Here is a 72,089-nt window from a genome sequence, read left to right on the forward strand (position 1 = left end):
TTTAGTGTAAGCTTAGGTTTTATTTTTATTTCACAGGTAAGTTTGTATTTATTTTAAAATAGGTAGTTAGTTAATAATTGTAACTTTAATTTAGGTCTATTTTAATTATGTTAAAGTTAAGGGGTGTTAAGTTTAGGGGTTAATAGTTTAATTTAATTTAGGTTGTTGCGATGTGAGGGCCGGCAGTTTAGGGGTAAATAGGTTAAATAGGGGTAAATAGGTTTAGTTGGTGTTGGCAATGTTTGGGAGCTGCGGTTTAGGGGTTAATAGGTTTAGTTAGTGTTGGCGATGTTTGGGATCTGCGGTTTAGGGGTTAATAGGTTTTTTCAGTGTTTCAGTTAGTGTTGACTAAGTCGGGGAACTGTGGTTTAGGGGTTAATAGGTTTAGTTAGTGTTTTGGCGATGTTTTGGAACGGAGGTTTAGGGGTTAAAAGGTTTAGTTAGTGTCAGCGATGTCGGGGAACTGCGGATTAGGAGTTAATAGGTTTAGTCAGTGTCGACGATGTCGGGGAACTGCGGTTTAGGGGTTAATATGTTTAGTTAGTGTTGACGATGTTTGGGAATGGCAGTTTAGGGGTTAATAGGTTTATTTAGTGTTTTAGTTAGTGTTGGCGATGTTTGGGAATGGCGGTTTAGGGGTTAATAGGTTTAGTTAGTGTTTTAGTTAGTGTTGGCGATGTGGGAGGATGGCGGTTTAGGGGTTAATAGCTTTATTTATTTATTGGGTGGCATGTGGGTGGCAGCGGCGGGGGCGGATTAAGATAATTTTTTTTGGCAATCGCCGCCATATTATTTATGTTAAGTTAAATCGCTTTTTTTCTAATCTTTTTGTTTTTTTTCGGATCCATTCTTTATTCATATGCATTATTATATTCTAAACTTCAGAATAGAATAATGCATATGAATAAAGAATGGATCCAAAAAAACGAATGAATCCAAAATAGCGAATTAATTTGCCAAAGCACATTTTTTTTTAAAACTTAACTAAACTAATTTGCCAAAACAAAATTATTTAACTAATGAAAATGAAACAAAATTAATTTTTTAGCGTTGCACACAATGATAAAATATAGTCAACTTCATATATCCACATTTGAGGTGTAGGGACGTGTTGTTTTTTCCAGAATCTGGGAATTAGACGTTTGGCGGCAATTAATCATGCATTGAAGTAATTTCCTTCGGTATAGACAAGGAAGTTTTAGGAGAATCAGAATCAGCTAATTTGAGGTGTGAAAAGGTGGAAGTATTTTGGGGTAAATCCATCAGGATCTGGGGCTTTACCCTGTGGTGGAGCTTTTATTGCATCTAGGATTTCTTGTAAGTGGAAAGGTTTGTCTAGAGAGAAGGAGTCCTCTGCCGATAGAGACAGGAGTTCGATCTGTGCAAAATATTCATTAATTAGTCGCGTCTTGGAAATAGGTTCTGGGATTTATATGTTATAGAGGGAGGTATAATATTTAACAAAGTTATTAACAATAGATGTACTATCAGAAAGGGTTTGACCTGAGGAGTCTGTTATGTTTTTTATAAAAGTCTTGAATCTCTTTTTTTTTTTTTTTTTTTTTTTTTTTTATTTATTAATTTTTATTGAAGACAAAAAACATACAGTATACGAAGGATGATATATACAAGTTTTCAAATATACATATCATACTGGATCAAATGCGTTTACAGTTGATTACGGTCCTCTTTTTTGTCCCCTTTTAACAAAGTAATAGGTCACTCTTGGACCAAGTAGTGTTTTCTTAGCTAAGTCCGGGGGTTTATGCGTATCGTTATTGAAAAGTAAGTAAAAGCTTTGGCAGACACAAAACAAAAAAGGAGAAACAACATAATTGCATCCTATTAAATCCTAGTACTAAGACAATTATCGTATATAACAACTATTTGATGCAAATGCCTAATTTGGTTATTCAAATTAAGGGTATCCCAGGACTGTTTAAAAATAAATTAGATATAGAACAACAGTAGAACAGCAACAACAACTAACAGGTCAACAAGCCAATGTACTGCATATAATTGAGATATATTAGTGGTAGGTTATAAACATATAGTTACTCTATGAGAAAATTTAGGAGTGTTAGACACAGTTCTTGCATATCAAGCCGGCACACCACTATAGAGCTGATAATTTAATTTTATCCACATGGTCCTATTTAGGGTAGTAAGTAAATCTTAGGCGATAAGGACCAAGTGAACAGAAGCTCCCCAAAGTTCCATTATAAAAGAATAGCTACGCCATCACATTACCATTACCTGCCTGTTTCCTTGGCAGTAGATATGTGAACTTTTAAAGATGCTAAAGGCTCTCCATTTTGCTATGAGAGTAATATTATCAGTACACTTGCAACTCTGCATTCCTCAAGAAATTAAATTTAATTATAACGCTTTCAGTGTATATATTTTGTTATACTTTTCCCAGACTGCGGCATCGGCCGCATGCCGCAGAGCATGGGTTCAATTAATATAAAAGTATGTGAAGTATCTGTCAATACAATATTAACTAAAAACTGTTGTCTTTCAAAAGATAGTTATATGACACTTTGCGAGTACACAAAGGCTTCTAAATATGTTATCAAGGCTGAAAAAATATGTAAAAAATACAGATAAACTTAACTAAATATAGAACCAAACAACAGGCTGCATGTCCAATGTTCAACTTGAGGTCCTAGTGGACCATATATGTTAAAGGAGAGCCAACAGGTGATTTCCAACACCTAGGATTGGAATTTAGAAGGCGCAATGTCCCCACATCCATATTCAAACTAGTGTGTTTATTGTGAGACCATGTGGTCGATATTGGGACCTTCACATTGCCATCTGTTAGAAACATATTTGCAGTAATCTTTTCAGCAGAGTCCGATGTGTTAATTAGCTTCTCAGAAAAGTCCAAATAGGAACTATTTGATTTGGTGGGAGCAGGTGATGGACAGTCTATCTTGGGGAACCAAACTACCCGGGAGCACCCCCCGAACTCCCGCTGCGGCACGGAACCCAGCAATTTCCCATCAGAAATTATTTTCTCACCCGCTCTGCTGACTGGTGTCTTCAGCTCTGCTGTAGTTGTATGTGGATCCGTTGTAGCGCCGGAGAGATTTCTGGCATCCAGATCGATATATTTAGTGTAAGTAGTATAATGTCCCCTCTCAAAAGACGCCTTACTGTATGACTGCTTATTAGGTGGTAGTTGCTCCTGCAGGTTAAGAGGCTTCGTTGGGGCATATCTGATTTTAACATCATCCTGCAGGGGTGCAGCTTCTATGGTACCGATAGAGGTATTACGCTTACTATGTTTGTCATGAATTTCTGTCAGACGATCCCAGGGAGCTCTATCATACAAGCTCTGAAAAATGCCTTTGAGTCTTGCCATGCAGTAGTCTAAGCCACCAAGAAGGCTGGCTTTTCTGTCGGCAGCCATCTTTGTAGATTTGTGGTGTTCCCTGTCGGTTAGTTTTTCTTTTGTTTGAGTAGCAGTCCGCTATTGTTCCATCCAGAGAAGTGTTGCAGGGATTATGTTTGAATTTTTAACCTCCAAATTAGGACGGGAGACCTCGGCTCACCGAGGGAGGTAGCGCTGCCTGATGTGAGCCGCCGCTCCAGGCCTCAATCGCCCGATCTTGTCCTCCTGCGTCAAAAGCACAGCTGGTAATCTGATATACAATGCGCCTATGTACAGCACATAAATATATATTGTTGCAGTAGTATATTTGCTGTAATATTGTTCCGATGTCGGCGGTTTTTCGGAACTTCGGCTGGAGTATTAAGAAAATGCGACCATTCCTGATCGCTGCACGGACACGCCCCCCTGAATCTCTTTTTTTTTAGCGATCTGGCTAGCATACACCCCGGTTTATTGCTTTCAATAAAGAATTTAGCTCATAGTGTGATGGAGCGTAAGTGTGCGCATTTTGTGAGGTATTTGTTCATGTCTTCTCTAGCTTGTTTCAAATCAGAGTAGAGTTGACTGGACCGAGGATTACATTGATGAGCGCATTCAGCTTGTGTCAATTTAGTAGTAAGGGGATTGTAAAAGGTTGTTCTCTGTTGGCGCTGTCTTTTAGTGTGTTTTATGAGTTTGCTCCTTATGAAACAACACTTATATGCTTCCCAATAGTTGGTCGCAGATGTATCAGAGGGTCTGTTTAGGGTGAAAGTTTTGGTAGTTTTTCCGGTAATGTCGGTTATAATTTGTTGGTCAGAGAAGATAATTGTCACGGATACCAGACAACTAAGGCTACCCCCCACCCCCTACAACCTCACCCCTGTTGTTATTCAGTGGTTTTGGGCTCCTCAGAGCAACCAGAATCTCTGGAAGCTTTTGTTTGCATGGTTTTGTGTTCCAAACTTGTTAAGAGAAGAACTGGTCTATGACCTGGAAAACCCTCCTAGGCTGGCTGGGCTCCTGGAACTCCTGGTCGGCCGCCTCACAATGGACACCCGCCTTACCCCTCTCAGGCTGTCCGGGCTCCTGGAACTCCCGGTTGGCCACGGGACAGCAGGACACCCGCTAACTTTACCCCTGGTTGCTCAAGCAACCATGTGCCCCAGAGCTCCGCTCTTTTGGGGATTAGTAGCCCCTAGAAAGGACAAGAGGTGGGGGAATTACCGGAGGGGAAATGCTTTGGGAACCGGGGGTTTTGGACACCCCTACCCCATAACTTCAAAGGGCTGTATCTCCGGTCCCCAATAACGAATCATGCCGCTTTTTGGACCGCGGCATCTGGGGAAAGAGAGCTTTCAAATGACACCCTGCCGCCGCTCCTCCGGGATCACCCCAAAATCGTCACCACTGTGTCCTGGGATTCTGCGTGACTATAGTTGATATGGAGGCGCCGGTCAGTTTGGAGGGGCAGGAAAGGCGGGAAAACTGTGGCATTGTCTCCCTGTTTTATCAAGATGTGTGTGTGTATAAAAGATGTGTGTTTGTCCCAATAAAGGCAGTTCTTATTTCACCTGAATGCTAGTCTGTCTAGTCATTTAGGTGGGCTCCTGCTAGAATCACTTTCCTGGGCTACATATCAGCCTGTTCCAGGCAAAGGAAGGACCCTCTGGCAGAGCTACCCAGTCGGGGTAGCTGGAGTCTGCCACAGGGTGGGACACTGAGTACTGGTGCTGTCGGGAATCAGGGGTGGCTACAGGCTGTGGTCAATTGCCAGCTACATAGCTGCAGTTGGCAGGGAGGAAGCCGAACCCGTTTGGCGGAGCTACCCAGTCGGGGTAGCCGGGGTATCCGTCACATTGGTTGGCAGTGGTGGGATCTGCTTCTTCCACACAATTCCTGCTGACAGAGAAGGGCCACAGTAGCTGGTTACTATGGAAGCCGAGTACCTAAGGAGAGTACAGGAGGCACTGACCCAGCTGGACGGTCCTGGTTCTGAACTGGACCAGCTGAGCTGCAGGAGCATTGTCCGCCGGCAACTATGGAGGGAGAGGCTTCAACAAGAAAAGGATTGTGATGAAAAAGTCCTCCCCACAGATGATGAGAGGTACTGGGTCCAGTGGGACTTGCGAGTGCTTTTCCTGGGAGAGCAGCCCATGGAGGAATGGCTATTGGAACTAGATCGACTGGTCCAGGCAGAGATGTGGGTGGAGGACAGCTACCGGGACCTCCGATGGCTCGCTATGCAAGCACGGCCATGGCTGGAGGATTGCTCCCCCACAGAGGGCTTTGGCTTCGGCAGCCCTGGATTGCTATTTATAAAAAGGACAGAGGACCCACAGTTTGGGAGTGAGACAGACCAGGGTCTGGAGGATATCTCTGGGCTCCAAGAGGAACTGATGGATCTCTTGTTGGAATCCTGGCTACTAGACGATCTGGATTTTTTAATTGATCAGGAAGAGGCACTGGTCAAGGAATACAAGAGGCTGCTAGATTTTGTTATGCAGCGTGCCAAGGGCATACAGATCTGGGGTGCAGCCCTCTAGGATTCATGGAGCTCGACCGTGGAGGAGTGGCAACAAAGAAAAAGGGAACCAGGGCTGCTGGATCCTGATCAGCAGTCTGGCTCTGAGCTTATAGACTTGGACAAGGGAGCCACCCATGCAGAAGCGCTGGCAACAGGGCAGAGAGCCGCCGGCCTCTGCCCAGCACCTGTGACAGCTCCAGGAAACCAGGGAGCAGAACCAGTCATCCTCCCTCCCCATAAACAGAACCCCTTCCTGGGAGAAGAGACAGTCAGTCTCTCTCCCCAGCAGCAGAGCCAGGAGCAGGGAGAGGAGACAGTCGGTCTCTCTCCCCAGCGGCAGAGCCATCCCCTGGGAGCGGAGGTAGTCGTCCTCCCTCCCCGTAAGCAGAACCCCTTCCTGGGAGAGGAGACAGTCGGTCTCTCTCCCCAGTGGCAGAGCCAGGAGCCGAGAGAGGAGACAGTCGTTCTCTCTCCCCAGCGACAGAGCCATCCCCTGGGAGCGGAGGTAGTTGTCCTCCCTCCCTGTAAACAGAACCCCTTCCTGGGAGAGGAGACAGTCGGTCTCTCTCCCCAGCGGCAGAGCCTCTTGTGAGCTGCTGGTGCAATGCTGAATATGGAGAGCGTATTGCTCTCCGCATTCAGCAAGGTCTTGCGGACCTGATCTGCACTGTCGGATCAGGTCCACAAGACTTTTGTTAAATAGGCCTCTTTATCTCCACAAATTTACAACAAATGCACTTAGCTTTGGTAGAACTGTTATCAGGCAGCAGGGTTCCAACAGTGGTTTCTGAGACAAGATCAGATTGAGACATCTTGCAAATGTAAGAGAAAAAACAACATATAAAGCAAAATTATCAATTTCCTTATATGGCAGTTTCAGGAATGGGAAAAAATGCAAACAGCATAGCCCTCTGACATAGAAAAAGACAAGAGGCATATAGGAATGGGATTTTAAATAATGAAATTGTTTGGTGCCTAGTATGACGCACAACGCAAACTGATTTTTTTTGGCGCTAACAACATCTGGAAATGACACACTCGCGACATTGTAGACGCAACTTTGTGCAAGGAACTCGACGTCAACTAAGACGCTGGAAATTATGAATTTGCATCATCATACGTACCTTCGTTCCAAAAAAATTCTCGCACCGGAAAAGACGCAATAAACTTTGGCATTTTGCGCCCTCACAAGCCTAATTTTGCCCACGAAAATTAATGAAAAAGCAGTCAATTGAGAAAAGACTATACCCCAGGTAAGAATTTTTTTCCCTAAATATGTTTTTCCTAAATATGAAACTAATAGTCTGCAAAAGGAAATATACATAAACCTGACTCATGGCAAATATAAGTACAATAAATATATTTAGAACTTTATATTAATGCATAAAGTGCCAAACCATAGCTGAGAGTGTCTTAAGTAATGCAAACATACTTACCGAAAGACACCCATCCACATATAGAAGATAGCCAAACCAGTACTGAAACAATTATCAGTAGAGGCTATGGAATGTGAGAGTATATCGTCGATCTGAATAAGGGAGGTAAGAGATGAATCTCTACGACCGATAACAGAGAACCTATGAAATAGATCTCTTGCGAGGAAAACCATTGCATTCAATAGGTGATACATCCTTTACATCCCTCTGAAATTCCCTGTACTCTGAGAGAAATCGGACTTCAAAATGCTGAGAAGCGCATATCAAAGCAGAATCTAACCACAAACTTACTTCACCACCTCCATAGGAGGGGTAAAGTTTCTCAAACCTCAAAATGCCTATAAATTCACCCCTCACCACACCCACAATTCAGTTTTACAAACTTTGCCTCCTATGGAGGTGGTGAAGTAAGTTTGTGCTTGTTTTTTTATGATTTCTTCTATGATAAGCGCTTCTAAGCATTCTGAAGCCCATTTCCTCTTAGAGTACAGTGTTTGTCAGAGGGATGTGAAGAGAGTATCGCCTTTCGGCATTTCCTGCGTCTTTGTTGACGCTAGTTGTTTTTGGCGTGAAATTGCGTTTGTTATGACGCGAGTTGTGTCATTTCCTGGTGTTAGTTTTGCGCCAAAATTTTTTTACTTCTTTTTGCTTAATGCGTCATTCTTGACGCCAAATTTGAGTTATTTTACCCCTCTCCCTCTATTGCTCGCTGTTTTCATGAACTTTGAAAGCTATTATGCCTGCTTTTGTTTTTCTCTACTGAAACTGTTACATTGTGGAAATTTAATGTTTTGCCTAATGTTATTTTTCTTTTTCTGTTACATTTTGCAAGATATCTCATTCTGATCTTGACTCTGGTGTTACTGTAGAAACTATGATGCCCTGGAACACAATTCTACAAAGGTAAAAGAGCTGATAACTTTGGGGCAACGCCCCACAAAATTTCCTTTTAAGGGCCATTGGTAGTTTATTGTAGGCTAGGTTTTTTTTATTTTGGGGGGGGGGGCTTTTTTATTTTGATAGGGCTATTAGATTAGGTGTAATTCTTTTTTATTTTTGATCATATGTTTCTTATTTTTTGTAATTTAGTGTTTGATTTTTTATGTAATTTAGTTATTTTTATTTTTAGTAATTTCAGTGTTTATTTTTTGTAATGTTAATGTAATTGTATTTATTTTAACTAGGTAGTTAGTAAATAGTTAATAACTATTTACTAACTAGTCTACCTAGTTAAAATAAATACAAACTTACTTGTGAAATAAAAATAAAACCTCAGCTAGCTACAATATAACTATTAGTTATATTGTATCTAGCTTAGGTTTTATTTCACAGGTAAGTATGTATTTAGTTTTAAATAGGTATTATTTAGTTAATAATTGTAACTTTAGTTTAGCTGTATTTTAATTATGTTAAAGTCAGGTGGTGTTAGGCTTAGGGTTAGGTTTAGGGGTTAATGGATTTATTTAGTGGTAGTGATGTGGGAGGCCAGAGGTTTAGGGGTTAATAACTTTAGTATAGTGGTGGCGACATCGGGAGCGGCAGATTAGGGGTTAATAGTTTTATGTAGGTGGCGGCATTGTTGGGGGCTGAAGATTAGGGGTTAATAACTATATGTAGGTGGCGGCGATATCAGGGGCGGCAGATCAGGAGTTAATAACTATGTAAGTGGCAGCGATATCGGGGACGTCAGATTATGGGTTAATTGTATGTAGGTGGCAACGATATCGGGGGCAGCAGATTAGGGGTTAATAACTGTATGTAGGTGGCGGCGACGTCGGTGGAAGGGAAGATCAGGGGTGTTTAGACTTGGGGTTTATGTTAGGGTGTTAGGTTTAAATGTAACTTTTTATTTCCCCATAGACATCAATGGGGCTGTGTTACGAAGCTTTTCATTCCGCGATCGTAGGTGTTAGGCTTTTTTTCCCTGGCTCTCCTCATTGATGTCTTTGGAGAAATCGTGCACGAGCACGTCAGAGCAGCACTTGATGGGCGTGTCCGGGCAGCGGCCATCTTTGGTCGCAATATTTGAGGCTGCTGAGGAGATCCTATTAATCCGCCGATTAACTAGAGGAATCTAAAGTATACCCACATAAAACATGTCTGAAGAACGTTTATGTTCCACTGAATCTATCGATCCTAGGATTACTGTGTTTGTGACCCTCCAGCTCAGGTCTGGACCGTTGTAACTTCATGCGGTGGCCTACCATGAAGAGATCAACACCCCCCTGTAACACGGGTTAGGCAATCACTGTTTGGCTGCACCATCCACTCTTGGATCCTACAAACACAGAAAGAAAGACGGCACCTACTATGCCGTACCTACAAGCTGAACTCTACACACTCCTAGAGGAACATTTCTATAAGCTACACCGGCTGGTAGAAAACTGTTTCCAGACATGTGGGGCTATAAATAACGATCAGGCTCCCATATTGGATAAACTCAAGACTGAACTGGAGGCAGTCCAGGGGAGGGAGTCACTCCATGGGGTTCTTGTGACGGAGTTCTTCTCTAACGTGGATGACACAGACTTTGTCCTGCAGCTGGATCGACAACACCTCAGTGGGCCTATATCTGGAGAGAATACCTTGTTGAGGGGCTATGCAGGGACAGACAACCCAGATGGAGGTCATAATCTACATTTAGTTTGCTGTGAATTGAGACCAGCCTCAGAATTGCAAGTACTTTACCAATTGACAGATTGTTTGTCATGCGAGTGGTTACCCGACCCTCCTAATCAAGCAGAGAGTAATGAGAGGAGGAATGCCCCTTTGCTGACAAAACAAAATACAAGCACAACACAGCTTTCCATATATAGAGAATACTGCTAAGGTCAGCCTTGCTGCTACAGTCCTCATCTTACAGTATGTACTTTTTATTATATGCAAGAGACCTTCCTTCAGGGGACCAGATCCAGTATATTTTCCACAGTGCACCTCACATACAGGGGTGGGTTAAAGGGACAGTCTACACCAGAATTGTTATTGTTTTAAAAGATAGATAATCCCTTTATTACCCATTCCCCAGTTTTGCATAACCAACACAGTTATATTAATAAACTTTTAACCTCTGTGATTATCTTGTATCTAAGCCTCTCCAAACTGCCCCTTTATTTCAGTTCTTTTGACAGACTTGCAGTTTAGCCAATCAGTGCCTGCTCCCAGATAACTTCATGTGCATGAGCACAGTGTTATCTATATGAAACACATGAACTAACACCCTCTAGTGGTGAAAAACCGTTAAAATGCATTCTGAAAAGAGGTGGCCTTCAAGGTCTAAGAAATTAGCATATTACCCTCCTAGGTTATGCTTTCAACAAAGCAAAATTGGTGATAAAAGTAAATTGGAAAATTGTTTAAAATTACATGCCCTATCTGAATCATGAAAGTTTATTTTGGAGTAGACTGTCCCTTTAAGGGACTTCTTTCGTTTGCATGGGCAGGTACCTAGAGTTGTCAGCTGCTAGAGAGGTATCATGAACGGCTCCTAAATTTTAAAGCAGGAATTGGATTCAACAAAACAAATACCGTACCATCCTTGTGAAACGGCCGTCTGAGCCCCTGCATTATTTGTGACTCATTTTGCTACCACTTTACTTGTCTCTCTATAACACGTGGCTATATTGTGTACCTTTGAGTTTGTTATAACTACGTTGTATTGCAAGACATTTGCCGGTTAACATGCTCTAGGGCTAACTCCTTCTCATGAAACCTAGCTCCACTTATTTCCATAACAATTGGGGGTGCCATTGGAGGGACTTCTTGAAATGATTACTAATGTCAGTATACAGGTACCTCAAGACCCTTAAACATGATGTTTTCAACTTTCTGTATTTAATGGTTGCATGTACTAAGTTCATTCTTAATTTGCCGTCTCACAGCTTGGGTTACACAATTGTTAGAATCTAGTATATGCTTTTTTGGAGTTAATTATTGAAGCCTAAAGCCTAGGACCTTGCTCAATATAGTTTTTTTTTTAGCCACTTATTTCTCTTCAGCTACCCATACCCCAGTAAATTTATAGTATCAAAACTACACTGTCCGTAAACAAAGATGGAGAGGGGACCTGTGTTCTTCTTATCTCTAAATTTCTTTTCAGGGTATGTTGTGTTTACTTGCCTATTAAGTTCATAGCCAGTGAGACCGGATGGTCTGGTTGATTTGTGTTCTGTTCTGTGGGGAGGAATTGTGCTGCTTGCGGCCGAGCCAGCATACTCTGTATACACAGGGTAGGACACAGACAACTTTAACCTTTAGCCTACTGCCACCTCATATTGCTGGTTTAGGTCATAGATATACTTTTAAGGCCTTATGGATTAGGTGTAGATAAGCATACACACTACAAATTCCTTAAGGGTTTTCGCTAGTTTGCCAATATATTATTGAAGATGCATTACTCTAGTCTTTCTAGACACTTAGTATAAACTCACTAAAGTCTAGTATCCACAGCTTACTTAGCTAGTTAGTTGAGGGGTTACCATTTTCTCTCATCGCAACATATACAAAATTACTGTATGGTAGTACTAGCCGTTTATATGTGTATGAATATGTGTGTATATATGTGTATGTATGTGTGTGTGTGTGTGTATATATATATGTATATATATATATATATATATATATATATATATATATATATTGAACAGTTTCTCTAATGTATTGTATATCCTGATATCCGTGTGTCACCTTTGTTTTTAGCCCCCTCCTGAGAGTTTGTGGGGGGCCCTGGGGGGAGACATCTATATAATTGATTGGGATACAGATGCCATGGCTTCTAATTTCCATCAGTACGGTACAAGTCACCGCTATACTGCCTAAAAGGATCTTGTAAGCACTTATGTACATATGTCTGGTCCGGGGTTTGGGGGAGCCCTTGACAGGGACAATTATTTATTTTCAATGTCTTCAGAAGATATCATTTTTGTCCTTGTGAGCATAGGTCAATTTAAATTAAGCTTAACAAAAAAAATATATATACATAAATAAATTTAAAAAAAAAATCGACACTTCTTTGAATCCTGGGACAGTTTGGTTACACGCAACAGACACATCACCAGTCCCAGATCCCCTCTGTTCCCAATCCCAAATAATGCAGAATTGACAGGGGGTCTAGATGATAATTATCAAGGGGTCACGGAATGGCCATATACTACACCCTTAATCAGATTCACCAATGATGGCAAATTGCTGGAGACTGATCAACTAACTGAGGTTGCAGGTGGAATATACGCCTCCTGGCTAAAACACAGGCAGCTATTGCACCTAATCTCCACATCTCACAACAGGAGCCACAACATACTGATCCCCCAACATACACGGTAAAATGGCAAGAGGAGTTAGGTGTAACCTATTCAGCTAAGGAGTGGGATTCTATGTTCCGCATCACAAAAAAGTCATCCATCTCACCCAAGATACTTGAATTAAACTACAAAGTCTAACCCCCACACGTATACATTCTATTTATCCGTCGGCTAGTGCTCTCTGCTGGAGGGGGTGCGAAACAAGAGGGAGCTTTAAACATATGTGGTGGGACTGCACACAATTCAGACAACTATGGGAATATATTGAGACCCACTTTCTTAAAATATTGAAAAGCGACTTTAAATTGACACCTAGCATGGCCATTCTAAATAATCTATCAGCCATCCCTTGCAGAATTCGCAGAAAAATACTACAGCTAGGCCTAAATGGAGCTAAATATTTAATAGACTTAAACTGGAAAACTCGGAAGCCCCTGTCTGGCCAGACATGAACGGAAAAAGTGAGAGAACTCATAGAACTTGAGAAATATTGTTACCTAAAGAGACAGAAACTCCCCTTCGCACATGATATAAAGTTTCTATGGGAGGACTCCTTACACAATACCCCTACAATTCATAATCCTTGATGACACAGATGACAGGACAGAGACAGTTAACCTGGTGGCCGGGGCAATTTACCTTCAATGAGGAATAACTAGACTGTATAACGAATTTTATTACAAAATAGTAGTAAAGATTAGACATTCTGTTTGATGGGTAACAGGAGCAGGTTGCATTTATGTTAATTTTATTATGATTACATTTATTTTAGTTTTCCTTAATTTAATTTCATTTCAGTTATGTTGCCATTTATCTACATGGCTATTGCAAAGTTTAAAATAAGAAACCTAACATGATGTAAAGAGTAGAATATGTTAAGATAACAATGTGTAACCCCCACGAGGGTTCTGTTCACTTTATTAATATGCATCATGGCATGGTCCTTTTGCATTTACCATTTATTGTAATATTTTTTTTTTCTTAAGATGAAATAAAGCTTTGAAAACTTAAAAAAAAAAAAAAAAAAAAAAAAAATCTTATACACAGCACGATGAGGTGGCTTATAGAGGCTTGGACTTTATCAATACCTAGTTAGCCTATATTTTGTGGGTAATCTGGCGCCTACGCTGTACCAACATTATTGTTTACATAGACTAGGTGTAGTGTACTTTTGAGGCATTATCCTTCAGCCTTACATAGTGGTAATCCACCCTTCTATATAATACTTAATATAGTGTGTATATCCAAATATGTGGTCTTTTATAAGATACATTATTTCTATAAGTCAGACGTAGGCTAAAGGCATTAGGGCCTCACGTCAGTTTACACCAAGGTCCCATAATGCTGTTGGATGGCTTTAAGTTCTGCAAGTTTTCTAGTTAAATGTTACTCATAACATCCTAGAGTCTCTTATATCCTAAAATAGGTTTAGGATGTAGTTTGTGCCTTGAACAAGCAATTATTCTCCTTAATTTTTCATATAGAGCTCCTTGGCACTCATATATGTTTCATTTCTAACTTTAAGTCTACGTTCCACTTGTTAATGGGTTTCAGTTGGGATCCAAGAGCGGCTTATTTTGTTATTTTGTATTTTACCCCTACAATTTCCCATTCTGATTTAAATTTTTCGCTAAGGGTCCCAAGAGAGGTTCCCTATTTACCATTGTGGGATTTCATTTTATTTGACTCAACATTATAATTTAAGGGGATATATCTTAATTAAAACTCTGAGGTTAATTTTTCATTGTTTATATGGGTGATTTTTTGTATATTTTGGAAATGTGTTATTATTTGCCTGTATAATTTATTTACAACCTCAATAAAGATACTTAAAAAAAAAAAAAAAAAAAAAAAAAAAGCAGCACTTGATTTCGGTGTGGTATGGAGCTCAACGCAACCATTTCGCCCACACAAGCCTGCTTTTTTAAAACTCGTAATACCAACGCTATAGGGAGGTGAAATAACGCCACTTTGTGGCTGTCATTAAAATCTCTATAGCGCTCAAAACTCGTAATCTAGCTGATTGTTAATAATCCTTTTCAAATCTGGATTTTAACATTTTTGCTTTTGAGGTTTTTCCCTATTCAATATACTATCTTTATTATAGAGAATGGTAATTCTGATTCCCTCTTGGGACTGTACTACTATTTCTATGGAAATTGGTACTTGTTTTCAGGATTCTTTAGAATTTGAATATTACCTTAGTAGAGCATATTCACATACTTTTTATATTTTTAGCTCAGCTTTATCTGTGTCTGACATTACTGTTCTCTCAACCTTTGTTGAACAGTTAGCATAAGCAGCTTCAGATTCTTAAGTATATAACTCTGTTTATTTACTTTTGATGTATTCATTTAATTATGTTTACTATATCTATTATTATGATTTCAAATCTATTTTATTATCTCTCTCTTGTTAGGATAATAATTTGTTTGATTTCTATTATCTACACTATTTCTGGAGGTTTAGAGTTTTTTGTGCCCTACTTTTAGTCCGTTGATGTAGATCAGTTGGTGTATGCCCTGACTACAAACACTTGTTCTAGATCCAAGGGTTAATACAGCTCTTTGGCCTTTGAGGTCAATTTGTTGTGTACCATTTATTTGGGTAATAATAACAACTGTTTTTATCAGCTGCTAATTTGGTTAACACTGAGTGTAAGCACTGAAGAAGCATTTTTTTTTTGTATCCTTCTGGGAGAAAAACGCTATATAATTACTAGTTTTTAGACTGCATGAAGGTGGGTTCTCAACCAGTTCTTCTGATGGGGGCAGATTAAATTGTTTTTGGATGAACTCAGTCCAAATTCTATAGTATTCTTAGGGTTTTGGAATAGATTTTTAAAATGAGACCTCCTATGGGAAGAATCTTTCTTTCTCAGTACACTCTGTGAAATTTTTTCAGGAGTGATTATGCCAGTTCTTTTTGCAGTAACAGGATTTGGGTTTCTATTCAATTCTATTCTTTGTTCCTAAGAAGAAAGCTTTATTCAGTCCATTCTTGGATCTGAAGACTTTTATATTGTTTTGTTAGAGTCTCAACTTTTAAGTTGGCGATTATAAGGACTATTATGCCTTTTTGTTAAAGGGCCATTATACACTCATTTTTTCTTTGCATAAATGTTTTGTAGATGATCTATTTATAAAGCCCATAAAGTTTGTTTTTTTTAAAAATGTATAATTTTGCTTATTTTTAAATAACATTGCTCTGATTTTCAGACTCCTAACCAAGCCCCAAAGTTTTATTTGAATACCGTCAGCTACCTTTTCCAGCTTGCTCCTGTTTGTGTAAAGGGTCTTTTCATATGCAAAAGAAGGTTTATCCTCATATTTTATTTCATTCAGACCACTTGTGGATTCTGAGTTTTTCTTTTAAGCTTTACCAATTTGTCACTTTTCCATTTGGTTTAGTGACAGCTTTATGAATCTTTTCAAAGGTTCTTGGTGCCCTTCTTTCTGTCTTCAGACAGTAGGGTATTGTGGTCCTTCCTTATTTGGATGGTATCTTGGTACTAGCTTAAACTTTTCTTTTATTAAAGCTGGACAGGTAGCTCAGCATGCTAATTCACGGTGGCTGAACTCTGTAGCAACCTGAGGGTTGCAGGTTCGATTCCCAGCAATGTCCATTCAGCCTTTCATCTTTCCGAGGTTGATTAATGAGCAGTGTCTTGAGTCCCTTACGGGTGATTCAACATGCTTTACAAGTACCCAATAAATACATATGAAAGAGCAGTATTCAAATATATGGACTTTTCTTTTTGTAGAATCCCTCATGAATCAACTAAGTTTTGTTTCTTCAAGACATGGTTAGAGGATTTAATTTACCTAAGAGTTTTGTGATTCCTCAGACAAGGGTCACTCCTTTTTGGGTTTCTAGATGGATTCTGTGTTCATGTCTTTATCGGACAAAAGTCAATTGTAAGTGGCATTAGCCTGTCTAACTTACAGTCTATAACATTTCTTTCAGTGGCTATGTGCATGGAAGTTTTAGGTCTCATAACTGCAGCATTGGGCATGGTTTCCCTTTGCTCATTTTTCATCTGAGATCTCTTTTTGCTTTGCATACTGAATCAATGATACAGGGATTGTTTTTAGATATCACAGTTGATATTTTTAAATCCTAACACTCTACTCTCTCTGTTTTGGTGAAAAGGCTATCATCATTTTATTCAGGGGGCCTCCTTTTGTTCATACTTTCTGGACTGTATTCTTAATGGATGCAAGTCTTAGAGGTTAGGGAGCTGTCTGAGGGTCTTTTAACAGCACAGGGGATTTGGAAACTTCAAGAGGCGAGGTTTCCAATTGATATTTTAGAACTCTGTGCTATTTTCAGAGTTCTTTCAGGCTTGGCCTCTTTTAGGAAAGAACTTTTCCATTTTTTGATTTCAGACAGACAATATCACAACTGTGGCATATGTCAATCAACAATAGGGACTCGTAGTTCCTTAGCAATTAAGAAGTATCTTGAATACATTCTAAGATGGAATTCATCTCCTGTCTATTTTCTATGATTTTAGACATTTGGGAGGTGGATTATCTCAATTTCCCAGGTACCTTTTCAGGTCCAGGGATCCTCAGGTGGAGATGGTGGATGCATTAGAAGTGTCTTGGTTTCGCAACCTGGCTACATCTTTTCGCCTCTGTTTTTTTCTTCCAATGGTGATTTCCAAGATCATATTGGAACAGTGTCATGTGTTTCTGATAGAATCAGCATGGCCTCACAGGTTTGATATGTGGATCTTGTTCGGATGTCCAGTTGCCATCCTTGCCCGCTTTCTCTTTGGCCAGCCCTCTTGTTTTAGTGGCTATTTTTCCATCAGGATCTCAAATTACTGATCCAAAATAACACAGCATTCCAAGACAAACACTTGCTATCCACAGTAAAATTTGGTGGATGTTCCATCATGCTGTGGGGCTCTGTGGCCAGTGCCGGTAATGGGAATCTTGTTAAAGTTGAGGGTTGCTTGGATTCCACTCAATATCATCAGATACTTAAGAATAATATTGAGGAATCAGTAACACAGTTGAAGTTATGCCGGGACTGGATATTTCAACAAGACTACGACCCAAAACACTGCTTAAAATCTACTCTGGCATTTATGCAGAGGAACAAGTACAATGTTCTGGAATAGCCATCCCAGTCCCCAAACCTGAATATCATTCAAAATCTGTGGGGTGATTTGAAGCGGGCTGTCCATGCTTGTCAACCATCAAACCTAACTGAACTGGAGATGTTTTGCAAGGAGGAATGGTCCAAAATACCTTCATCCAGAATCCAGACACTCATAACAGGCTATAGGAAGCGTCTTGAGGCGGTTATTTCTGCTAAAGGAGGCTCTACTAAATATTGATGCAATATTTCTGTTGGGGTGCCCAAATTTATGCACCTGTCTAATTTAGTTTTGATGCATATTGCACATTTTCTGCTAATCCAATAAACCTCATTTCACTACTGAAATATTACTCTGTCCTTCAGTTATTTGATAGATTAAAATGAAATTGCTGATCCAAACACTCAATTATTTATAAATGAAAATCATGAAAATTGTCAGGGTTGCCTAAACTTTTGCATACGACTGTACATGAAAGTTTGTGTTGCCACTGTATCAAGTGCGGCATCTTAAGGGTGTGACGCCTTGTCTGATTTCAATTGCTAGGGACTCCTTTGGAGGAGATCCAGAACAAGAATTAAGGATCTTTATCTAGCCATTCTTTTGTTTCTAATGCTACCATGCAAGTTTTTAAGCCCAGAGTGAAGATCTGGCTTAGCTGTGCTAGCCCGTGGGGCGTTGTGGCCTTATTTTGGTAAGTGGATTTTTCCTTGACTCCAAGCTTCTGGCGCTTCCTTTTCAAGGGTAAGACCTTTTTTGGTCCTGATCTGTCAGATTTTTTCTGATATTACGGGTGGAAAAGGGTCTTTGCTACCACAAGACAAGATGAATAGTCCTAGAAGAGTTTGCCCCCATTCCGGGAATCGGACAAGTGGGAGGCTGTATCTCTCGGTTTGTCTCAAAGAGAGGATACGAGATATCCTAGATAGGCTATGGACTTAGTATCTCAGGTTTTCTACATAGAATCATATCTTCCTCTCAGAGACAGGTTCCTCCTCTCAAATTTATCTGCAGGCTAGATAACAGTGAGGCATTTTTTAAAGTGCGTTTGGAACCTCCTTTACCTGGGATAGTTCCAGTTGGTCCAAGAGGGTCAGTTCATGGTGACCATAGACCTGGAGGACATGTATGTTCAAGCTCCAGAGTTTTGCCTTATGTCAAACACTTTCAGTTTGTGGCTCTTTCCTCTTGTCTTGCCATAGCTCTCAGAGGGGGCTATATTGCCAGTGATCAGGTTTCAGTGAATTGCTGTGATGACTTTCCTGGACATCATAAGGTTCAGGAGCCATCTTTTCAGCAAACAAACTCTCATACAGAGATCTTGTTGTTTTTCTTCATTCCATGGATGGAAGTGAATCTGAAGATGAGTTCCCTTGTTCCAGCTAAAGGGATAGTTTCTTAGGGACCATATTAGTTTCCCTATCTCTAAAAATATTTTTTTGACAGAGGTAAGAAAATAGAGGATTTTTTCCTCTTGCCTTTTTTTTGGCATTCTACTGTTTGGCCATTCTGTGGCTCAATGTATGGAGGTAATTGGTCTGATGGTTGCTTTATTTGACATCATTCCTTGGCTCAATTCCATCTGAGTGTCTGCTGTTCAGATAGTGGACCAGGGAATCCTGTGGCTCTGTCTTGCAGGATAGATCTAGAATTAGTGATAGAGCACTCGCTTAGCTTGCAAGAGCTATCTGGATTGTTACCCGCATTCTCTAGTTCTCAGATGCTTCTGTCTCTGGGCACATGCTTCCGGAGACTTTTCTGAGTAATAGTGACCTCGGTCACTAGCCTGTTGGATGGTGATTATGGACTTGGGAGGAGTCTGCTCTTCCCATAAACATTTTGGAGTTGAAAGTGATCTACATTGCTCTGATGGTTTTGCCTCAGTTGTCTTAACCGTTTTTTCCGGTTCTGGTTGTACAATTTCATCTCAGCGGTTACGTTAACCACCTGGGAGGAACCTGGAGTTCTTTTGCCATGATTGATGTGGATTGTTCGGTGGGTGGATGCTCAAATTCATTGTTTATCCTCTATTCACATTTCAGGAGTGAATACCGGGAGCGGTCTTCTTGAGCAGTCAGATTTTTCATCCTGGGGAGTGAGTGCTTCTCCCGGAAGTGTTCTTTAGGTTAACCCTTAATGGGGGTGCTGGAGTTGGAGATGGCAGTATGCCAAGCTTCCAAGTTATGTTAAAGGTCTAGAGATCAGCAGGCTGCTCTGTTAAATTCCCTGGTGTTTCCTTTGGATTTCAGTCTCACATCACTGTTACTCGGTTTGCTCCTCTTCCACACATCATTTTTCGTATCAAACAGGAGAGGCATAGGTAATTCAAATTATCCCTGCGTGCCTCGCAGGGCCTGATATGCAGACCTAGAGGAGATGTTATCTCTTTCACCTTGGAGACTGCCTTCTGATCTTCTGATCAGGGTCCCTTCTCTTATCCAAGTTTTGATTCTATGAAGCTGTCTGCTTGGACATTGAACACTTAGTTCCCTCTAAGCGTGGGTTTTCAGATTCGGTCGTTGAGACTTTGATACAGGCTGGTAAGCCTGTGACTAGAGAGATTTACCATATAGTATGGCGTATGTCTTTGTGACCGCTGCTCCATAACTTGTGTTTCTGGCGAGACTGAAGACTCGCCAGAAACACGGGCCGTCAAGCTCCATTCAGAGCTTGATAAATAGGCCCCATAGACTTTGAAACACAGGTTAACATCCTACAAAAAAGGTTTAATGAGAGAGGATATACAGATCTAGAACTACAAGGGGCCATAACTAGAGCCAAAGAAACTGAAAGAAGCACTTTTCTGAAATACAAAAAAAACTGAGCCCTATGCAAATGAACCAAACAAGGAATGTGATGTAGCATTTATTACAGATTATAGTGAAAACCATGCTGCCATTAGGAAAATAGTAAACAGACACTGCCACATACTAAAAAAAGACCCGCTAATAGGTGATGTACTTGCACATAAACCAAAAATTATATTCAGAAGGGCAAAAAATCTAAAGCAGATATTGGCACCCAGCGAATTTAAATGAGATAAGGCAGATATGGTTGAGAGGGAAAAATGTAAATGGCTTCTTTCCCTGCCACACATGTAGGGCTTGTAGGTATAGCACAAAAAGTAAGACCATTTTTATCCCAGGAACTGGAGAAAAATTTAACGTCAGAGATACAATTAGATGTTCCCAAAAAGGGATTGTTTATATAGTAAAATGTTCATGTAATTTGTTTTACATAGGTGAAACTACTAGAATTTTGAGGGATAGAATCAGAGAACATCTCTGTAATATAGAGAAAGGCAACCTTGATACACATCTATACTAACATTTTAGAGAGATTCATGCTAATAACATCAAACACTTTCAATTTTGGGGTTTATGTAAAGTAAAGGGGAACTGGAGAGGGGGCAGCTTTGAAACAAAACTTCTAAGGAGAGATTCCAAATGGGTTAAATTCAGAATTAGATCTGTCTCTCTTTTTTGGGAGTTTAGATAACAATCCAACTATGGACTAAATCTGGTTATGGGACAGTAATAATTTTTTTATATACATTTTGAAACATCATATATCACTCCATCCTCCACATAAATTTTAAGAACATCTGGCCGGGCTATCTCAAATATATATGAAGTCAATTTAGATAATATAGCTAATTCTATTCTCAGTGTTTTATAGCCTAGAGAATTTTTTATGCTATATGGGGAATCATTTTTTGTGCTATGTAATTTTATGTAATAAAACAGGAATTAACACACTATGTTATATTTTATATTCACAAAGATAATATATGCATATATATATACATATATATATATATATATATATATATATATATTATATTTTTTTCTATTATAATTTTTTTTTCTCTTGTCCAAATTGAGAAAGTGTCTTAAGATGTGTTATATACCACCTTAATTAATATACCATTTTAAGAAGCATCTAACATTTTTTTATAAACACCAAGTCTTATAAGCAGCAGGTTTTTAAACTTGGTTTCCAGGAACAGCTGCTATCTTGAAAAAGGCCAAACCATGGTGAAACGCATAGAAGCTGAAGCTGTTTACCTGCATACGTTTACTTTCCAATCCTACTAGGTACCTAGTATCCCGCGCGTGATACACGCTTAGAGCGGGCATTCCTGTTTGTTTTGTCATTCACCAACACCTGATCACTTCAAGATCTACTGCTGCAAGTATTTCGGCGACTTCATAGGATCGGAGTACTGGGATCTAAGATGAAAACGGAAGCCGTTGGTCTGGAGGAAGAGGGGTGGGTGAGACCGCTACATCGATCTCCAGAAGGCAAGTGCAATCCCATGTTACATTCTATCTCATAATCTAAGGAGCACTGAAACACAAAGGCATCTATTTATCAAGCCGTCAACTTACTTGCATTCGAGGGCACCAATACACTCGCCTAAGATTGCCTAACATCGCTGCCGCGGACCTGAATATGTTCTCCAAAATTATCAAAAAAGCTGTCAAAAAGCCACGCACATTATACTTACTAACCCCTAATCTTCCCCCCTACACAGCCGACACCTACATTAAATTTATTAACCCCTAATCTGCTCCCCCTACACCATCGCCACCTACCTACATTTATTGACCCCTAATCTGCCGCCCTCGTCGCCACCACTATATTAAATGTATTAACCCCTAAGTCTATCCCTAACCCTAACACCCCCTAACTTAAATATAATTTAAATAAATCTAAATAAATATTACTATCATGAAATAAATTATTCCTATTTAAAACTAAAAACTTACCTGTAAAATAAACCCTAAAATAGCTACAATATAACTAATAGTTACATTGTAGCTATCTTAGGGTTTATTATTATTTTACAGGCAACTTTGTATTTATTTTAACTAGGTACAATAGTTATTAACTATTTAATAACTTCCTAGTTAAAATAAATACAAATATACCTGTAAAATAAAACCTAACCTAAGTTACAATTACACCTAACACTACACTATAATTAAATAAATTCCCTAAACTAAATACAATTAAATAAAATTATCTAAAGTACAAAAAACACACAAACAGTAAATTACAGAAAATAATAAAAAAAGTACAAGATTTTTAAACTAATTACACCTAATCTAATCCCCCTAACAAAAGAAAAACGCCCCCCCCAAAATAAAAAAAGCCCTACCCTACACTAATTTACAAATAGCCATTAAAAGGGCCTTTGCGGGGCATTGCCCCAAAGTAATCAGCTCTTTTACCTGTAAAAAAGAACTACAACCCCCCCAACATTAAAACCCACTACCCACACAACTAAACCCTACTCTAAAACCCACCCAATCCCCCCTTAAAAAAACCTAACACTAACCCCTTGAAGATCACCCTACCTTGAGAAGTCTTCACCCAACCGGGCCGAAGTCCTCAACGAAGCCGGCAGAAGTGGTCCTCCAGACGGGCAGAAGTGGTCCTCCAGACGGGCAGAAGTCTTCATCCAGACGGCATCTTCTATCTTCATCCATCAGGCGCGGAGTGGGTCCATCTTCAAGACATCCGACGCGGAGCATCCTCTTCATCCGGAGTCTTCTTCAACAATGACGGGTCCTTTAAGTGACGTCATCCAAGATGACGTCCCTTCAATTCTGATTGGCTGATATCAGCCAATCGGAATTAAGATAGGAAAAATCCTATTGGCTGATGCAATCAGCCAATAGGATTGAAGTTCAGTCCTATTGGCTGATCCAATCAGCCAATAGGATTGAGCTCGCATTCTATTGGCTGATTGTTATTTGATAACTAGCAAAAGTAGTCAGATTGTGCTGAACTTGCATTCGGAATATCTGTAATGACGTAAGCATCGATCTGTGTCGGACTGAGTCCGGCGGATCGTATGTTACGTCACAGATTTCTACTTTTGCCGGTTTGTAGGGTTTGATAACTAAGGGGAATCAGGCTCGCCACAAATACGATGCGGAATTCCAGCGTATTTGCGGTTGACGGCTTGATAAATAGATGCCAAAGAGTGCACTGAATTATATGAATTGTTAACAACATAGATTGTGAACTTTCTGTTCCCAAGACGGAGTATCTTGCAACACACACAATGAAGCTAGGAGTCTGTGATACAGTGTTTATCCTGTTTACATTTCTTCATCTTGCCACTTTGTGGCTATAGCTTTCATTGAAAGTACTGCTACAGTAACAGTTGACTTTTACATTTGAATCGAACAGACTTCAATATAGTCTGGAGACGCTTACAGCTTTTCTCACCCAATCAGGTTCAGTTACTAAGATTATGCTATTTCCAAGGACTTATTCAGACAGAACTTTGTATATATGTTACAGTTAAAGTGCAGAAATAGTTAATGTGCACATTACCTAGCTAATCTGCAGATTAACTGATTTGCTCAGTTAAAGTGCAGAATCTGCCCTTTACCTAGGTAATGTGCACATTAATTGCTTCCGTGTAGTTAAAGTTGGAAAAGTTTGTTTCTCTCATGTAAACTGTTTATTGAAAAAGAAGCCGAAGAATGTTCCGATTTCGGCAGAGGGCAGATACGCTCCAGAGTGCTCTGTTCTAATCACCTAGGTAATGTGCACATTAACGGCTTCCATGTAGTTAAAGTTGGAAAAGTTTGTTTCTCTCATGTAAACTGTTTATTGAAAAAGAAGCCGAAGAATGTTCTGATTTCGGCCGAGGACAGATACGCTCCAGAGTGCTCTGTTCTTATCAGAGCCTCGGGCGCCGCAACTGCCTCTGGGAACCTTACCATGGATCCCAGCCCGCACGTCTTGAAATTCTCTGTCTAGGAAATTATCTATCAAATCTATCTATTTATTATAGATTCGATAGATAGATAGATAATTTCTCAGACAGAGAATTTCAAGACGTGCGGGCTGTGACCCATGGTAAGGTTCCAAGAGGCAGTTGCGGCGCCCGAGGCTCTGATTAGAACAGAGCACTCTGGAGCATATCTGCCCTCGGCCAAAATCGGAACATTCTTCGGCTTCTTTTTCAATAAACAGTTTACATGAGAGAAACAAACTTTTCTAAAAAGCTAAAGTGCTTGAAAGTGTATTATTTGTTTTTCAACTGTATTATCACAGATACATTACAGCTAGAATGGCAGATATTTCACATTCTCAGTACGATGTTCTTACATTTATTTGTGCTCATTGCATAAGTCGATTCTGTAACAATTCAGAATGCAGAATGCGAAATATACAATGCTTAGAAGTGTAGAGGCCAAGATGCTAATAAATGCAAAAACAGAATGAGAGCAGTTGTTATACCCTTGGGAAAACTACTATAAACTTGTTAAGAAGTTGAAGTGTGTCTGGGCAATGAATGATGCATAAAGTGCGCCGCACTGCCCTTTAAGATTTTGTTTTTACCTCCATTTTCAGAAGAAAGTGCCCCAGGCTCTCTTAAAAAAAAAGTGATATGAACTGATTATCATAGGAAAAACCATGGGACTCCCTTTAGTTTATATATATGTTACCGCTCTAGTACATTTTTTGCACTTTAACTAGTGCCTAGTAGGTAATGTGCAGATTATCTAGGTAATTTGAGAAATGAAACAATTTTTCTGCACTTTAACTTATCACCCTAGTTAATCTGCAGATTAGCTAGGTAATGTGCACATTAACTGATTTCTGCACTTTAACTGTAACATATATATATATATATATATATATATATATATATATACTTTTATCTATTTTCACATATTTTTTTTTCTCTTTTTATACGTATCATTGCTTTGATTTAAGATGGTATATTAGGTATTTTTTCGCTCCTTTATATGCACTTTAATATGGTTGTTTTTAAAGAGATGCTTGTTTTTTAAGAGCCTACATTTAAGCATTTATATTGTGGACTAAGGGAGACGTCCCTTTATATTATTATTATTAGATACAAGGTATTGCTGTTTATATTGATAAATGGCATTTTCTATAAGACAACCTATTGTAACATTTGTGAAGAATATTTTGACTAGATGTTTATGAATAAATGTGTTTTTTACTTATCCAATTGCTGGACCCTACTTTGCATGGACTTCTCTGACATCTCAAAGAAGTACTTTACCCAGACTTTATAGGCTTTATTTAAAATTTTGCACACAGTAAGACAGAAAATCAGGGAGTAATTAACACAATACTTTTCTGTAAAGGGCCAGTGGATGGAAGGCTTCTTCTCACTTCTGTAATGGCAATACGACAGGTACAGATTTTACCAGCCCAATCTGGCTGGGTAAGAGGGCAAAGTTGGTATTCCTTCCGCCTCTTAGTCATTGCTCCACCCTCCTTGGGAGAGGAGCACAGTGGCAAGTCGGTCCGTCACAGGCTCAGGAGAGGTGCGTTTGCCACAGCGGTGGCTTACAGAGTACAGCGTTGCTTTCTCTTTTCCCCAAGGGGAACATTGCAACACCTGAGAAGACCGTTTTCAGAATCGCGGCTCGGATCTTGCCGTCTATGCAATTGCCACACCTACCAGAAGTCATACTCTATATGTGTATACATTGTTTAATGTATGTATATATATATATATATTGTATAGTATAATGTTAGAATATTTCTATTGTGTCCTTAGGCATGTTTTTTTTACTTATTTTAAGATTGCGATTGCACATTATCAATATTCAAATTTTACATCATATTGAGAACACGCAATCACGAATGCAATATTCACACATAGAACACATTTGCTACAGTGCGATCACAATATTATCAGTAAAACACGATCATGCAATTGCAATAGCAAAATTGTGAAATATGAAAAACGCAACATCTAGATTGCAACATTGTTAACATAGGCGTGCGCACAGGGTGTGCTGAGTGTGCTCTAGGAGAGTGCTGGCACCCTGATTTGGACCCCCCAAGTGTGTGCCCCCACTTGCCATCTCTGGCCTCTGCCTGTTCCTGCCTGCTGCATCTAAAATGTAGCTCTGTGCAGCCGGATATTTTTGAGCTGAAGCTGGAAACTTTAAGCACTAAAATGCCGTGTAGGTGAGGAAGCCGTAGTCTAGTTGGATGGTACCAGTAAAGATCTGCAAGGAGTGAGGGTGGTGTTTAATTTTACAACGGAGTTCCAGCTCAGGGCTTTAAGAACCATTTGTTAGTCAAAGAGAGGTGAGTTGATGCCTCTCGCTTCCTAAAGTTCTAAAAAAAACTGTGAGATCTTTCAGATCTAGTTCTTCAAACTAATTTTTTTAATCTACCCTAAAAGTAAATTCTGGTAATCCTTTGCAGCATTAAGTCAGTTTTTTTCTTTTTTCTTTTTTTTGACTGTAGGCTGTTTATCTTTGCTGCCATCTACTGGACAAAATTATTAAAATATATACCTGTAACAGACAAAGTTTTAGCAATGAAATTATGTTTATAGTAAAGCAGAACTATTTGTGTTAATTCTTAAAATCAGTAAACCTAATATCTGTAAATTACTTTGAACTATATATATCTGTCATAACTCAATTATCCAAGGCATTTGTGCGTCACTGGTGTCCTAATAATTGAGCATGGCGCTTTTTTGGCTCTTTTAGCCACTTAAATAAAAATAAATTAAAAAAATGATATGATGTTTACAAAAAATGACATAGTGCCTGCATTAGTAGTTAAAAAAAGAGGTGAACATAGTATCCCTGTTTTCACTCCCCTAACTCCCTTAAGTAAGCTCTTGTAAAATAAAAAATAAATGAAAAATAAAGAAAAATCTTTCATTGTTTAAAAAAACAAAAGTGCTTGTATTAGGGGTTAAAAAAAGATTTTAACGTGGTTTCCATACTCAAAGTAAGCCCACAATGTAGAAAATAATAATAAAAGAATAATAATAATTGTACCTGCTGTTAGTGTGGTCCTGTTTACAATGCTTTTCTGTTAAAGGGATACTAAACCCAATATTTTTCTTTTGTGATTCAGATAGAGCATTCAATTTTAAGCAAATTTCTAATTTACTCCTATTATCACATTTTCTTCATTCTCTTGGTATCTTTATTTGAAAAGCAAGAATGTAAGTTTAGATGCCGACCCATTTTTTGTGAACAACCTGGGTTGTTCTTGCTGATTGGTGGATTAATTTAACCAACCAATAAACGTGTTGTTCAGGGTTCTGAACTAAAAAATAGCTTAGATGCCTTCTTTTTCAAATAAAGATAGCAAGAGAATGAAGAAAAAATCGATAATAGGAGTAAATTAGAAAGTAGTTTAAAATTACATGCTCTATCTGAATCACGAAAGAAAAAAATTGGGTTCAGTGTCCCTTTAAGATGGTGTATGTGTGTGTGTATATATATATATATATATATATATATTTATATATATATATATATATATATATATATATATATATATATATTTATGTGTGTGTTTGTGCTTTTGGGTGCACACTCTAATGCAATAGGCAGCACATGCCTATGATTGTGAAATATGAATATTGCGATTGCACGTTCTCAATACAATGTGAATAAGAATATTGAGAACATGCAATAGCAATCTTAAAATGAGTAAAATTTCAGGCCTAAGGACACAATCACGTTTACAGTTTACATTTATATTCCAGCATTATACAATACAATTCCCCTTCTATAGCTTTAATAGGAATAACTTTTTTTTTAATTTTTTTATTAAGGCATTAACAAAGTACATCACAGACATGGTGAATATTTTGGCATTACGTGGGAGTTTTAAGGGCATTCCGTGAGAGTAACCTGTATTTTAATGGGGAAACATCTCTGTGGGTTTCTAATATTCAATGCACTGTCCCCATTTTAACAATACTTTTCCTGCCATATCAGTCTCGCCTGCTTTTCAGTGGCAATATTTCCCAGTGTGACAAATCTAGTGAATGTACAGTGAAACTGAATATACATTTTTTATTTTCGTGAACACACAGTCTATTATTTGTAAATACAATTTAAAGACTGCTCCCCACCGCCTATATTGCAGCTCAGTAGTGATATCGGCAGACTTTTGCTGAAGTTTCGATCCCCATTACATCCTATAGGAGACACTCGTCAGCACAACAAGGATCAGCCCACTTTTTTGGAATCTGTTGACAGACCAACGGACTGCAAACCTGGCAAACCCAAACAAGCAATTTTTTGTTGGTCTGACAATGTTTTAAATATCAGGGCCTTAATGAGACCGTTATAGCCTCAGCACACACCAGGTGACCTTAATTAGACTTTTTAACCCAGAAAGAAAGAACCCAGTAAAATCTGTACATTCAATCACCCTGATAGTTGAGTTGAGAACTGGCCCAACCTTCTCTTCCAAATACTTCACCCCATAATACACTGTGAAAAAGAAACAACTAATGGCACTACAGCTTTAATAGATATGGGAATGCCCTTATATACTTATATATTTACAAATGTTTGTAATATAGTAATGATTTGGGTTCCAGGTGCTATGTACTGATACAAATATGAACTGGGTTGTCAGTACAAGACTGGTCTCAATGTACATATATTAGCACTCAAATTCCCTAAAGGCCTTAACTAGAACAATGTTACAAATAATGGAGATAGGTTAAAATATAACTTTTATTGTGTCAAATTAAAACAATGGAAACATTAAAACTGAAGAGCAACTAAGCTGGAACAATTAAAGTAATCCGGCTATCTTCACCAAAATTATGTGTATTTATGGCAATTTATTGACATAGGTATATTTCAAACATTGTTCAGTTATGGTAATTATAAGAACTTACCAGATCAACACACTAGCCCTGCAGTTATAGTAACAACAGTAGGAATAAGACTACTTTATAAATATAAAGTTTTGAAATAGCCGGAGTACTATAATAAATATTGACAGGTAATTACTTCAATGTAATATATACAGCCAATTGGAAACAAGAGAGTGGTAGCAGAAGTTACTATGTGGGTTACGATTTGCTATTGAGACAAAGAATCCTATTGGTCCAATGGTCTGACACATCACAAGAGATAGGAGGATTCAGAGATCATATAAATACCAGCTAAAGCGGCGCCACTGCACCCGTTGAAAAAGCAGGGGAGGGTGGGCAGTACTAATGGGCTCTCCAAGTGTTTTTAATGGCAAGCAACCGCTGGGCTTAAGATATGAATTGGTAATAGCTACGTACCGTTTGCACTACTTTGAATTATAGAGTATATTTTGCTCAGAATAATTGATTTGAACAACGGTGTAGCAAGTAACTTATAGTTTCACTAATATAGTAAATTTATTTCTGTACCTTAGATTTTACTTGGTAATTACAGTAACCAAGGTGGAAATAGGTTATGACCATACTCAATATGAATTTTCAAATTGTTGTTTAAAGCTACTGTATGTATTAAATGAACTACATTTATCACTGACCTATATAAATCACACGCATGATTTAGAGTAAGTGAATCACTGATATAGGTTGTATCATCAAGCATGACATTGTATTGTCTTTTAAGAGCGAACATTAACAGCAATTTTAGTCCTAAATAACTCGATAGACTGTAAATCTGATAGCTATGTTAAACTGTAACGCTAATACTGACAATACTTTACTTGTTACTGACTGATAAAATCCATTGTTTAATTTATAATAAGTGAATCACTGGCTATAATTGTGTCACTTATAATGGCAGTCTGTTACTCAATGCATGCTAATATTAGCGATACTATGAGCTAATTTGTATATAACTAGACAGACCATGGATTACAATCTACATTCTAGGCCTGTCCAAAAGGAATAATCCTTTTCCACCTTCCAGTACACTTATCTAAGTACTTTAATTTAATGTTCCAGCTTAGTTGCTCTGTGGTTTTAATGTTTCCATTGTTTTAATTTGACACAATAACAGTTACATTTTAACCTCCTTTATTTGTAACATTGTTCTAGTTAAAGTCTTTAGGGAAATTGAGTGCTAATACAGGGAGTGCAGAATTATTAGGCAAATGAGTATTTTGACCACATCATCCTCTTTATGCATGTTGTCTTACTCCAAGCTGTATAGGCTCGAAAGCCTACTACCAATTAAGCATATTAGGTGATGTGCATCTCTGTAATGAGAAGGGGTGTGGTCTAATGACATCAACACCCTATATCAGGTGTGCATAATTATTAGGCAACTTCCTTTCCTTTGGCAAAATGGGTCAAAAGAAGGACTTGACAGGCTCAGAAAAGTCAAAAATAGTGAGATATCTTGCAGAGGGATGCAGCACTCTTAAAATTGCAAAGCTTCTGAAGCGTGATCATCGAACAATCAAGCGTTTCATTCAAAATAGTCAACAGGGTCGCAAGAAGCGTGTGGAAAAACCAAGGCGCAAAATAACTGCCCATGAACTGAGAAAAGTCAAGCGTGCAGCTGCCAAGATGCCACTTGCCACCAGTTTGGCCATATTTCAGAGCTGCAACATCACTGGAGTGCCCAAAAGCACAAGGTGTGCAATACTCAGAGACATGGCCAAGGTAAGAAAGGCTGAAAGACGACCACCACTGAACAAGACACACAAGCTGAAACGTCAAGACTGGGCCAAGAAATATCTCAAGACTGATTTTTCTAAGGTTTTATGGACTGATGAAGTGAGAGTGAGTCTTGATGGGCCAGATGGATGGGCCCGTGGCTGGATTGGCAAAGGGCAGAGAGCTCCAGTCCGACTCAGACGCCAGCAAGGTGGAGGTGGAGTACTAGTTTGGGCTGGTATCATCAAAGATGAGCTTGTGGGGCCTTTTCAGGTTGAGGATGGAGTCAAGCTCAAATCCCAGTCCTGCCAGTTTCTGGAAGACACCTTCTTCAAGCAGTGGTACAGGAAGAAGTCTGCATCCTTCAAGAAAAACATGATTTTCATGCAGGACAATGCTCCATCACACGCGTCCAAGTACTCCACAGCGTGGCTGGCAAGAAAGGGTATAAAAGAAGAAAATCTAATGACATGGCCTCCTTGTTCACCTGATCTGAACCCCATTGAGAACCTGTGGTCCATCATCAAATGTGAGATTTACAAGGAGGGAAAACAGTACACCTCTCTGAACAGTGTCTGGGAGGCTGTGGTTGCTGCTGCACACAATGTTGATGGTGAACAGATCAAAACACTGACAGAATCCATGGATGGCAGGCTTTTGAGTGTCCTTGCAAAGAAAGGTGGCTATATTGGTCACTGATTTGTTTTGGATTTGTTTTTGAATGTCAGAAATGTATATTTGTGAATGTTGAGATGTTATATTGGTTTCACTGGTAAAAATAAATAATTGAAATGGGTATATATTTGTTTTTTGTTAAGTTGCCTAATAATTATGCACAGTAATAGTTACCTGCACACACAGATATCCCCCTAAAATAGCTATAACTAAAAACAAACTAAAAACTACTTCCAAAACTATTCAGCTTTGATATTAATGGGTTTTTTGGGTTCATTGAGAACATGGTTGTTGTTCAATAATAAAATTAATCCTCAAAAATACAACTTGCCTAATAATTCTGCACTCCCTGTATATCTACAGGGAGTGCAAAATTATTAGGCAAGTTGTATTTTTGAGGATTAATTTTATTATTGAACAACAACCATGTTCTCAATGAACCCAAAAAACTCATTAATATCAAAGCTGAATAGTTTTGGAAGTAGTTTTTAGTTTGTTTTTAGTTATAGCTATTTTAGGGGGATATCTTTGTGTGCAGGTGACTATTACTGTGCATAATTATTAGGCAACTTAACAAAAAACAAATATATACCCATTTCAATTATTTATTTTTACCAGTGAAACCAATATAACATCTCAACATTCACAAATATACATTTCTGACATTCAAAAACAAAACCAAAACAAATCAGTGACCAATATAGCCACCTTTCTTTGCAAGGACACTCAAAAGCCTGCCATCCATGGATTCTGTCAGTGTTTTGATCTGTTCACCATCAACATTGCGTGCAGCAGCAACCACAGCCTCCCAGACACTGTTCAGAGAGGTGTACTGTTTTCCCTCCTTGTAAATCTCACATTTGATGATGGACCACAGGTTCTCAATGGGGTTCAGATCAGGTGAACAAGGAGGCCATGTCATTAGATTTTCTTCTTTTATACCCTTTCTTGCCAGCCATGCTGTGGAGTACTTTGACGCGTGTGATGGAGCATTGTCCTGCATGAAAATTATGTTTTTCTTGAAGGATGCAGACTTCTTCCTGTACCACTGCTTGAAGAAGGTGTCTTCCAGAAACTGGCAGTAGGACTGGGAGTTGAGCTTGACTCCATCCTCAACCCGAAAAGGCCCCACAAGCTCATCTTTGATGATACCAGCCCAAACCAGTACTCCACCTCCACCTTGCTGGCGTCTGAGTCGGACTGGAGCTCTCTGCCCTCTACCAATCCAGCCATGGGCCCATCCATCTGGCCCATCAAGACTCACTCTCATTTCATCAGTCTATAAAACCTTAGAAAAAACAGTCTTGAGATATTTCTTGGACCAGTCTTGACAATTCAGCTTGTGTGTCTTGTTCAGTGGTGGTCGTCTTTCAGCCTTTCTTACCTTGGCCATGTCTCTGAGTATTGCACACCTTGTGCTTTTGGGCACTCCAGTGATGTTGCAGCTCTGAAATATGGCCAAACTGGTGGCAAGTGGCATCTTGGCAGCTGCACGCTTGACTTTTCTCAGTTCATGGGCAGTTATTTTGCGCCTTGGTTTTTCCACACGCTTCTTGCGACCCTGTTGACTATTTTGAATGAAACGCTTGATTTTTTGATGATCACGCTTCAGAAGCTTTGCAATTTTAAGAGTGCTGCATCCCTCTGCAAGATATCTCACTATTTTTGACTTTTCTGAGCCTGTCAAGTCCTTCTTTTGACCCATTTTGCCAAAGGAAAGGAAGTTGCCTAATAATTATGCACACCTGATATAGGGTGTTGATGTCATTAGACCACACCCCTTCTCATTACAGAGATGCACATCACCTAATATGCTTAATTGGTAGTAGGCTTTCGAGCCTATACAGCTTGGAGTAAGACAACATGCATAAAGAGGATGATGTGGTCAAAATACTCATTTGCCTAATAATTCTGCACTCCCTGTACATTAAGATCAGTCTTGTACTGACAACCCAGTTCATAACCCATAATACACAATATCTATACAGGTTAGTTTAAACACACTCTTTACCTGGGGCTGCTTTATTATCCCACGTAGCAGAGTAGTAGGTCCTTAAGACACTGGGTCCTAAATACACCCCATCCACAACTCTGCCCAGCACTCTGTTACAATACTTACATACATATGCATACAAACATACTTATATGTATGTTCATACTCCTCTTTGTATTTCATTTTTTTAGATTCCTGAAAAATAATGGAGGGGTTCCATTGTGTGGATGTACTTATTTGTTAAAGTGAATGTAAATTTTGATGCTAAAGTGCCCAGTTTTTAATATTTTTATTAAAAACAGGGGCACTTTAATTCATCAACATTTACATTTCACTCGTGTTGTGAAAAAAAACGTACCTTTTAAACTTGACAGCAACTCCAGCTTCCTCCGGTCGTCGCAAGCCATTTCTGATGTCAGAAATGAGGGATAGGTCATTCTCCAATCACAGCTCCCCCCCGGGGGAATCAGTGTCTGATTCAATCCCATGATTGGAGGAAGCAGGATTCATCATTTTAGACCCAGGAAGAGGCTTTGCGACGGGTGGAGGAAGCTGGAGCTGCTGTCAAGATTAAAAGGTAAGTTTTTTTCACAACAGGAGTGAAATGTAAATTTTGATGAATTAAAGTGCCCCTGTTTTTAGTCAAATTTTTAAAAACCGGGCACTTTAGCATCAAAATTTACATTCACTTTAATGATTTACACATTGGTGCAAATTTTAAGCCTCATGATAATACTCTGTTTTCTTAATCAAATCTATACCTAAAATATTAAAAATACCTAATGAAGCATTTATGTTGTGTATTTGTGCTTCCTGCTTATCTAGGAATTGAGTTAAAGATCCTTACCTTTTGTGAAATTGTAACTTCCCCTTAACAGTGTTTACTTGGGCCCAAGTCGTAGGCCTTCCCCCTAACCATAACATTTTAAGTTTCCTTATTGGGGTTCATAAGTCTCCTCCCCAGTTTTATCATTAATTGTTCTGGTTATAACCAGTGTTACATTATTGGTATGCAAAATAAAGTATGCTTATTTACTGTAGCATGTTATTTTTGCATTAGTGTCTTCAGTATTATAGCTTGATACCCAAAGAAAAGAACTCTTAAAAGCTTTACCATATAGTCCCTCTACCTCTAGAGGTAACCAAAGTCTATACTCAAGACTACTATCCCACAGAGCAGCCCATGCCAATGCAGAGGCCAAGGACGGGGTTCAGAACCGCATATACTGCTTACCCGGGATTCTAACAATAGACAACTCTCTGGCAGGACCAGTTCAAAATATTAATTTTGGTGCCCGCTATGAGTCTTTTAAAAGGATAGAAAGGTCAAAACTAAAATGTGTCTATGTGATTTAAATTTGAAATAGAAGGATTTTTGCAATATACTTCCATTACCAAAAATGTTTCTAGTAAAAGTTATTACAGTTTTTCTGCAACATACACACATATACTGTGAGGGTCTTTGCGCCTGTTTTCAAACACCATACCTGCTCAGAGAGCTGCAAGTGGTGTGTATTGCTATAAAAGGTGCAATTTGTGTCATACAAGCCACTGCTGACTCTCTGAGAAGGTGTAGTGTTTAATTACAGGTGCCCAGGCCCTCACAGGATACGTGCGTATGCCACAGAAAAACAGTAATAGCTTTTGTCATGAGATGCAGGACACAGCATAGAAAGGTACAACGCTATTTTATTGAAGAGCATAGAAGTATACAGACTTCACAACACATTAGATCTAGTAACTGCGACATAGACTATAACGGCTATAAGCCACACCCCCATCTGGTGACATCACACTTCCACTCTCATCACATCCCTTCCCCTTGTAAAGGATAAAGCATAATTTTTTTTAAAGTACAACAAATAACAAGGTATACAAGAAGCATACAAACATTGTTTTGTTTACTGTACAACAAATAACAAGTTATAAGAGAATATATATGAACAACAAGAAATACAATCCTGTCTTGGACATCGGGGTAGACTACCCTAGTCCACAGTGACCATGGGATTATTCTGCCCATTCTTCTAGTCACTGCTGTAGCTACAGTGCTAATCCCGGTAGCGCGCTGGAAGTTTCACAACTCTTCCACTTGACGTCATTTTACATGAACTATCCTCTAATACAGAAGAAAGTGATTGAGAGTCTGCAGGAAGCAAAGAAGTATCCCCACTGTGGTCTTGCTGAGGGGAAGGTACCCCTCTTAAAACAGGGGATCCCACCGGCTGTGGCTCTGAGGCATCCAGTCCCAAACTCTCAGCTCCTGGCTTAAGATGTCTTCTATTTTGACGTGTGACTGTCCCTCCATCCCTCCTTGGTTCTGGAGAGCATCCTATTAAGGAAGTAGGCATCTTTCATTTCTTCTCATCACCCAGTTTAACATTTTGACCCACATTCAGCTCCTGCAAAGGCCTCACAGACACCTAGATTACGAGTTTTGAGTGCTATAGGGAAAGTAAAGAACGCAACAAAAGTTGCGTTATTTAACCCCTATAGCGCTGCCATTACAAGTTTAAAAAAACCCAGCTTGCACGGCGATATGGAGATTTTGAGTTTCATAATGCACCAAAAACAAGCAGTGGTTTGACGTGGTCATGCACGCTTTCCCCATAGACATCAATGGGGAGAGCCGGCAAAAAAAAAGTCTAACACTTGTGATCGCTTAAACAAAAGCTCCGTAACACAGCCTCATTGATGTCTATGGGGAAAAAGAAAATACAGTTATCACCTAAGACCCTAACATAAACCCAGAGTCTAAACACCCCTAACCTGCTGCCCCTGACATCGCCGACACCGGCCTACAGTTATTAACCGCTAATCTGCCACTCCCGATATCGCTGACACCTAAATAAAATTATAAACCCCTAATGTGCCGCTTCCGATATCGCTGCCACTATGCTAAAGTTATTAACCCCTATTCCACCGCACCCCAACATCGCTGCAACTATATTAAAATTATTAACCCCTATTTCGCCGCTCCCCAACATCGCCACAACTAAATAAAGTTAATAACCCCTAAACCTCTGGCCTCCCACATCACTACCACTAAATAAACCTATTAACCCGTAAACCGCCAGCCCCCCACATCGCAACAACCTAAATTAAACTGGATTAACCCCTAAACTGAACCCTAACATAACCCTAATCCTAATCCTAACCCTAACACCCCCTAACTTTAACATAATGAAATTAGATCTAAATTAAATTTACAATTATTAACTAAATAATTCCAATTTAAAACTATATACATACTTTCCTGTAAAATAAAACCTAAGCTATCTACAATATAACTAATAGTTATATTGTAGCTAGCTTAGGTTTTATTTTTATTTCACAGGCAAGTTTGTATTTATTTTAACTAGGTAGACTAGTTAGTAAATAGTTATTAACTATTTACTAACTACCTAGTTAAAATAAATACAAACTTACCTGTGAAATAAAACCTATCTACCTTACACTAAAACCTACCATTACAAAAAAAACCCCAAAGAAATTATCCAAAATATTCCTATTATAATACCCTTTAAAAAACAAACAAACAAAAAAAACCTTTTGGGGGCCCTTAAAAGGGCCTTTTGTAGGGCATTGCCCTGAGTTAAATAGCTATTTTGCTACAAAAGATAATACAACCCCCCTAACACTATACAAACCCCCACCCCCCAAACTACCAAGGGCCCTTAAACAGCTCTTTTGCTAAAAAAAAAAAAAAAACACCATCTAAAAATAAACATTACACAAAATAACAAACAAATTATCAAAAATTAAAAAAATATTCCTATTCTAATACCCATAAAAAACCTAATCTAGAATAAACTACCAATGGCCCTTAAAAGGGCCTTTTGTAGGGCATTGCCCTTATGAAATCAGCTCTGTTTATGAAATAAAAATACAACTACCCACTAACATTACAAACCCCCACCCCTCCAAACCCACAAAATAAAATAAAACTATCTAAACAACCTAAGTTACCCATTGCCCTGAAAAGGGCATTTGTATGGGCATTGACCTTAAAAGGGCATTTAGCTCTTTTACTGCCCAGACCCTAAACTAAAAAAGAAACCCCACCCAATAAACCCTTAAAAAATCCTAACACTAACCCCCGACAATCCACTTACAGTTTTTGAAGTCCTGCTTGAATGATCTTTATCCCGGCGTTGAAGTCATCATCCAGATGGCCTCTTCAATCTTCATCCCAGCTGCGAAGTCCTGATCCAAGCGGCGAGAAGTCTTCATCCAGATGGCCTCTTCAATCTTTATCCAGGCGGCATCTTCTATCTTGATCTTGGAGGCGCGGAGCGGGTACATCCTGAAGACATCCGGTGCTGAGCATCCTCTTCATACGGTCGCTGCTGTATAGTGAATCTTCAATGCAAGGGACACGATTCAGGATGGCGCCCCTTGCATTCCTTTTGGCTGAAAAATTTGAATCAGCCAATAGGAATTAGGGCTGCTAAAATCCTATTGGCTGTTCAAATCAGCCAATAGGATTTAAGCAGCTCTCATTCTATTGGATAATTCGAATTAGCCAATAGAATGAGAGCTGCTTAAATTCTATTGGCTGATTTGAATAGCCAATAGGATTTTAGCAGCCCTAATTCCTATTGGCTGATTCAAAATTTTCACCCAATAGGAATAATTTTTTTTAATTTTTGATAATTTGTTTGTTATTTTGTGTAATATATATTTTTAGGGGGTGTTTTTTTTTTTTTTAGCAAAAGAGCTGTTTAACTTAAGGCAATGCCCTACAAAATTCCCTTTTAAGGGCCCCCCAAAAGGCCCTTTTAAGGGCCCTTGGTAGTTTGGGAGAGGTTTTTTTAATGTTAGGGGGGGTTGTATTATTTTTTGTAGCAAAAGAGATGTTTAACTCAGGGCAATGCCCTACAAAAGGCCCTTTTAAGGGACCTTGGTAGTTTGGGGGGTGGGGGTTTGTATAGTGTTAGGGGTGTATGTATTTTTTTTTAGCAAAAGAGCTGTTTATCTTAGGGCGATGCCCTACAAAAGGCCCTTTTAAGGGCCCTTGGTAGTTTATTTTAGATTAAGCTTTTTTATTTTGGGGTGTTTTTTTTTTTAAAGGGTATTGGAATAAGAATAATATTTTTTTTTGGATAATTTCGTTTGTTTTTGTAATGATAGTTTTTTATTTTTTGTAATTTTAGGTTTTAGTGTAAGGTAGCTTAGGTTTTATTTCACAGGTAAGTTTGTATTTATTTTAACTAGGTAGTTAGTAAATAGTTAATAGCTTTTTAGTCTACCTTGTTAAAATAAATACAAACTTACCTGTGAAATAAAAATAAAACCTAAGATAGCTACAATGTAACTATTAGTTATATATTTTGCCTAGCTTAAGTTTTATTTCAAAGGTAAGTTTGTATTTAGCTTTAAATAGGAATTATTTAGTTAATAATTGTAAGTTTAATTTAGCTCTATTTTAATTATGTTAAAGTTAGGGGTGTTAGGGTTACGTTAGGGTTAGGGTTACTTTAGGGTTAGGGTTATGTTAGGGTTAGGTTTAGGGATTACTAGTTCAAATTAGTTTATTGCGATATGGGAGCTTTAGGTTTAGGGGTTGATAGTTTAATTTATTAAATTTTGTTGTGGGGGCTTTCGGTTTAGGGGTTAATAGGTTTATTATAGTGGCGGCAGTGTAGGGCTTAATAACTTTTGTATAGTGGGGGCGATGTGGGCGGACGGCAGATTAGGGGTTAATAATCTTTAAATAGTTTTTGTCATGTGGGAGGGCGGCGGTTTAGGGGTTAATAACTTTAGTATAGTTGTGACAATGTCCGGGAGTGGCAGATTAGGGGTTAATACATTTATTATAGTATTTGCGATGCGGGAGGGCCTCAGTTTAGGGATTAATAGGTAGTTTATGGGTGTACTTTGTAACACATTAGTTCTGAGTTTTATATTACAGCTTTGTAGCGTAAAACTCATAACTACTGACTTTAGATGGTGTTACGGATCTTGTGGTTTTAGGCTGTAATGCAAGATTTTTAGCCTCACTGCAAAACTCGTGATACTGGTGCTATGGGAGTCCCAGGAAAAGAACTTGATTTTTACGAGTGCGTTACTGACGTTGCGTTACAGACTAAAAGGCTTGCAGTACATCTATACCGACAAGACTTGTAATGGCTGCGGTGCTGTTTTAAAGCTGAAAATACCAGATTTTCAGCATTAAAAGACGAACGTACAAACTTGTAATCTAGGTGAGAGTGTTTTCTGTCGTAGAAGAATCGGTAGCCCCTTTTCGCCTCTTTATCCCTCCTAAGGACCTCGTCCCAAGGAATAGAGGGGGCTGACTGGAAGACACCCACAGAGGGTAAAGTAGTGCAGATCTGACGTCTTAGCCTTAACTGTGCCAGGCTAAAACCTGTGGCTTGGATGGGAGTCCAATAGACTAAGAGAGCTAGGTATGGATCATATTGCCTCAGAATGAACTTGGTTGTTTAAACTGCCCTTTCGGCTATTCCATTGGCCTGCGGGTAATGCAGACTTGATGTAGAATGGATGAAATCATATTGACTGCTGAAAGAATTGAACTCCATGGAAGCAAACTGCATTCCGTTATTACTCACTAGCTCCATCAGTATGCCCCACTGGGTGAACAAGCTTTTAAGACGAGTAATAATGGCCAGACTTTTGGTCTCAATCAGGGGTGCAATCTCCAAATACCTGGAATAGTAGTAGATCACAACCAGGTACTTTTTCCCATAAAGTTCACACAAATCTGCAGCTATCTTCTGCCATGGGCCTGCAGGCAGCGGGGTAGAAATTAAGGGCGCTCTTCTCTGAGTAGGCCAGCATTCCCGGCAAAAGGCACATTTTGACATGTGGCTTGCAATGTTGGTACTAATCCCAGGCCACCATACCACTGTAGCTGCCCTTTCTCTGCACTTTGTAATGCTCAAGTGACCATTATGAATCCTGCTTAACATCTCCTGCCTCATGCTAACAGGAATGACAATGCGGTCTTGGACCAGCACTAAACCGTTCAGCTCTGTGAGCTGTGACCTCTCTGACTAGTAAGAACTCAAAGACATCCAGGCAGGCTGCCTGGCTCTCTGTATTTAATAACTTCTTGAAGATCTGTATCTAAACATGTCTCCTTTCTTATTTGCTCTAGCTTCCTTGACGAGATGGATTCGATGCCAGAACTGAATCCACATACATTTTCACATCTGATTCAGTTGAAGATTCTTCAACAGCAGCCAGCGGGAGCCTGGAAAGTGTATCTGCCACAACCAGTTGTTTCCCCTGTACATGCACTGCCTGAATATTGAACGTGAGCAATCTCTTAAAAAATCTCTGGCATCTTAAGGGTGTCTTGTCAATATCATAGGAATTGATTAGAGGGACTAGTGGTTTATGGTTATGAAAAAAAAGAGATCTATCAATTCTAGTGAGTCTCAAAATGTTACTCCTAAAAGATATAAAACCACCTCAAGTCTATATCAAAATAAATTTAATCAATGTACAGTATAGGAGAGCACTAAATCAAATCCCTGACAGGAATCTGAAGCTATTGAGATAAGAATGTAAAATATGAAAGAATAATTGTATTAAAATATTTTTACTGATAGGGGATAATACAACAATGAATTAGTGTCCTTTAAAAACAGAGATTTGATGCAAATATTGATGCAATAATTGATACAGATAAATAGTCAAGAAATACATTGAAATAAAACATCTAAAATCAATAACTGGTTATTGTATACAATAAAACAAAATGAGTTACTCAAGAGCGCAGAATATAGTGCAATGTTGTGAAGGAACTGTGTGCTAGCAATAAGACTGTGTGCTAGCAGAGGTAGGTTTTGAATGTAACAAGTAAAATCTTAGCTGTGCTAAGTGTCTCAGATGTGTAGGCTCCGTGGGAGCGTGATGGTCTCATTAAGGTATAAGTAGAAATCTTATTATCCAGTTAAGCTCAGACAGCGGTCTTCTTTGCAGGCTCAATAACTTTACGACGAGCGTCACTGTGTGCAAAGTAAGATTCCTTATTTTTCATCCAATAGAGGCAGGTGCCTTTGAGTGTTATTGTGTTTTTGGGAGTATCACTCACCTTATACATGTCCAACAGGGAGACTGCTGAAACAGCAAGTCTAGTCCTTTGAGAGATCTCACTCCGGTGGCCCCAAAAAGTCCTCAGAGAGCTCCAATGGGTGGTGATGAACTCCGTAGATGATGGCAATCTGTGCAGTTACCCATTATTCTTCAACAGCAGCCAGCGGGAGCCTGGAAAGTGTATGTGCCACAACCAGTTGTTTCCCCGGCACATGCACTGCCTGAATATTAAACCTGAGCAGCCTCATCAGAAATATCTGCCATCTTAAGGGTGTCTTGTCAATATCATAGGAATTGATTAGAGGGACTAGTGGTTTATGGTCAGTTTCAAGACTAAACTTCTCTAAACCCACTAGGTAATGCTGGAAGCGCTCACAGGGTCAAACGGCAGCCAGACACTCTTTCTTAATTTGGGCGTATTTTGATTCTGCAGCCATCAGTGCTGCAGAATCAAAATACGCCCAAATTAAGAAAGATTCAGCTGCAAGAAGGCTGCCCCTAGCCCATAACTGCTCACATCTGCACTAACCCCTGTCTTTTTAGAAGGGTCATAGAACCCCAAAACTGGGGCAGACCCCTGCAGGGACTTTACCTGTATAGAAAACTTCTTCCTGTGGAGGCCCCCAGATGCAGGCATCATCTTTCTTCAACAACAGACCCTACAAAGGACACTTCTTAGGCCTCCTGGTCACTATCCACCTTCATCTCCTTAATGGGCTCAGTTTTACACACCACTTCAAAATTGCCCATCCGGTTACACTTTCGACATCTTTTATCTTTAGCAGGGCATATAACATTCTGATCATGGGTACGGTTAAACTGCGTGCAGTGAGCCTGCTGCACCCATCCACTTCTGGGCATATCTGTTGCCCTTGGTCTACCGCTCACCCTGTGCCTTTCATCTGCAGCTCTCCTGAACTGCTGCACTTCATCCACAATACTTTCAGACCTCATGTCAGCAATTTGCTTTTTCACCAGTTCACTCTGGCGGGCCATTCTAATAACCCTAACGTCAATTCAGCCTACAACTGTAGCTTCAGTGAGACCTCAGCATCTGCAATTCCTATAACTATTCTGTCTCTGATTTGCTCTTCTTTAGCAACACCAAACTCACAGAATTCAGCTAATTCATACAGACTGCGCACAATTGACTCCACTGATTCTCCCACACGCTGACGCGTTTGTGAAAACAAGCCCTCTCATGAATCACATTACGTTTGGGTACAAAGTGAGCACTGAGTTTGTTCATAACTATTTCAAAGTCAAACTCTTCTCCTTCTTGGAATGTAAAGGCATTAAACACCGGCTCCATATCTTTCCCCATAGCGTATAAAAGAAAATTAACTTGTACTTCACCACTCTCCTTGTCCAGCTTGGAAGCAATCCTGAAGCATTGAAACCGCTGACGCCATGTGGACCAAGCTGCAGACTGAGAGAAATCAAAAAGGCTCAGGTGGGGTAAATTTCGACATCGTCATTAATCAGGAAACAGAAGCGCAGGCAAGTACTTCTGACACCGTGGCCTCTAGTTATCAGTTAATAGAATGCGAGCTCAATTTGATTGGCTGATTGGATCAGAAAATCGGATTGAACTTGAATCTGATTGGCTGATTCAATCAGCCAATCAGATTTTTCCTACCTTAATTCCGATTGGCTGATAGAATCCTATCAGCCAATCGGAATTCGAGGGACGTCATCTTGGATGACGTCACTTAAAGGAACCTTCATTCTTCGGGAGTCGCCGGAAAAAGAGGATGGATCCACGTCGGCTGCTTCAAGATGGTCCCGCGCCGGACGGATGAAGATAGAAGACGCCGCCTGGATGAACATGTCTACCTGTTTTTGCCGGATAGGATGAAGACTTCGGACCCTCTTCTGGACGGATCGGTGATACCCGGCATGGTGAAGATAAGGTAGGGAGATCTTCAGGGGCTTAGTGTTAGGTTTTTTAAGGGGGGTTTGGGTTAGATTAGGGGTATGTGGGTGGTGGGTTGTAATGTTGGGGGGGTATTGTATGTTTTTTTTTAAATGCAGAAGAGCTGATTTCTTTTGGGCATGCCCCCGCAAAAGGCCCTTTTAAGGGCTGGTAAGGTAAAAGAGCTGTTAACTTTTTATTTTAGAATAGGGTAGGGCATTTTTTTATTTTGGGGGGCTTAGAGTAGGTGTAATTAGTTTAAAATTCTTGTAATCTTTTTTTATTTTTTGTAATTTAGTGTTTGTTTGTTTTTGTAATTTAGTTTAGTTGATTTAATTGTAGATAATTGTAGATAGTTTAGTTAATTAATTTATTGATAGTGTAGTGTTAGGTTTAATTGTAACTTAGGTTAGGATTTATTTTACAGGTAATTTTGTACTTGTAGCTATTAAATAGTTATTAACTATTTAATAGCTATTGTACCTAGTTAAAATAAATACAAAGTTGCCTGTAAAATAAATATAAATGCTAAAATAGCTACAATATAATTATTTGTTATATTGTAGCTATATTAGGGTTTATTTTACAGGTAAGTATTTAACTTTAAATAGGATTAATTTATTTAATAAGATTTATTTTATTTTGTTAGATTTAAATTAAATTTAACTTAGGGGGGTGTTAGGGTTAGGGTTAGACTTAGCTTTAGGGGTTAATACATTTATTAGAGTAGCGGCGAGGTCCGGTCGGCAGATTAGGGGTTAATAAGTGTAGTTAGGTAGCGGCAACGTTGGGGGGGGCAGATTAGGGGTTAATAAATATAATATAGGGTCGGCGATGTTAGGGGCAGCAGATTAGGGGTACATAGCTATAATGTAGGTTGCGGCGGTGTACGGAGCGGCAGATTAGGGGTTAATAATAATATGCAGGGGTCAGCGATAGCGGGGACGGCAGATTAGGGGTTAATAAGTGTAAGGTTAGGGGTGTTTAGACTTGGGGTTCATGTTAGGGTGTTAGGTGCAGACTTAGGAAGTGTTTCCCCATAGGAAACAATGGGGCTGCGTTAGGAGCTGAACACTGCTTTTTTGCAGGTGTTAGGTTTTTTTTCAGCTCAAACTGCCCCATTGTTTCCTATGGGGATATCGTGCATGAGCACGTTTTTGAAGCTGGCCGCGTCTGTAAGCAACGCTGGTATTTAGAGTTGCAGTGGCGCTAAATTATGCTCTATGCTCCCTTTTTGGAGCCTAACGCAGCCCTTCAGAGAACTCTAAATACCAGCGTTGTTTAAAAGGTGCAGGGGAAAAAAAACACGCGTAGCTAACGCACCCCTTCTAACGCAAAACTCTAAATCTAGGTGTAAGATAGCTACAATATAAATAATAATTATATTGTATCTATTTTAGGATTTATTTTTATTTTACAGGCAAATTTCAATTTATTTTTACTAGGTACAATAGCTATTAAATAGTTAATAACTATTTAATAGCTACCTAGTTAAAATAAAGAGAAATTTACCTGTAAAATAAAAACTAACCTAAGTTACAATTACACCTAACACTACACTATCATTAAATAAATTATTCCTATTTAAAACTACTTACCTGTAAAATAAACCGTAAGATAGCTACAATGTAATTAATAATTACATTGTAGCTATTTTAGGATTTATATTTATTTTACAGGTAACTTTGTATTTATTGTAGCTAGTTAGAATAGTTATTAAATAGTTATTAACTATTTAATAACCACCTAGCTAAAAGAAATTCAAAATTACCTGTAAAATAAATCCTAACCTAAGTTACAATTAAACCTAACACTACACTATCATTAAATTAAATTAATTAAATAAATTACCTACAAATAACTACAATTAAATACAATTAAATAAACTAACTAAAGTACAAAAAATAAAAAAAAACTAAGTTACAAAAAATAAGTTACAAACATTTAAAAAATATTACAACAATTTTAAACTACTTACACATAATCTAAGCCCCCCTAATAAAATAACAAATCCCCCCAAAATAAAAAAATGCCCTACCCTATTCTACATTAAAAAGTTAACAGCTCTATTACCTTACCAGCCCTTAAAAGGGCCTTTTGCGGGGTATGCCCCAAAGAATTCAGCTCTTTTGCCTGTAAAAAAAAAAATACAACCCTCCCCAACATTACAACCCACCACCCACATACCCTAATCTAACCCAAACCCCCCTTAACTAAACCTAACACTACCCCCCTGAAGATCATCCTACCTTTAGCCGTCTTCAGCCAGCCGACCACCAATGGAACAGAAGAAGACATCTGGAGTGGCAGAAGTCATCATCCAAGGGGCACTGAAGAAGTCTTCCATCCGACTGAAGTCATCATCCAAGGGGCGCTGAAGAAGTCTTCCATCCGATTGAAGTCAACATCCATTTGACGTCTTCAATCTTCATCCATCTGGAGAGGAGCAGAGCCATCTTCCGAAGAGGCGACGCGGAGCCATCTTCTTCCACCGACGACTGAACGACGAATGACGGTTCCTTTAAGTGACGTCATCCAAGATGGCGTCACTGAAGTTCAATCGGATTGGCTGATCCAATCAGTGAATCAGATTGAGCTCACATTCTATTGGCTGTTCCGATCAGCCAATAGAATGCCCCTTGGATGATGACTTCAATCGGATGGAAGACTTCTTCAGCGCCCCTTGGATGATGACTTCTGCCGCTTCGGATGTCTTCTTCTGTTCCATCGGTGGTCGGCTGGCTGAAGACGGCTAAAGGTAGGATGATCTTCAGAGGGGTAGTGTTAGGTTTAGTTAAGGGGGGTTTGGGTTAGATTAGGGGTATGTGGGTGGTGGGTTTTAATGTTGGGTGGGGTTGTATTTTTTTTTTTACAGGCAAAAGAGCTGAATTCTTTGGGGCCCTTTTAAGGGCTGGTAAGGTAATAGAGCTGTTAACTTTTTAATGTAGAATAGGGTAGGGCATTTTTTTATTTTGGGGGCTTTGTTATTTTATTAGGGGGCTTAGATTAGGTGTAAGTAGCTTAAAATTGTTGTAATATTTTTTAAATGTTTGTAACTTATTTTTTTTATTTTTTGTAACTTATTTTTTTTTTTTTTTTTGTACTTTAGTTAGTTTATTTAATTGTATTTAATTGTAGTTATTTGTAGGTAATTTATTTAATTAATTTAATGATAGTGTAGTGTTAGGTTTAATTGTAACTTAGGTTAGGATTTATTTTACAGGTAATTTTGTATTTCTTTTAGCTAGGTAGTTATTAAATAGTTAATAACTATTTAATAACTATTCTAACTAGCTAAAATAAATACAAAGTTTCTGTAAAATAAATATAAATCCTAAAATAGCTACAATGTAATTATTAATTATATTGTAGCTATCTTAGGGTTTATTTTACAGGTAAGTATTTAGTTTTAAATAGAAATAATTTATTTAATGATAGTGTAGTGTTAGGTGTAATTGTAACTTAGGTTAGTTTTCATTTTACAGGTAAATTTCTCTTTATTTTAACTAGGTAATAGCTATTGTACCTAGTTAAAATAAATTGAAATTTGCCTGTAAAATAAAAATAAATCCTAAAATAGATACAATATAATTATTATTTATATTGTAGCTATATTAGGGTTTATTTTAAAGGTATTTATTTTTAAAAAGGATTAATTTAGTTAATAAGAGTTATAATATTTAGATGTATTTAATTAATATTTAAGTTAGGGGGTGTTAGGGTTAGACTTAGGTTTAGGGGTTAATAATTTTATTATAGTTGCGGCAGTGTAGGGGGGGCAGGATAGGGGTTAATAAATGTATTATAGGTGGCAACGGTGTAGGGGGGGCAGATTAGGGGTTAATACGTTTAATATAGGTGACGGCGGGGCCCGGGAGCAGTGGTTTAGGGGTTAAACAATTTATTTAGTTGTGGCGGGGTACGGGATCGGCAGGATAGGGGTTAATAAATTTATTATAGGTGGCGGCGGTATAGGGGGGGCAGGATAAGGGTTAATAGGTATTATGTAGGTGGCGGCGGGGTACGTGAGTGGCGGTTTAGGGGTTAATACATTTATAAGAGTTGAAGGCGGAATCTAGCAGCGGCGGTTTAGGGGTTAATAACTTTATTTAGTTGCGGGGGGCTCCGGGGGCGTCGGTATATTGGGTAGAACAGTATAGTTAGTGTGGGTGCTTAGTGACAGTTTGTCAATAAAGCTGTAAAAAAGCCGAAGAGCAGCGAGATCGGATGAGTGATAACTATCACAGTCCGCTGCTCATCGCCCCGTACTTGGTGCGCGGCTTTTTGACAGATTTATTGATAACTTTGGAGAGCGTATTCAGGTTCGCTGCAGCGATGGGAGGCGAGCTTAGGCAAGCGTATTGGGGCCGGCGATGGAAGGTAAGTAGAGACGTTAATAACTAGAGGCCCATGTCATGAGATGCAGGACACAGCATAAAAGGTGCAATGCTATTTTATTGCAGAGCATAGAAGTATACAGACTGCACAACACATTAGATTTAGTAACTGCGTCATAGACTATAACGTGTATAAGCCACGCCCCCATCCGGTGACATCATACTCCCACTCTCATCACAGCTTTTATTAGAAGTATTTTTGCTATTGGAAGTATACTGCAAAAATGCTTCTATTTCACATTGAAATTCACCCATGCACATTTCAGTTTTGAGCTTTCTATCCCTTTAACTTCAAGATGAAGTCAACTACTTATTCGACAACAAGGTGATAGAGAGAAAGTTTCACCAGAGTAAATCACTGACTTAGCTGATCAAATCAGGATACTTCAAGTCCTTAAGAGCAAAACCCACAGATCCAAAAGTCAAGTGAAATAAAAAAAAATTTGTGTAAAATCTGTTTAGAAATTACAAATATTGCTCATGTATTCCTACATGAACATTTACAATTTAAAAAAACTTGAAATTAAAAAAAAAAAAATCTAGTAAAACTAAAATATGTGGGGGGGCTTTTCTTTCAATATTACAGCTTTATAAACTCTTTAAACAAGAGTACACACCAATTAGCTCAATATCAAACTTACTAGCCAACTGAACACCAGCTGATTTTTATCAGTGTATTTACTCTTTTTTTCCTTTTGCAGCTTTTTTATGAGGTGATTTTAGCCCAGCTTACAATGTGATGAAATGTCTGGGGAATGTATCCTAAAATATTGCAGTGTTGCCAAAGTTATAAATCTCAATTTCTGTTTTCACCCACTGTTCCCAAACTAGGCACTTAACAGCTATTCATCTGCTTACCCTGCTGCTTCCAGACACATCATTCAGGAAGAATCCTTTATGATTTTGCCAACCAACTAAAACAGCCCTTATAGTAATCCCAGGCTCAAGTAAGTACAACAGCAACATACTCACACGTATACTTAAGTGACAATAAAACAACCACTATTTTTTATGTGATAATATTTAATATACTATATCAAACTGTTATATTTGCAGAGTACAATATGGTTGCTTCCTAACCCGACCTGAAGGTGGTATTTTAATTGTTATATTTAAAACATTGCATGAACTATTTTTGACCCTTTGATTCATCAAATTCCTGCCCCCACTCCCAATACAACAATTAATACTCTACAACAATACCAAATAACACACTTTCACCTATATTCCGAGTTTTGCGCTAAACATGGTGCGAAAATAACGCCAACAATTTTGCATTATTGCACTCTCCATAGTGCTGCTATTACGAGTTACTTAAAAGCCTCCTTGTGCTGTGCATTATGGTGCGTTAAACTCCATACCGTACAAAAGCCAAGGACTGAGTTTACGTGATCGTGCACACTTTCCCCCCTAGACATCAATGGGCATACAGTGTTAGAAAAAAACTAACACCTGTGATCACGGAATAGAGATCGCCGTAACACAACCCTATTGATGTCTATGGGGAAAAGAAAGTTAAGTTTAAACCTAACACCCTAACATAAATCCCTAGTCTAAACACCCCTATGTTGCTGCTCCTGACATCGCTGACACTAATAAAAGTTATTAACCCCTAATCTGCCACTCCCTAACATCACAACACCTAAATAAACCTATTAACCCCTAAACCGCTGGCCCCCCACATCACCAACACTATAATAAAGTATTAACCCCTAAACCTCCTCCCCCACATCGTAACAACTAAACCTATTAACCCCTAAACTGCCTCCCCCCCACATCACAATACACTAAATTAAACTATTAACCCCTAAACCTATCACCCCCTAAATTTAAATTAAAATTACAATATAACTATCTTTAAAAAAATAAAAACTAAGTTTAAACTATAAATTAACTAACATAACTATTCTAATAAAATAAAAAAACGACCAATTTTTTTTATTTTAAAATTTTAAAAAACTAACACTACGAAAAAAGTAAATCTAACATTACAAAAAAATAAAAACTCTAATATTACAAAAAATAATAAACAAAATTATCAAAAATAAAAACAATTGCACCTAATCTAATAGCCCTATAAAAATAAAAAAGCCCATCCAAAATAAACTACCAATAGCCCTTAAAAGGGCTTTTTGTAGGGCATTGCCATAAGTTAAACTGCTCTTTTACCTTAAAAAATTACTAAGTCCCCCCTAAAAGTAAACCCCCACCGAACCAACCCCCCAAAATAAAAAAAACCTAACTCTAAAAAATCCTAAGATACCCATTGCCCCTAAAGGGGCATTTGTATGGACATTGCCCTTAAAAGGGCATTCAGCTCTTTTACTGCCCTTAAAAGGGCATCCAGCTCTTTTACAAGTGCCCAAAACTCTAATTTTAAAAAAAAGAACCCCAAAAAAATAATAAAAAATAAAACTAATCCCATAAAATCCTCTCACAGTTCCTGAAGTCCGGACATATATCTCCATCCAGGTGGCAAAAAGTCTTCATCCAGACGGGACACCTTCATCTATCTCGGGGACGTCTTCTATCTTCATCCCGGCGGTTGCGGAGCAGAGCTTTCCTAGAGGGCGATGATATCCTGCAAGGAGCGTCCTCTTCATAAGATCACCGCTGTACATTGAAGTTAGAGAGCTTCTGAAATCCTATTGGATGTTCAAATCAGTAGTTAATTTATAGTTTAAACTTAATTTTTTTTATTTCACAGGTAAGTTTTTATTTTTTTAAAGATAGTTATATTGTAATTTTAATTTTAAGTTAGGGGGTGTTAGGTTTAGGGGTTAATTTTGTGTTTTGCGATGTGGGGGGCCTGCGGTTTAGGGGTTAATAGGTTTAGATTAGTAGTTACGATGTGGGGGGCTGGAAGTTTAGGGTTTAATACTTTATTATAGTGTTGGTGATGTGGGGGGGGCGGCGGTTTAGGGGTTAATAGGTTTATTTAGGTGTTGGCGATGTCAGGAATGGGTGGATTAGGGGTTAATAGGTTTATTTAATATTTGCAATGTGTGTGGGTGGCAGATTAGGGGTTAATAAGTTTAATATATTGTTTGGGATGCGGGAGGGCGATGGAATAGGGGTTAATAGGTAATTTATGGGTGTTAGTGTACTTTGTAAAAGTTTAGTTATGAGTTTTGTGAAACATTTTTGTTACACAAAATCCATAACTACTGCTCTTAGGTGGCGGAATGGATCGTGACGGTAACGCAAGCATTTTAGCCGGACTGCACAACCTGCAACACAGGCGCTATGAAAATCCTGCATTCAAACTTAATTTGTGTGAGTGCGGAATGGACGTTGCATTACAGGCTAAAATGCTTGCTGTATAACTATACCGCCGCATTCCCGGCCATTCCACGCACAATGGCCAATTTTTCAGCAGTATAGCTGTACCGCAAAACCGTTTATTTGGTAAAATTCTGGCCACAGCCTTTTTATTGAATATTTAAATATTACAAATAGAAAAATAACTGTTAACTGTAAACCTCAACATAACTTATTCAAAATTAACCATATAAATAACAGGCCAGTGGTGCTAGCCCGACTTCCCATATCACCTTCTCTTCTATCTTTTAATTGTCCAAGCCTTACTGTAATATAACTGGACATAGCAAAGCACACTAAGTCCATAAATCTCTTTAAACCTATAAAGCTCCATGGAACTCTGTGCCCCAGGAGCTAACTAGTCTCCTACCCCTTAGGAAAGTTAACCCACGCCTCTGGCCAAGGTTCGCTTATGGCAGTCAAGAGGACCAGCATCCTTGCTGGCTGTGACAACTTTTTTTTCTTGTTTTTAAAAGTATTTAGGTGCCCCCATGCAGAAATATCGCTTAAAGGGACAGTAAACACTGACACCTAGATTACGAGTTTTGCTTTACGGTTTTACTACTGAAAAAATGGCAATTGCAGTGTTAAAACAGTAACGCAGCCATTACGAGTCTTGTCGGTATAGCTATACCACAAGTATTTTAGCCTGTAATGCAACGTCAATCTCGCACTCAAAAAAATGACGTTTTTGTGTGGGATTTCCATAGCGCCGGTATTATAGGTTGTGCTGTGAGGCTAAAATGCTTGTGTTCCAGCCTATATCAACATGATCCGTTCCGTTATCTGAAAGCAGTAGTTATGAGTTTTGCGTAACAAAAATGTTTCACAAAACTCATAACTAAACTGTTACAAAGTACGCTAACACCCATAAACTACCTATTAACCCCTATTCTGCTGCACTCGCAAACACTATATTAAACTTATTAACCCCTAATAAGCAACTCCCGACATCGCTACCGCTAATAAAAGTTATTAACCCCTATTCCGCAGCTCCCCGACATTGCCACCACTATAATAAAGTTATTAACCCCTATTCCCCCGCACCCCAACATCGCAGACACTATAATAAAGCTATTAACCCCTATTCCGCCGCTCCCCAACATCGCCGCCACTAAACCTCTGGCCTCCCACATCACTGCCACTAAATAAACCTATTAACCCCTAAACCGCCAGCCCCCCATACTGCAAAAAACTAAAAATATTAACCCCTAAACCTAACAACCCCCTAACTTTAAATTAAAATTACAATATCCCTATTTTAAAATAAATAAAAACTTACCTGGGAAATTAAAAAAACCTAAGTTTAAACTAACAATGAACCTAACATAACTATTATACTAAAATTAAAATAACTACCAATTAAATAAACTAAATTACACATTAAAAAAAACTAACACTACTAAAAAAAATTAAGTCTAAAATTAATAAAAATAAAAATGAAATTGTCCAAAATAAAAACAATTACACCTAATCTAATAGCTCTATTTGAATAGCCAATAAAATTTCAGTAGCTCTTATCCTATTAGCTGATTTGAACATCCAATAGGATTTCAGTAGCTCTCATCCTATTGGCTGATTTGAATTAAAAAAAAAACCAAATCAGCCAATAGGAATGCAAGGGACGCCATTTTGAAAAGGCTCCCTTGCATTGAAGATTCAGTGTACGGCGTTGACCGTATGAAGAGGACACTCCGCACCGGATGTCTTCAAGGATGGACCCGCTTTGCGCTGCCGGAATGAAGATAGAAGACACCGCCGGATGCTGCCTGGAAGGATGAAGACCTCGCCGCCTGGATGAAGACTTCTCACCGCCTGGATGTCCGGACTTCAGAAACTGTAAGTGGATCATCGGGGGTTAGTTTTTTTTTTAACTTTTTTGGGGTGTTTTTTTTTAGATTAGGGTTTGGGCTTTTTTTAAAAGAGCTGAATGCCCTTTTAAGGGCAATGCCCATACAAATGCCCTTTTCAGGGCAATGGGTAGCTTAGTTTTTTGCTAGAGTTAGGTTTTTATTTTGGGGGTTGGTTTGGTGGTGGGTTTTACTGTTGGGGGGGTCTTTGTATTTATTTACAGGTAAAAGAGCTGATTTCTTTAGGGCAATGCCCTACAAAAGGCCCTTTTAAGGGCTATTGGTAGTTTATTGTAGGCTATGGGTTTTTTTTTATTTTGAGGGGGCTTTTTATTTTTAGAGGGCTATTAGATTAGGTGTAATTGTTTTTATTTTGTATAATTTCGTTTGTTATTTTTTCGTAATTTAGTGTTTGTTAGTTTTTGTAATTTAGTATTTTTTATTTTTTGTAATTTTTAGACTTAAAGGGCCCCATTACATATGCGGCGTTGCGGTTTTGGTATCCTATATACAGCGCCGCATATAAATGTGGCACGTATATTTCACTCATAACCTGCAATTTTTACTCCCATAGGCTAACATGGGACCGCATCGTAAATCGGTATCCAATATCCAGCTCAAGGACTTACGTGGCGAAAATGGAGAAATCTTACTCTATTTTTACCTCACCATAAAAGGCAGCCGTATCAAGCCTTGCGCTGAGTATGGGAGCACCGTTACTCCTGAAAATGCCTGCAAAAATAAACTAACACCTAATGCATGCGCAATGTCTATCTAGCTGTCAACCGCAATCCCCCACCACAATAACTAATAAAGTAATAACTAAATTATTAACCCCTAAATCCACCAACCCCAACATTGCAAACTACCTATTAAAACTATTAACCCCTAATCCGCCATTAATCCACAACGCAATAAACCTATTAAAACTATTAACCCCTAATCCGCCATTAACACACAACGCAATAAACCCATTAAAATTAATAACCCCTAAACCTCCAAAGCCCACAACGCAATAAACCCATTAAAACTATTAACCCCTAATCCGCCATTAACCCACAATGCAATAACCCCATTAAAACTATTAACCCCTAATCCGCCATTAACCCACAACACAATAAACACATTAAAACTATTAACCCCTAAACCGCTAAAGCCCACAACGCAATAAACCTAACCCTCTAACCTAACCCCCCTAACTTAACCCCCCTAACCTAACCCCTAACCTAACACCCCGTAAATGAACCAAAATTACCTAATTTACAAAATATCAAAGTTACTATTAAATTAAAAAAACCTAACACTACTTTAACAATACAAATAAACTAAGTATAAATTAAAGGGACAGTAGACTGTCCCTTTAAGCTACAATTAAAGAAAATGGCATTTGTTGGGCATTTCCCTTAAAAGGGCGTTCAGCTCTTTTTATTTTTTATTTTATTTAGATAGGGTGGGCAGTTAAAGAGCTGAATGCCCTTTTAAGGGCAATGCCCAACAAATGCCCTTTTCAGGGCAATGGGTAGTTTAGGGTTTTTAGTGTTAGGTTATTTTATTTGGGGGATTTGGTGGGTGGGGGTTTACTGTTAGGGGGGAGGGGCTTTGTGTATTTTCTTGTAAAAGAGCTGATTATCTTGGGGCAATGCCCTGCAAAAAAGCCCTTTTAAGGGGTACTGGTAGTTTATTAGAGTAGGGGGTGCTTTTATTTTGGGGGGGGCTTTTTTATTTTCATAGGGATTAGGTATAATTTTTAAAAAATTGGGAATTTTCTTTTTTATTTTCTGTAATTGTAGCTTAAAGGGACAGTCTACTCCAGACTGTCCCTTTAATTTATACTTAGTTTATTTGTATTTTTAAAGTAGTGTTAGTTTTTTAAAGTTTAATAGTAACTTTAGTATTTTGTAAATTAGGTAATTTGGGTTCATTTAGGGGGGTGTTAGGTTAGGGGTGTTAGGTTAGGGGGGTTAGATTAGGGGGTAGGTTTATTGCGTTGTGGGCTTTGGCGGTTTAGGGGTTAATACTTTAATAGGTTTATTGCGTTGTGGGCTTTGGTGGTTTAGGGGTTAATACTTTAATAGGTCTATTTTTGTTGTGGGCTTTGGCGGTTTAGGGGTTAATACTTTAATAGGTTTATTGCGTTGTGGGCTTTGGCGGTTTAGGGATTAATACTTTAATAGGTTTATTGCGTTGTGGGTTAATGGCGGATTAGGGGTTAATAGTTTTAATAGGTAGTTTACGATGTTGGGGTTGGCAGATTTAGGGGTTAATAATTTAGTTATTACTTGCGGTGTGGGTTTGATGGCAGATATAGGGGTTAATAGTTTAATTAAGCTTATTGCGTTGTGGGGGTTGTCGGTCTAGGGGTTAATACATTTATTATTAGTAGTGAAAGGGGGGGATTGCGAATATAGGGTTTTTTACGTGTCAAGCTTATTTTTGGGAGTCGTGTTAGACTTTTACGGGAGATTTGTTATTTTCTTTACTTTTCTTAAGTGCTGGCAGTTTCTAAAGTGCCGTAAGTCACTGGCGACTCCAGAAATTTGTATTTACACTCATTTCTGGACATCGCTAGTTTATACGGCTTACGGCACTTTATGACCTTCCGGCGGGGTATATGTAATACCCCGATGTGCGAGGTGAAATTACGGGTGACGCGGGTTGCAGCGCTTGCGCTGAAGCCTGCGCCATATATGTAATCGCGCCCAAACTTTTTTTAGTAGTGTTAGTTTTTTTAATGTGCAATTTAGTTTATTTAATTGGTAGTTATTTTAATTTTAGTATTATAGTTATTTTAGGTTAATATTTGTTTTTTTAATTTCACAGGTAATCGGAATTCAAGGGACGCCATCTTGGATGACATCACTTAAAGGAACGTTCATTCGAGAAGAGCCGTCGTCAGAAGAGGAGGCTCTACGCAGGATGTCTTGAAGATGGAGCTGCTCCGCGCCGGATGGATGAAGATAGAAGATGCCGTCTGGATGAAGACTTCTGCCCGTCTGGAGGACCACTTCTTGCCGATTGGATGAAGACTTCTCCCGGCTTCGTTGAGGACTTCTTGCCGCTTGGATGAAGACTTCTCCCGGCTTCGTTGAGGATGGATGTCCGGTCTTCAAAAACTGTAAGTGGATCTTCGGAGGTTAGTGTTAGGTTCTTTTAAGGGTTAATTGGGTGGGTTTTATTTTTAGCTTAGTGTTTGGGCGGAAAAAGAGCTAAATGCCCTTTTAAGGGCAATGCCCATACAAATGCCCTTTTCAGGGCAAAGGGGAGCTTAGGTTTTTTTAGTTGGGATTTTATTTGGGGGGTTTGGTTGTGTGGGTGGTGGGTTTTACTGTTGGGGGGTTGTTTTATTTTATTTTTTTCAGGTAAAAGAGCTTATTTCTTTGTGGCAATGCCCCACAAAAGGCCCTTTTAAGGACCATTGGTAGTTTATTGTAGGCTAGGGTTTTTTTTTTATTTTGGGGGAGCTTTTTAATTTCATAGGGCTATTAGATTAGGTGTAATTAGTTTAAATATTTGATAATTTCTTTTTTATTTTGTGTAATTTAGTGTTTGTTTTTTTGTCATTTAGTTAATTGTATTTAATCAATGTAATTTATTTAATTGTAGTGTAGTGCTAGGTGTTAGTGTAACTCAGGTTAGGTTTTAGTTTACAGGTAAATTTGTAGTTATTTTAGCTAGGTAGTTATTAAATAGTTAATAACTATTTACTAACTAGTCTACCTAGTTAAAATAAATACAAACTTGCCTGTGAAATAAAAATAAAACCTAAGATAGATACAATGTAACTATTAGTTATATTGTAGCTAGCTTAGGGTTTATTTTATAGGTAAGTATTTAGTTTTAAATAGGAATTATTAAGTTATTAATAGTAGGTTTTATTTTAATTACATTAAAGTTAGTGGGTGTTAGGGTTAGACTTAGGGTTTAATAACTTTAGTATAGTGGCGGCGATGTTAGGGGCGGCAGATTAGGGGTTAATAAGTGTAATTTAGGTGGCGGCGACATTGGGGGTGGCAGATTAGGGGTTAATAAGTATAATGTAGGTGTTGGGGTGGCAGTTTAGGGGTTAATATGTTTATTATAGTGGCGGCGGTGTCCGGAGCGGCAGATTAGGGGTTAATAATTTTATTTTAGTGTTTGCGATGCGGTATTAGGGGTTAATAGGTAGTTTATGGGTGTTAGTGTACTTTTTAGCACTTTAGTTATGAGTTTTATGTTACGGCTTTGTAGAGTAAAACCCATAACTGACTTTCAGTTTATGGTATGGATCTTGACGGTATTGACTGTACCGCTCACTTTTTGGCCTCCTAGGCAAACTCGTAATACCGGCGCTGTGGAAGTCCCATTGAAAAAGGACTTTTGGAAAGCTGCAGTAGTTACATTGCGTTACGGCCAAAAAAGTATGCGGTGCAGCTAAACCTGCAAGACTCGTAATACCAGCGGTAGTGAAAAAGAGCCATAACGTTGCTTTTTCACTCATACCGCAAAACTCGTAATCTAGCCGTTTATTTTTTATAGATCTATTTGGAATATTCTAAAAAAAAAGGAGCCATATGATAAATTGCAGTAGCTGTTACTTGGCAGCTCCTGTGGTTTGTCAAATCTTGCTTCTAAATTTGATGATTATGTGTCAAGCCCCTAGAATTCTACCTGAGTCCAGTTCAATACTGGAAGATGTGTGTAGACCCAGGGGCATGCAAAGGTTTAAAATGTGGCTGGACCCAGAGCTGCGCTAAGAAGAGGAGATTTAGCGTTTTTTTACAGCTTAGGGTGCGCTGTGCGCATCTCAATATCAGAAGAGGATTCAGAAGGGTGAGCTAAGTTTAGCGCACAGGACTTCTAATAATAATTTTGTTAACTATGAGACCTGTTCTAAGGATAGCACTATTTGTGACCCCTAGATTGAAAGTGACCTGTAGCTGATTTGGTGCCAAGACCTATGGGGGATGTGTTAATCGTTCCTGGTAATGCCAATCTGTCCTTGTTATTCTCTATGGAAGTCCTAGCATTCCTGTTTCTGGCCTGCTTTTCTGGTTTGGACACTAACATTTAACATGGCTTATGCCTTTTGTTTTACCCTTACCTGTATTTTGATGTACAGACTGATAAACTGGTTGCTGACTTCTGGAACAGATATTTTGACTATTCTACTGCCTATCCTTTGCTGGAATCCTGGCTTCTGTCTGTCATTCCTTGGCTGCTGATGTTTGTTTCTGTCTTCCTAGGGACAACCTTGGCCTGTTCCTTACTATTACCTGCAACACATCTCCTGCAGAATTGGTTCCATCTTATAATTAAGATCAATTTCTTTTGACCTTATATAATAACCAAGCCCGTATGGATTCAGCGGAGATGGCAAGTGTTATTAGTACCTTGTGACATTAACTCACAGTCCTGACTGAAGGGTTTAATGTGTAAGTATAAGAGTAACAGTTATTCCATTAAGTATGAACCACTTTCTTTTTAAACTGCAAGACTCTATGGGGCCGATTTATCAGTTTCTGTCCGATGTGATATGCTGTCCGACAAACATCTCTGAATGTAAACACTTTTTTTTCTTTTTTCTTGATTATTTTATTCTATTGTTTGTGTGTTTCTTTTTATCCAGATTCCTGCATAGTGAGATTTAAAGCTAACTGATGAGTCCTTTAGACCCCAAGAAAGTAACTTAAAGAGACATGAAACACAATTTTTTCTTTCATGACTCGGATAGAACATGCCATTTTCAACAACTTCCGAATTTGGTTCTATTATCTGATTTGCTTCATTCTCTTGGTATTCTTTGTTGAAGAAGCAGCAATGCACTACTGGGGACTAGCTGAATGAGAGTGTGCCAATAAAGGGCTAGATTACGAGTTGCGCATGATAAGGGATATTTTGCGTCTCTATGCATGCTTCAGAAGAAGAGCGCGTATTACTGGTTGAAAATAAACATGTTTGCTTTAGCACAACCTAATTTAACGTGCATCAGGTTAGCGTGACTTTAGAGCTCTGGTTACATGAGACAAAAACCTTGCACAAAACACTATTAAGAAAATACATTTCTTATATACACTCACTGGCCACTTTATTAGGTACACCTTGCTACTACAGGGTTGGACCCTCTTTTGCCTTTAGAACTGCCTTAAAGGAGCAGGGAACCCCAAAATGTTCTTTCATGATTTCAAATTTTTATTAATTCTCTTGTTATCCTTTTACTGAAGTAACAGCATTGCACTACTGGCAGCTAGATGACTACATCTAGTTGGCCAATCACAATCACTAGCTCCCACTAGTGTAGGATATGTGCGTATTCTTTTTAAACAATGTATGCCAAGAGAACTAAGCACATTTTAAAATAAAAGTGAATTTAAAAGTGTCTTAAAATGACATTCTTTTTCTGAATCATGCTAGTTTAATTTTGACTTTCCTATCCCTTTAATTCTTCATGGCATAGATTCAACAATATGTTGGAAACATTCCTCCGAGATTTTGGTCCATATTGACATGATAGCATCACGCAGTTGTTGTAGACTTGTCGGCTGCACATCCATGATGCAAATCTCCTGTTCCACCAAATCCCAAAGGTGCTCTATTGGATTGAGATCTGGTGATTGTGGAGGCCATTGGAGTACAGTGAACTCATTGCCATGTTCAAGAAACCAGTTTGAGATGATTTGAGCTTTGGCACATGGTGCATTATCCTGCTGGAATTAGCCATCAGAAGATGGGTACATTGTAGACATAAAGGGATGGACATGGTCAGCAACAATACTCAGGTAGGCTGAGGCATTTAAACAATGCTCAATTGGTACTAAGGGACCCAAAGGGTGCCAAGAAAATATTCCCCAGACCATTACACCACAACCACCAGCCTGAACTGTTAATACAAGGCAGGGTGGATCCATGCTTTCATGTTGTTTACGCCAAATTCTGACCCTACCATCTGAATGTCGCAGCTGAAATCGAGACTCATCAGACCAGGCAACGTTTTTCCAATCTTCTATTGTCCAATTTTGGTGAGCCTATGCGAATGACAGCCTCAGTTTCCTGTTCTTAGCTGATAGGAGTGGCACCTGGTGTGATCTTCTGCTACTGTAGCCCATCTGCATCAAGGTTTGATGTGTTGTGCATTCAGAGATGGTATTCTGCATACCTTGGTTGTAACAAGTGGTTATTTGAGTTACTGTTGCCTTTCTATCATTTCAAACCAGTCTGCTCATTCTCTTCTGACCTCTGACATCGACAAGGCGTTTTTGTCCACACAACTGCTGCTCACTGGATATTTTCTCTTTTTTATACCATTCTCTGTAAACTCTAGAGATGGTTGTGCTTGAATATGCCAGTAGATCAGCAGTTTTTGAAATACTCATACCAACCTGTCTGGCACCAATAACCATGCTACGTTCAAAGTCACTTAAATCCCCTTTTATTCCCCATTCTGATGCTCGGTTAAAACTTCAGCAAGTCGCCTTTACCACGTCTAGATGCCTAAATGTATTGAGTTGCTGCTATGTGATTGGCTGATTAGCAATTTGTGTTACCAAGCAATTGAACAGGTGTACCTAATAATGTGGCCGGTGAGTATATATATATATATATATATATATATATATATATATATATATTAATAATAAAAAGAACCTAATTTTCTATGTGAATAACATAGGAATGTAAAATATGTATTTTGCACATCGGGTTTCGTGATTTAGATTTTAATGCAGTCTGGTTAGAGCACATGAAAACGTAGTATTCTTATGGCGCGTTATTAAAACAATAAAACATTTTATATTATCAATTATTAAACATACTTTAAAAAATATAGATGTATTCTGTGTTTTTTTTAGAATATTTTACAGTATGTTTAACGACCAAGGACGTGTGAGGCACGTCCTACAAAAAAATCCAGTTAAGGACCAAGGACTGCCTGACACGTCCTCTGGGGTTTTTAAGCGGTGTAAGCAATCGTAATCGCTTCCAGTCGCTTTCAAGGTATTGCAGGGATTCCGCGATATTGAGGAATCACTGCAATACCCTTTTTTACCCACCGATGCAGAGAGAGCCACTCTGTGGCCCTCTCTGCATCGGCCAGCGATGGTGCCGATTGTTAGTGGGTGGGAGACATAGCAGGGAGGCAGGTGAGCGGCCCATCACTAGATCTCTTCCGGATCCTCTTCATCCAGTGCGCGCAAGTGGTTGGGAGCGCGCAGGGGTGTGGGGTGTGGGTGCGCGTGTGCGCGCACTAGTACATAACATTATATTGCATGGGATGGAGAGAGAGGGAAAGGGGGGTAATTAAATTTAAATAAAGGGATCTGAGAGGGGGAGGAGGTAGGCTATTGAGGGGGAACAGCTACACTACATAAAATTGGCTTTTTGCCAAAAAAATAAAATAAAAAACTTTTTTTTTTGGCAAACTGGGTACTGGCCAATACCCAAGATGGCGGCAAATAGGTAGAGGTGGGAGGGTTTGAGAGAGGTTTGGGGGGGGATCAGGGAGGTTGGGAGCTAAGGGGGAATCCAACACTGCAGAATAAATAAAAAAATTATATAAAAAAAAGCCTTTTATTTTAGTACTGGCAGACTTTCTGCCAGTACTTAAGACGGCTGTGACAATTGTGAGGTGGGGGAGGGAAGAGAGCTGTTTGAGGGAGGTCAAGGAGGGATCAGGGTGTGGGATATGTCAGGTGGGAGGCTGATCTCTACACTAAAGCTAAAATTAACCCTACAAGCTCCCTAATTAACTCCTTAACTGCTGGGCATAATACAAGTGTGGTGTGCAGCAGCATTTAACGGCCTTCTAATTACCAAAAAGCAATGCCAAAGCCATATATGCCTGCTATTTCTGAGCAAAGGGGACCCCAGAGAAGCATTTAAAACCATTTGTGCCATAATTGCATACAATTTTTTTTATTTGATCGCATTTGGCAGTAAAATGGTGGCAGGAAATATACCAAAATGGACCTAGATCAATACTTTGGGTTGCCTACTACACTACACTTAAAGGGACACTGAACCCAATTTTTTTTCTTTTGTGATTCAGATAGAGCATGCAATTTTAAGCAACTTTCTAATTTACTCCTATTATCATTTTTTCTTTGTTCTCTTGCTATCTTTATTTGAAAAAGATGGCATCTAGGCTTTTTTTTTTTTATTCAGGACTCTGGACAGCTCTTTTTTATTGGTGGATGAATGTATCCACCAATCAGCAAGGACAATCTAGGTTGTTCACAAAAAATGGGCCGGCATCTAAACTTACATTCTTGCATTTCAAATAAAGATACCAAGAGAATGAAGAAATTTTGATAATAGGAGTAACTTAGAAAGTTGCTTAAAATGTCATGCTCTATCTGAATCACAAAAGAAAACGTTTGGGTTCAGTGTCCCTTTAAGTTTAAATTAACCCTACAAGCTACCTAATTAACCCCTTCACTGCTGGGCATAATACAAGTGTGGTGCGCAGCGGAATTTAGCGGCCTTCTAATTACCAAATAGTAATGCCAAAGCCATACATGTCTGCTATTTCTTAACAAAGGGGATCCCAGAGAAGCATTTACAACCATTTGTGTCATAATTGCATAAGCTGTTTGTAAATCATTTCAGTGAGAAACCTAAAGTTTGTAAAAACGTTTGTGAAAAAGTTAACAATTTTTTTTATTTGATCGCATTTGGCGGTGAAATGGTGGCATGAAATATACCAAAATGGGCCTAGAGCAATACTTTGGGTTGTCTACTAAAAAAAAAAATATATACATGTCAAGGGATATTCAGGGATTCCTGACAGATATCAGTGTTACAATGTAACTATCGCTAATTTGGGGAAAAAAAATGGTTTGGAAATAGCCAAGTGCTACTTGTATTTATTGCCCTATATCTTGAAAAAAAAGCAAAGAATATGTAAACATTGGGTATTTCTAAAGGACAACATTTAGAAACTACTTAGCATGGGTGTTTTTTGGTGGTTGTAGATGTGTAACAAATTTTGGGGGTCAAAGTTAGAAAAAGTGTGTTTTTTTCCATTTTGTTTATAATATTTTATATTTTTTTTATAGTAAATTATAAGATTTGATGAGAATAATGGTATCTTTAGAATGTCCATTTAATGGCGAGAGAGAAAAACGGTATAAAATATGTGTGGTTACAGTAAATGAGTAAGAGGAAAATTACAGCTAAACACAACACTGCAGAAATGTAAAAATAGCCTTGGTCCCAAACAGTCAGACAATTGAAAAGTGTTGTGGTCACTAAGGGGTTGGTTAATAACATTGGAATGTAAAAAATGCGTTTTGCGCATTTGTATTTATTTTTTTAATGCTATATATACGTTTCAATAACGTGCTTTAAGATTACTAACGGCTAGATTTAGAGTTTGGCGGCCAAAGGGGTGCGTTAGCTACGCATGCTTTTTTTCTCCCGCACCTTTTAAATACCGCTGGTATTTAGAGTTCACAGAATGGCTGGGTTTTCAGTGCGTTAGGCTCCAAAAAGGGAGCGTAGAGCATAATTTAACGCCACTGCAACTCTAGATACCAGCGGTGCTTACGGACGCGGCCAGCTTCAAAAACGTGCTCATGCACAATATCCCCATAGAAAACAATGGGGCAGATTGAGCTGAAAAAAAACCTAACACCTGCAAAAAAGCAGCGTTCAGCTCTTAAAGCAGCCCCATTGTTTTCTATGGGGAAACACTTCCTACGTCTGCACCTAACACCCTAACATGAACCCCGAGTCTAAACACCCCTAACCTTACACTTATTAACCCCTAATCTGCCGCCCCCGCTATCGCTGACCCCTGCATATTATTATTAACCCCTAATCTGCCACTCCGTATACCGCCGCTACCTACATTATCCCTATGTACCCCTAATCTGCTGCCCCTAGCACCACCGACCCCTATATTATATTTATTAACCCCTAATCTGCCCCCCACAACGTTGCCGCCATCTACCTACAATAATTAACCCCTAATCTGCCGATCGGAGCTCACCGCTACTATAATAAATGTATTAACCCCTAAAGCTAAGTCTAACCCTAACACTAACACCCCCCTAAGTTAAATATAATTTTTATCTAACAAAATAAATTAACTCTTATTAAATAAATTATTCCTATTTAAATCTAAATACTTACCTGTAAAATAAACCCTAATATAGCTACAATATAAATTATAATTATATTGTAGCTATTTTAGGATTAATATTTATTTTACAGGCAACTTTGTATTTATTTTAACCAGGTACAATAGCTATTAAATAGTTAAGAACTATTTAATAGCTACCTAGTTAAAATAATTACAAAATTACCTGTAAAATAAATCCTAACCTAAGTTACAATTAAACCTAACACTACACTATCAATAAATTAATTAAATAAACTACCTACAATTATCTACAATTAAACCTAACACTACACTATCAATAAATAAATTAAATACAATTCCTACAAATAAATACAATTAAATAAACTAACTAAAGTACAAAAAATAAAAAAGAACTAAGTTACAAAAAATAAAAAAATATTTACAAACATTAGAAAAAAAATTACAACAATTTTAAACTAATTACACCTACTCTAAGCCCCCTAATAAAATAACAAAGACCCCCAAAATAAAAAAATGTCCTACCCTATTCTAAATTACAAAAGTTCAAAGCTCTTTTACCTTACCAGCCCTTAAAAGGGCCCTTTGCGGGGCATGCCCCAAATAATTCAGCTCTTTTGCCTGTAAAAAAAAGGATAGGATGAAGACTTTGGAGCCTCTTCTGGACCTCTTCAGCCGCCGGATTATGGATCGCCAGCCCCCGCCTGGGCTTGGATGAAGATTTCGGACCCTGGAACGATCGGTGATACCTGGCATGGTGAAGACAAGGTAGGAAGATCTTCAGGGGCTTAGTGTTAGGTTTATTTAAGGGGGGTTTGGGTTAGATTAGGGGTATGTGGGTGGTGGGTTTTAATGTTGGGGGGGGGTATTGTATGCTTTTTTTTTACAGGCAAAAGAGCTGAATTCTTTGGGGCATGCCCCACAAAGGGCCCTTTTAAGGGCTGGTAAGGTAAAAGAGCTTTGAACTTTTTTAATTTAGAATAGGGTAGGGCATTTTTTTTTATTTTGGGGGGCTTTGTTATTTTATTAGGGGGCTTAGAGTAGGTGTAATTAGTTTAATATTGTTGTAATATTTTTCTTATGTTTGTAAATATTTTTTTATTTTTTGTAACTTAGTTCTTTTTCATTTTTTGTACTTTAGTTAGTTTATTTAAATGTATTTATTTGTAGGTATTGTATTTAATTAATTTATTGATAGTGTAGTGTTAGGTTTAATTGTAGGTAATTGGAGGTATTTTATTTAATTAATTTATTGATAGTGTAGTGTTAGGTTTAATTGTAACTTAGGTTAGGATTTATTTTACAGGTAATTTTGTAATTATTTTAACTAGGTAACTATTAAATAGTTATTAACTATTTAATAGCTATTGTACCTGGTTAAAATAATTACAAAGTTACCTGTAAAGTAAATATAAATCCTAAAATAGCTACAATATAATTATAATTTATATTGTAGCTATATTAGGATTTATTTTACAGGTAAGTATTTAGCTTTAAATAGGAATAATTTATTTAATAATAGTTCATTTATTTAGTTAGATTTAAATTATATTTAACTTAGGGGGGTGTTAGGGTTAGGGTTAGACTTAGCTTTAGGGGTTAAAAAATTTATTAGAATAGCGGTGAGCTCCGGTCGGCAGATTAGGGGTTAATGTTTGAAGTTAGGTGTCGGCGATGTTAGGGAGGGCAGATTAGGGGTTAATACTATTTATTATAGGGTTATTGAGGCGGGAGTGAGGCGGATTAGGGGTTAATAACTTTATTATAATAGCGGCGCGGTCCGGTCGGCAGATTAGGGGTTAATAAGTGTAGGCAGGTGGAGGCGACGTTGAGGAGGGCAGATTAGGGGTTAATAAATATAATATAGGGGTCAGCGGTGTTAGGGGCAGCAGATTAGGGGTACATAAGTATAACGTACCTTGCGGCGGCGTGCGGACGGTAGATTAGCGGTTAAAAAGTTTTAATAGAGTGGCGGCGATGTGGGGGGACCTCGGTTTAGGGGTACATAGGTAGTTTATGGGTGTTAGTGTACTTTAGAGCACAGTAGTTAAGAGCTTTATAAACCGGGGGTTAGCCCAGAAAGCTCTTAACTACTGACTTTTTTCTGCGGCTGGAGTTTTGTCGTTAGATTTCTAACGCTCACTTCAGCCACGACTCTAAATACCGGCGTTAGAAAGATCCCATTGAAAAGATAGGATACGCAATTGACGTAAGGGGATCTGCGGTATGGAAAAGTCGCGGCTGGAAAGTGAGCGTTAGACCCTTTAATGACTGACTCCAAATACCAGAGGGCGGTAAAAATCAGCGTTAGGAGCCTCTAACGCTGGTTTTGATGGCTACCGCCCAACTCTAAATCTAGGCCTAAGTTTTTATTGTGCTAACCTGGCTGCCTTAAATCTAAATCATAAAACACCATGCACAAAAAAAGAAAATGATGTACTTTTTATTATTAAATATATATTTCTATATATATATATCTGATACTGTTTATGTAAAATAGATATCTACAGTTGTAATCAAAATTATTCAAGCCCCATTGCAAATCAGGTTTATTTTCAAAACTTACAGACTTTCAGCTGTTTGCAATAAACAAATCAAACAAAAACAATTGAAATAGCTCAACGCAACAAATGTTTCAAGTGGTTTCCCCAAATTTAACTGCAAATACAACTTTTAATGAATTCCTGTAAATTATATTTATATAATAAATGTCAGCTGCACTGAAGTCACACCTACAAAAAAATATTTTAAAATGACTGATTTATGATTTTTAATCATTTAAAAAACTGAATTGGAACTTTGAATGATCATCTCAAAGTTTACAGAACTGATGACTGATAAAATAGCATATTTCCAGTAAAACCATTTTGTTTTAAAAAAAGAAAAGGCCAGTAATGAGGTGACTATGATATTTTATTGTGCAGATATATTACATGTAGTTTAAAAATTATTTAACACTATGAAAATTATTTGTAATACAAAACACTGCAATATTAATGTGGAAAAATAGTAAAAGCAGTAATACTATTAAAGGGACACTGAACCCAAAATGTTTCTTTCATGATTCAGATAGACCATGCAATTTTAAGCAACTTTCTAATTTAATCCTATTATCACATTTTCTTCATTCTCTTCGTATCTTTATTTAAAAAGCAAGAGTGTAAGTTAAGAGATAAAGGGTTAGCACCCTATAGGGGGCGCTAAATATAAAAAACAATATGTTTTGGAAACTCCAAAAACAAAACAACAATAAATGGATATAGTCACCAGTAAATATCACAGTCCTTGGTGATTATAGAATAATCAGGGTGTATATGAGGTGATAAGATGTAGAATCCACAGATGAAATCCACAAATGAAGAGGCAGCACTCAATCTTCACCGTAATATGGTCAGCAACTCTGGAAACAAAACAAGGAGAGAGGCGCCGTATGTGTGAATCAATCAACAGCTGAGGGGGAGTACAAACAAGTGCAGGGTACTCACATTCTAAGAAGGCACTCCAATATGCCAGTAGATGCAGGCTGGTTTTCACAGCAGACCAGCTAGCTGTACAAGGCAAAATCAGGAATCCCAGGAGGGGCAGCGTCCCAAGGTAGCGTAGAATAATGCAGTCAGCAATGAGAATGTATAGTTAAAAATATGTTTTAATACAAAGTAAAAACAATATTAAAAACTCATGCTATATTGTGCACAAACATATCATGCAGCGTGTTTCACGGTTCACACCGTTTCATCAGGCATGTATTCTGGTACAAAATCTACCCTTAAATAAGGCTACACTACCTGTACCGTGTTGACTTTATTCCTATTAGTGACACACTGTCACCCAGTTATCATCACAGGTCAACACACTATATATAGACTATATTTTGGTTTTAGCCATATATATATATATTGCATTCACTTCTCACTCCCATTAGGGCACACGGCTTTTAGGTATACCATTATTGCACTACATGGTGCATTATACCCTTTCTGAGTGTGCATTTTTTCTTCTCCTTTACTTACTGAATATGCACATGTTTTTAGATATATATATCATATATCCTAATATGGCGAGTTTAGCCATGGAGGGTCCTCCACTTAATCTATCTATTTGCTTTTTAACCCTGCTTTACTTATATATTCATAATACAATATCTTACTATACCCCTTCATAATATTACACTTATACACTTTTCCTCTTTTAGAGGTTGTCTTCATATCCCACAGCCTATAGTGCAATGTCCCACACCGGTTGTTTACACTTTGTACCGTTTATTTATTTATTTAACATTTTATTAGGTGGCTGCATCCAACATTTATAGTTCCCCATTAGTTGTCAAGTCTTATCATTTATATTATTATTATCACTTGATTTCGTTATTCACATATTGTAGTTCAAATATTATTATCATTGTACACATTATCCTCAGTTTATTTATAGGCATAGGGATATTTGTTTTGCCATTCTAATGACATTTGAGGGACAGTCATCATATCGTATTTCCCACTCACTTATAATATTGTTAGGCGATTATTTATCTATTATTTATCCATTGGCTGAAACCGGCCCTGGCTGTCACAGAAGACAGTGACATAGTCGGGTCATCTGACCATAATCGTAACTGTTGATATTCACCAGCTGAGGGAGCTCCACGCAGTACGTAAGAAGGTGTAGATAGATATGACACCTACTATTGGTTAATTTTAGGAAGTCCTTTCCACCAATCAAAAGCCCCATTTATCTGCACTTGTTGCTAAACATTCACTGACATAAGTTTGCCGTTTTATACTTTCTTATACATTAGCACTTGATGTTATACGATGGCCTTATACATCCTTATTTTTCACATAGGATCACACAAATTCGGCTAGTATGATCAGTGTCAATGTTATAACGATCTGCAAGCCAGTCAGTGCAGAGTGTTATTAGAGGGAGAGTCACAGACTCATCTGAAGTACACTACCCATGCATCTTCAATAGAAAGTTTATTTACATTCTATCATATTGTTTTAACAGATACCTCTATACATATATATCTAAGCATGTATTACATATGTACTTAGAGTTTTATATAATTTTTTATTTACAATTTTTTTTATCACATGAGGTATCCAGGTGCTACAATTCAATTACCAATTAGACAAAGGGCAGACTGATTGGTTTGTTTGTTGGTTTGAGGGGGTGGGTACAGGTAGCGTAGCCTTATTTAAGGGTTGATTTTGTACCAGAATACATGCCTGATGAAACGGTGTGAACCGTGAAACACGTTGCATGATATGTTTGTGCACAATATAGCATGAGTTGTTGTTTTTAATTTTTTTTTTTATTTAAATTTTTTTATTGAGCATCAAACAGATGTACACAATAGGTTGTTGTTACATAAATGGCTAGCATATACATGTACTCGACGAAAACAGTTATAAAAAGGCTTACAAAAGTAATATAATATGAGCAATTATTGCTCCTTACAAGAGGGCATAAAACAGTCCATTTCGCAAGCCCGTATAAATAAGGTGTTGCTCATTTTTATATTAAGTCTTGTTTCAATAAAGGAAGCTGCAGTAACTTATCAAAAAACAAAAGTCCCAACAGGGGACTTGAAACAACAATAGAGTTATATCAACAAAGATCAGAAGTTATATGTAATGTGTTGTATGGAAAGGGTATGCAGATAAAACAGACAAGATCAGAAATAGGAGGAAAAATCAAGAAAAAAGGAAAGTGGGGAGAGAAGGGTGAGAAAAGAGAGAGGAGGAAGAAGAGGAAAGAGGAGAAGGAAAAAAAAAAAGAGGGAGGGAGAGGGTGGGGAAGGGGGGGTGGGGACAGGTAGGAGATAGAGGTGAGCCCCTGTCACTAAGGGCAGATTTGCCCATCAGTAGAAGGGCTCCACATCTCCAGCATGGTATCATGGATGTCTATGTTCCCGCTTTTCAAATAATGGTATCTCTCGAGTCTTAACAGTGAGGAAACCTGAGCCCTCCATTCCAATAGTGAGGGGACATCTCTAGATTTCCATTTCCTCTGTATTAGGGATTTGACACTATTTAACATGAGGTATAGTAGGGACCTTTTGGGTTTGCTCTTTACCTTGGGTAGGCTTAGGAAGATCAAGATGCCTGGGTCATTCGGAATCTGTAACCCTAATTTTTCATTTATTTCTGTTAACACATCAGACCACAAAGAGCCCAGCACCTCGCAGGACCACCAAATATGTAATATATCAGCTTCTTCTCAACATCCCCTCCAGCATCTCCCACCTCCTCTCCCATAGATCCGGCAAATTCTAGCGGGGTGTCAGGTACCATCTGGCCATTAGTTTATAATTCATTTTGATAATACTTGAGGAGACAGAGGCCTCCTTCAATTGCTTAAAGGCTCTATCCCACTCCTGAGGGTCAATTTGTCTATCAAAGTCTGCAGCCCATCTATGTATGAATGATGGGTACATCGTACCTTCATTAGTGGAGAGAATAGAATATATTTTTGAGATGGTGTGTCTAGGTTGTGTTTGTTGTGTGCATAGGCTTCTGAAAGCCGTGACTGGTCAGGAAAAATCACTTCTATTTTTGTGTGATTGTATATAATGTACCAGATGTGTGTAGTCGAGCCAGGATGAGAGGCGCATTCCGCATCTCTCCTCCAGTTCTTCTTTTGGTAGAAGCTTTGTCCCTGTTAATATGTTACTCACTGTCAGTGACTTAATATGTGGGGAGGAATTATGTGTATGAGGGAAAGTACCAGAGAGTACTTCCAGGCTGGGTCTGTAAGGGGTCATGGGCGCGAATTGAGAGGATACATGGGATGAGGTCTTTAAGATCCCATCCCACACTGCAAAGAACTCTGTCCAGAGAGAATAGTAGGTGACCTTTATAGGTCTAGCCTTTGACGGCATCCACGCCAGTGTGCCCATGTCGTCTATGTGTAGTATTGCTCTATCTAATTGAACCCATTTCTTATCTAATGAGTTATGACACCATTCTGTCAAGTGTTGTAAAATTGTGGCCTGTCTGTAGAGCTCAACATTAGGAACTCCCAGGCCTCCTCTGAGTCTGGGAAGATGCATAGTGGTTCTCGGGATACGGGGTTTGTTTTTTTGCCATATGTATTGTCCTATGATGTTTTGGAGACTGGATATGCAGTGTCTGGGGAGGGGGATGGGAAGGGTCCGGAATAAGTAAAGGATCCTTGGAAGGATATTCATTTTGACAACCTGCGTTCTACCAATCCAAGAGATCTGTTTATTACTCCAGCTAGACAAATCGTTGGTTATGCTAACTTTAAGGGGCTTGTAGTTAGTTTGAAATAGGTCCCTGGGGTCTGCAGTGAGGTATATGCCGAGATATTTCATTTTGAAGGGCTGAATTACCAAGCCCTCAAAGAGGCCACAGTCTCCTGGGGCAGGTTGATATTTAAAATTTCTGATTTGGAAACATTAAGGTGGAAGTTTGAGAGAACACCATAGTCTCTGAATTCACTTAAAAGGGCTGTCAATGATTGAGAAGGGTCAGTCAGGGAAAAAATAACGTCGTCGGCATACAAAGCTAACTTGTATTCGGTGTCTTTAATTTTTATACCTGAAATCTGAGGGTTAAGCCTGATCTTTTGGGCCAGAGCCTCAATTGATAGGGCAAAAAGGATAGGGGATAATGGACAGCCCTGCTTTG

The sequence above is a fragment of the Bombina bombina genome, chromosome 3, assembly GCF_027579735.1.
Source record: "Bombina bombina isolate aBomBom1 chromosome 3, aBomBom1.pri, whole genome shotgun sequence".
Lineage (NCBI taxonomy): Eukaryota > Metazoa > Chordata > Amphibia > Anura > Bombinatoridae > Bombina > Bombina bombina.